Source organism: Corvus cornix, chromosome 1A (assembly GCF_000738735.6).
Source record: "Corvus cornix cornix isolate S_Up_H32 chromosome 1A, ASM73873v5, whole genome shotgun sequence".
In the NCBI taxonomy this organism is placed as follows: Eukaryota; Metazoa; Chordata; class Aves; order Passeriformes; family Corvidae; genus Corvus; species Corvus cornix.
Window position 1 is genome coordinate 15,482,368 of NC_047057.1, and position 72,089 is coordinate 15,554,456.

General features: G+C 37.2%; 1 long non-coding RNA gene across 1 annotated transcript; it reads left to right on the forward strand.

Moving 5' to 3' along the window:
* The first annotated feature begins 40,507 nt into the window (after positions 1 to 40,507).
* LOC109144110 lies at positions 40,508 to 41,933 on the forward strand. The gene is made up of 2 exons (XR_002044625.2): positions 40,508 to 40,550; positions 41,735 to 41,933. It is a non-coding gene; the product is annotated as an uncharacterized LOC109144110 (long non-coding RNA).
* The last annotated feature ends 30,156 nt before the right edge of the window (positions 41,934 to 72,089 follow it).

A 72,089-nucleotide genomic window follows, 5' to 3' on the forward strand; every position in this document is an offset into this window, starting at 1 on the left:
ATTATTTTTGGGGCATTCTGGTTTTGAACCTTTTTGAACAGAAATGGAGGTTGCACTTAAAAGAGCTTTCACAGCAAATCAGAGCTCTAGTTTTCACCTGAGAAGTCTCTAAACCCCTCTTGCATTTTGAGTGATTTAAAGACTTTTGACTGTAAAGATTCAATCAATAGTTCTCTCAAGAGCTTAAGATTCTGACACTTAGATAGGTTCATCCTGAAGCCAGAGATAAGACAATCAGCCAATTTGGAGTTAACAGCTCCTGACTGGCTTAAAAAAGGACAGTGAATTCTTTCCTTTATGCCCAGATGCCTGGCAGGTCTGTTCACAGGCAGAGAAAGAATTGGACCACAGTGCTCCTAAGGCAGAAATGCATAACTGTCACCTTTTCAAAGAGGAAATGAAGGTGATATGTGCAATCCTAAAGGGATGTCAAGTCAGGCTTGGACTGGGGTGCCGGTCCTTTCTCATCTAATATGGGAAAGCATTCACACTTCGTGTGTGTGCTATATGAAGTCAGAGCAGACTCATAGTTTCCAATAGTTTACAAAGCATGCTCATTGCAATTTCAAACACCAACCACAAACACTGCCCTTTACTAAAGCTCCTGCAAACACTTTTTTTACACTATTCCTGTTCACTAGTCACATTTTCTGTAGGACTAATTTATAAATATTTTTTTCTTAATAATTATTTTTGTAGTAAAATTTTCAGCACTGTCCAGTAAATTCTTCTCAATTTGATTTGTGTTATTCTGAGTTTCTTTCTCTTTACAGTTTTCCTTTCCCTTTCTTTTCCCCCACCTCCTTTCCTATATTACTGTTACCCATACGGGTGCTTCTCACTTTCTTCAGTGCTTTATCATAGAATCATTATGGTTGGAAGAACCTCCATGATAATCGAGCCCAACCTTTGAGAGTACCACCACCCTGTTAACTAATCCACAGCACTAAGTGCCACGTCCAGTCTTTTCTTGAATGCTTCCAGGGATGATGACTCCTCCACCTCCCTGGTCAGCCTCTTCCAACGTTTCCATCCTTTCAGTGACGAAATTCTTCCTGATGTCCAATCTGAACCTCTGCTGGCATGACTGGAGGCCATTTCCTCTTGTCCTGTTGCCAGGTACCTGAGAGAAGAGACTGACCCCCACCCCCTTTCAGTTACAAAGAGCAATAAGGCAACCCCTGAGCCTCCTTTTCTCCAGGATGAACAACTCCGGCTCCCTCAGCCACTCCTCATAGGACTTCACACTATATGGAATCTAATCTAATCTAATCTAATCTAATCTAATCTAATCTAATCCTTTTTGCTCCCTAAGTATTTTTTTGCTAGTACTACCTACTGTCACCTCTCTTTCATCTCCTTGGTTGGGATCAGAGAATGAATTCTTTAAATACAGCAGCTGACACTCTCAGATAGTAAAAATATGTGGATGCTGCTCTCCAAAGAGAGTTAGCTGACAGCTTTGTGTATGCAATGCCTAAAATACTTTTTGAAAGTACTTTCTGGATTGTTGCTAAGAAAATAGCTAAAAGGAAGATATATATAAATGTAAATTTCCTGGATATGTTTTTTAAAGTAAAATGTGTCCTTTCTGGGTTAAATATGGTGTAGGAGAACTAGTAAGAAATAAACATACTAAGGCAGTGTATGTCTTGCAGGAACATCTTAAAATCTATTTCATCCTAAAAGAAGTGTGTCTGTATGTTTGTATACATACAAATATAAAAATACTAGAGAAACACCACTGTTTAACAGAAAGCTTCAGGAGATACTTAATGAGACACCATTTAAAGAAAACCTCTCAAATTATGTCCTAAATTCTTTGAGGATAGGCTTGCTAAGAAATTATGTCTGAGACTATAAAATAAAAAATTAATATTTCTATTTCATTTAAAGCAATAACACAATTATTCTTTTCTCAAGATAGAAAATGTGCAGAACCAGCAGTGCTCCAAAGTGTGCCCAAGTAGAAGCACATTAAGAAGACATTAGCAGTATGGAGTCCAGAGCTGCATGCCAAGCATGGCAGGCTCAGGGTTTGTGCTCAGGTGGGCTCAGCTCTGCTCAGACAGCAAAGGGCACATGATGAATTCTGAGAGTTTAAAATGAAACTGTTCTAAGCTTGAAATTAAATCCAAAAAGGGTGACAGAAAATAAGAGATATATCCATAACTCTTCAAAACAGCTTCTCACAGATTCCAACAAACAAGGTTTATTTACATAAACAGGATACATAAACATACTTATTTACCAAATTTCTGTGGGATACAGTTTGGTTCTTCCAGACTGAATAACATTTTTTTCAGTGCAAGAGTCACAGATGTCAGTTTGTGGCCTGAAGATTGGTTGCTGTTTTATCTGTGTTTGTTCTAAAGTTTCATGGAAATTTATGCTGCACAATGCCTTCAGTTAGAAGGCATTCTGTAGCTTCAAAGCTTCAAAGACATTCAAAAACACTTTTACAGAAGAAATAAGTTGATTACTTGCAAACAGTGCAAAATGGACCTGGTGTGAACAAACATGATTCTTAACACATGCAGAGTTTTGTTTCTCTGAAAAGAGTAGAGTTGCTTGAGTATGGAGATGGCAACACAAAGAATAAGCAAGAAAGTTAAAGACCTGCAAACTATGCTATGCTATGCTATGCTGTTGGGGTCCCTCCTGAAATGTTGGGGTCCCTCCCCTGCCGTGTAGCCCTGGGAGAGGGGCCCTGAGGGCACAGACACGGGGTTTCCCTGTCCCTGCTCAGCCTCGTTCCCATGGGTTGGTTTGTGTTCCCTGCGCGGGCAGAAGGACCCTTGGTCCCGTGACTGGAACAGTTCCTCGGCAGAGCCCCGGCCATGCGGCTGGAGAAATAAACATCTCTCTGAAACAGCTATCAGGAATCTGTCTGTCCATATATATTTCCTTTCCACGGGACTCCTGGTTTGATATATGCGTGTTACAGTATCCCCGCTGCAACACTATGCTATGCTATGCTATGCTATGCTATGCTATCCTACCCTATCCTACCCTATCCTATCCTATCCTATCCAATGTAGGTTCATGAACTTATTTCTTACTCTCAGAGTACCTGAACACTGTTCAGGGAAGTATTCAATGCTGTGGCTATGCATCTGCCACATACAGTTATACTGTATTCTCCTCTTCCAGGGGAACAGCATAGTAATAGTAGAAAGTAAGGACTCTTACTTTCCTAGAGTTTTAGCCTTTCTTCCATCATTATTTTTGAAAATTCACATCTTGTGACATATTTGTTAGAGAGGGCAAGGTAAAAGAAACATGGTCTGCACTGGGGGCAGTAGCAGAGGAAATTTGTGATGGCATATTTTTCTGGAGGGTGTGGGTACTGGTAGGAAGAGCAAGGAGGGCATTTTTGCATCAGCCTCAAAGAAATTGGTGTCACCTGCATATCTGAGTTTTACTGCTTCAATAGAGAGCTCTGTTATGATGAAAGACTAGAGCTGTCACTGATGCTTTTCATTTCTGAGCTGTAGATTTTTGTTCTGCTATCTTGGGCATAGGCCATATAAAAAAACCCGTAGGGCCAAGACCTTGAACTTCAGTATGGATTTTATAGAATGAGCACCAAACTTATTCTCATGAGGGACCAGATCTGACAATCTGGCATCTGGTACATACCCCATTTGGCAAAAATTATTAAAGCAAATGCATCTACTGTAAAGGTGTTCGTATTTCTATGTGGACTTCACTTAGACAGTCTGTTGCTTCTTCTGCACAGAAAGCACTAGATCAGTGGGGGAGGCCTGATGTAGAAGGTAAGGCTCTTTCATCTAGATGCTCTTCCACATGAATATGATTGCCCTGCCATGGTTGCAGAACTGGGATGCCTGCAGAGTGATGTGCTCCAACGCATGGATTAATCAGTGTCAGGGTGTGTTTTTCTGCCCATAGGTTCTGCTGCAAAGATTCATAGACAATCTGTGTTCCACAGCCTTCTTCCAAAGGACACCACTGGAAAATGAGCTTGATGTGTTTATGATGACCTTTGTTGCTAGGAGATACATGGCTACATTTGGTGCCACTTGGAAATTTCTTAGGCACTGAAGATATCACATCAAGGTATATCAGTAATCACTGGCCAGCTGGGGATTGCAGGAAGCATGAATAGCTTATGCCAAGATTTTGCCTGCAATATGGGGTGAAGTCTAAGTCTCGGTAGCTGAGGAAAGAAAGTTCATAACTCTTCAGAGACCACTTTCTGAGACCCGTGAGTAGTGCAGGAACACTCTTGGAGTGTGGTCTGAGGTGATGACACCTAGGTGCATCCCTAGTTAAATGACTCTCATTAGAGAGAGTCATTAGGTGGTCTTCAAGCACCAGATCATCTTGCTGTTAGTCCTGTGTTTGCAGTCAAGGACTGATTCAAACTTGGGCTGTTTCCAACCAGTGGCACTTGGTTCTGAGCCATTTATTCAATTCACTTACTTCATGTCTGAGTGTTGGTGATGTAGCCTGATGAAAATACGAGTAATTAAGTGGGAAATCTCAGGGGTAGGGAAGAGAAGGAAAAGTTGGAGTTCTTATCCTGTGCTCTCTAATGGAGGGATTCAAAGCCCTTGGCATTTTCATACTGATGATGAGACACAGTCCCAGTCTGAATGGAGAAGCTGTACAACCATTAGCACCCAATGACTGATAAGTGCCTTCAGATGTCTGTACTCAGAGCTACAGTGGCAATTGTACAGCATGAAGATAATGCCAGGCTGTGAGTCCCAGTTTTGCAGACACTTACTTCTCAGGGTATTTCTTCAGCAGGCATTAAAGTCTGACAGAAAGACTGTATTTTCCTTATACCCTTGTCTTCCCAATGTCTAGTTTGGACAGCCGCTCCATATGCAAGGCATTGTGACTGAGAGACCTCTCTGACTATTAACTGTACAGTGCCACAGTTTACAAAACTTCTAAAAGCATGAAGTACCAAACAAGGGGATATGGGTGCACTGATGGGAATTTGTTTGTAGAAGCAGTCTAGGGAAGTAAAACTGATTTGATTGAGAGGTGGGGATACCCAAAGTGCCAATATTTTAGGTCCTCCAAAAAATCCTGATGTGACTAAACTTGGATAGGTCAAGTCAGAATTCAGTCTAGACATGTATACTGCATGGAAAGATGGGCAACAGAAACAGGCTTCTCTGTTCTTACATCCTGCAAGGACTCTACCAGAGATGCTCTGAGATTTCAGGACTCTGTCTGCTTTAAGCTTTACCTAATAGAGTTGTGACTTTTGCCAGAAGTCTGCTTAGTAAGTACAAGAATTGGGTTCCAGTCCTGTTCCAGGGATGGAATGAATTTCTAGCAGAGTGCCCAGATGACTGTGTTACAGGCTGGCTCTTGGAACAGATAGATTTTCATCATGAAAAGGATCTGCATGAAGCTAGAGCTACAAGATTCATGAGGTCAAAGGTGAAAAAGTAAGTGACTATGCTGGCATCTTAAAATTCAAATGAAGGTGGGAGTTTAGTTGGTTTAAGTAATCCCTAAATTATTTAATTTTTTTTTTTTTTATTCAACAGTTGTGGAATAAAAAACATAGAGAGCCTAGGTAGCTTTTATTGCAACCAGAAGTATGTCTCTATGTGTGCAAATACATATGCACATAGTAGATAAAAAGAGATGGATTTGCATTGTTCAAGTACATTTCTGAATTTTCCCAAACCTGGTAATATAAATAGTCATTACATTTCATTGCTGAAATATTTCAGTTCTCTGGCAGTTAGTTTTTCTGTAATCATGAATTCTCTTTGCACTGTTCCTTATTTCAGACTGATGGACTTGGCACTGCAACACTTGCTGTAACAAATGGAAGGAGATGGGCATCTGTAAAGTGTAGTCTCATTTACTCTTCACTTTACTCAAGATGTGCCTAGAGAAGGTAATACATTTTACAGTCTGTTCTGGCGATGAATGATGATGCTTTGGATACTTTCTGATAAGAATAAAAATAACTCAGAAGTTTTATTTGTGTCTTCTTATAATTTATTCTGACAAAACTCAGCTTTAAAAGGCAAGAAATCCTACTTCTAGCAAAAATTACTGCTTGTTTGATTTTATTTTAAGCACATGGATAGGAGGTTTTGTACTGACATGACAGGAGTGAGATAAGATCATGCTAAGGTCTTTCTGATTTCCTCTTGCAATTATTGATTGCTTTTCATGTTAAAATTAGCACTGGGCAATTTTCTAGGCAAAACCCAACAGTTATTCTTTCCTGAAAACTTGCAGTTGTCTGGTGTTCATTTCAGCCCTAGCAACAGCAGAATATAAATGGCAAAGTACCAAGCTTATTGTCAATAGGCAGCTAATAAGACATCATAATTATTAGTTCAGATGTATACAATGGGACACACATATTTCTGTAAGTTTGCCATACTTCCTTGGCAACTGCTTGTTTTAATTACTTCCTTATAGCCCATATGAAGATAACTGCAATGTTAAAGTGAAATTTTTCCTGTGTATCTCCAGGGAGGCCAAGCAAAATATGTTCCTTGAAATCACACCCTTGAAATAATTGTGTATTGGTTTGCAGCACTGGCTACTGTTAGGTAGCAGTTCCAGTATAAGAAAACTATCAGATAAAAATACCTCAAAGTAATTTACTAGACATCATGGGTTTGATTTTATTGCTTATCATAAAAGTACACTGCAGCTGTTCAAGAGAAGAATGTACTGAGCTTGTCTCTATGAAGGCATCTGCTAAACTCCATCTCTTGCAACTGTTCTGTGTGTGAAGAAACTGATTAGTCCCGGCTTCTTGTATCCAAAATCGGAAGCAAATATTTTTCTACTGTTGAGTTTCTTATTGCTTTGTGGATAAAGGTGCTTATGTCTAGATTGATATCATAAGCATGGAAGAGACTTTTGAGGTGGTTGAGTTCAGTTCCCTGCTCTCACAGCCTCCGTACACCCCAAGGAGTGCCTCTGAGTGCCTGTCTCTCAGTGCATGCGCTGGCTTAGTGCCAGCACCTTGCTGAGACAAGATGAAAAGATACACCTTCTGTCAGCCTCTTGCTTTCTTTGCAAAGGTAAGTTGACTGAAAAGGATTTTTAATGTTCTGTGGCTAACATTCCCAGAATGAAACTCTCATTCACACTTCAAAAAACAAGAAAATGCCTCTGCAGTTTAATCTTATATATCTTAATAGTCTTTAAGAAGGCAGTCAACAAATAAATAGTACTGCTCTCTGAATTTCTCAGTGAGTTGGCCCTGATGCACACAAATTCTGCATTCACAATTACAGGTTTATTTCCGGTTGCTTCTTTGTTGTTCACACCACAGCACCTGGTATTTTTCAAAGCACTAATGAAGAACTTATCTTCATGACCCTAAATAAAAGGGTCAGCATCAGCTCTGCCTCATTTGCAAGGAACTGAGACACAGAGGAATGAAAAACAACATTCACTTAAGAATCTAGACTATTGTAGCTCAGTTGTTCAGATGGTTCCAGCCAATGTTAAGTGTACCCACATGCATGCAACAACTCCATGTGTCCCTGAAGATGTTGAAAAAGAACTCAGAATTAAAATTTGTACATTACAGATTAAGATATGTGTTTAAAGCTTTGTAGCTGTTCCTGGGTAATTCTACCACAGGAAAAAAAGTCACAATCAGCTGGTGAGTGCTGGAAGGATTTGCTTTGTATTAAAAAGGAAATCTGGCAGCAATGGTCTTCTTCAAATAATTTAGCCCTGAAAACAGGCTACTGAAAGCAAGACAATTGTCAGGAATGAGATCTCTGTAATTGGTGAGACTAAGAGAGGGAGAAAAGATGTGTATATCCAACATTTGTGGCCTACTGCAAGATTTTCCACATAACATGAACTCACACCCCACAACTGTCAGCAACTGGAGTATGCTCAATGTAGGCTAAACTTTGCTGTAAAGTTTAAACTGGTTTCTGTGTGGTATAGATAAACTGAGACTTCCTTAAAGGCTCATGACTTGGTTAACCAAGACCTGTTCTTCTTGTGAATGGTGAAAGTCAGATGTTCATCACTTGTTTTATGGCTCCATTAGTTTCTCAAAGACAATAAACAAGCTTAACGACCAGAAAGTTAATGTGGAAAACCCATTTTTCCTCATGTCACTCTCTGAGTAGACTGAACAATTTCTTTTGAAGGTTTCCAGATTCTTTCTTTCTTAGCCAGGTACACATCATGAAAAATGTACTTCTAAAGATTAAGATATATAGAAAATTAAGATAAAATCACTGAAAAACAAACCACAAAATTTAGACAAATTTGTGAAGGGCAACAATATTTTTAATGGCTTTTTCTGTCTGGAGAAGAGTACTTAGGTACATTGTCTCTGATAGAATCTCCTAGGTTTATTGCCTTATTTGTGTCAATATTTTATATGAACAGTGATGCAGAAACACTGACTTCATTAATGATACATGCAGTTAATTTCTTGGCAAAATATTTCTGAAGGAACCCATTGAGGGGAATTAGCTTTATGCAAAGAGAATCTTTTTACCAAGGAGAAAAAATACATCATAGCCAAAACCAATAGCTCTTGTGCTAACCTCTGATTCCTGACTGTGGCTGGCTGGCCCCTCCAGTCTTAAAGAAAACATCTTCTAAATGAGAATTAGTCTGAATACCATCAAGTTTAAAAGCAGGAGCCAAAACCAAGGGAAATATTTATACTGCATGCCAACAAAATAGCAGCACAAAAATTGGCTTAGCTTCAGTTCATGAAGCTTAGATTTGGTTCATAACCTTAACTATATTTATTAGATATTATTAGAGTTGACAATGGTGTGTGAATGTAAGAAAGCATCACAATGAAAGTGCTAAAGGTTCAGGGGTCTGGTGGCCAGATAACTTGAAAACTTACCTGATAAGGAAAGGTCTTCCTCGGTTATATGCATAACCCAAACCAACTGTCTGCTCGTGCTTTCTGGAATAACCGTGACACAATAATTTTTCTGTTTATAGTTTTCCATCTCCAGAATATTTACCACAACTTTATTTTCTGGTTTCACATTAAGTCGGATATTATTGTGCCTATATTTCTTCTTTTGGATGGATTTACATCTGTGAATTCTCAAAATTTCTAGTGAAAAATGACTGTCACATACACATCACTGAAAAGCTGTGCTTAGGTCCTTTTCACATAGGGCTGTGTGAAGGGCCATCCTCAAGCATAAAGGTGTAAGTGGAACCTTGGAATGGTGTTACCACCCAACATGTAAAGGGTCTTGCAGGTATTTTCATACAGTATTTTGTTCATGGATTGTCATACATGAACTCCCTAATTAGCTTGGTCTTTGCATGTTAAGTGTTTTAATTAGTTAATTTTGGGTTACACAACTTTAATTGAGTGTTAATGTTCACCCATCAGTCCAGGTACAAATATCAAGTTCTGCTATTAGTGCTTTCACTTGTTCAAAGCAGTTTATCTGCACCAGTTCCAGTTAAAATCCCCTAGTTAAAAGTGTCCCAGTTAAAATTCCCTTTCCAACCTTAAAAAAGCTGTTTTTCTCATGTTCTCTGTATACTTTTGCAAATGTTTTAAGATGTGTTGGATGTATTTTAATATTTTATTTTAAGGGTTTCTACTTTGCTCAGGGCCAGCTCCAAACCCCAGTTTCTAACAGCCAACAGCCAGCTTTAGACCTTTAGCCGTTGGTCTGTAAGTAAGCTCCTTGGCAACCTGAGTCTTAATAAGGGCATGTTACCACTCTCACTCCAGCTGCTACTACCCCCCCCCCCCCGACAACGACGAGCTATTGGTAGACAGAGATAATCTGTCAAAAGGGAAGCACCAATCACTTAGGACCAAAGGGGTGTGCCATGGGCGGTCTGTGGGCGGACTGGGGTGGAGCAAGGGCACTATAAAATACTGAGTCAGCCTCAGAGCAGGGGCAGACCACTGCAGATTTAGCTGTGGTGGGCGCCAGTGCTGGGCACTTAAGCCTTACTCCTATTTAGGAGCCTTCAATAATTTTTCTCTGACTTTCGGGTTAGCTGAAAGTCAGCCCAGCACTGCAAGTTTTCCACCGGAGGTCCAGTGCTGTAAAAGCCCAAAGATCTCTAATCCCTGCGTTCCCGGGAAATACCTTTTGAGCCACTAGGATCCCAAATTTTGATATTTTCCTGATTTTTATAATTTTTCAATTTTTCTGTTTTAATAAATTATTTTAATTTTTCTAAGAGTTGTCTTGTTCCTCACATGGATGTTGCAACTATTGGGGAATAGAAACCACCAATGTAAAAAGAACTGGCCAAGAATGGATTTTTTTTTTTTTTTTTTAATCTCTTACTGCTGCCTGAAAGGCACTTAAAGCCTTTTCCTAAAACACAATTCTCTATGAAAGTTGTATTTACAACGAGACAAAGAGGATTAAATAATATCTGAATTTCTGTGCTTGTCACCATGGAGTATAAATTTATAGGATTAGTCAAATAAATGAGACATGGTAATAAAGGGGCCCCCCAATCTATATCAGGAACTGCAGCTTATAATGTCTTTAATTACTCATCACGTTCTGATTTCAAGTGCTCTATGCTTTTCTTGAAAAGCTGTTCTTAGCTCAAATTTTTATCTTTATTAACTTTGAGGCTTACATAAGTGTCTTCAGTATTTTCCCAATGATTTGTGCTACAGCTACTCCTCTGCAGATTTGCAGTTTGCGGGAGATTTTGCCTGTTTGATATTCTGATTCTTTTCCCTTTGAAGTTCAGCAAAAGTCTTGCAATTAATGCCAGGGAGAATAGGATCTAAGGATAAATGAGGATGTTGGAGGAGTCACTAAAAAATTACTTCTACAGCACTTTGCCTTTCTCAGAGAAATAGATCTGCCTTGGTTTTTGGCCTCCAGCCTTTTTAAGATCATCACAGAGTCTCACATGCACATCAGGAAAACATTCTCTGCATCATTCCTAAAAGACATGTCCTTGAGCTCTACTCATAAATTATGAATAAAACTGGAGATTATAGGATTACTAAAAAAAATGTGATAGGAGTAAATCAGTACTTAAAGGGGAGATTGTGGTTGACTGTGCTGAAGGAAACTACAAGTCTTCCATTGTGGTGAAATTCCTGAAGTACTTGACCTAGGCCAAATTGTATTTAATGCATTTATTGATGACCATTTAAACCATAAGAATGTACTAATGGTAGTTGCATACATTTAGAAAAATAATTCAATGTACTAGGTGTAAGAATAAAATGAAAGAAATTTATTGTCTTGAGAACTGGAGATGCAGACAGATGGGAAAAAAACCCATTATTCAGTAGAGGCAAAAGCTGTGAAATTTCCTCTGCTTTCAATAGCTGATTAGATAGGAGCAGCAGGGGAAAAGAAAGAACTGGATGTATTAGCTGACTACAAGATGTTTTGGAAAATAAGATTGTGAAAAAGTCCAGTGTTCAATGCTAATATCTCTTGAAATGCTAGATTGTCTCAGCTAGAGGAAAATTGAAGCCAGAACACATGCCTTCTTCCCTCTCCAGCTGTGTTGCTTGCAGAGGTAATGACCCCAATCCTGTTCCCAGCTGCTAATCACTTTCTCTTTCACATTGTGATGTGTCTTTTAACTCATTTTAGCCAAATGAGCCAGGTTGTCTTAAAGAGCTTCAACTGAAGATGGAAATGAGCTCTCCCATCTTATTTTACTAGAAATAAAAGATAATAATCATTTAACTGACTTGCTGGCATAATCTAAGCAAGTGATAATCTATTACGGTATCTCCAACAAAAAGTAGAGCAGAAAATGGAATGGTAGCCTCTGGTTACCAATGGTAACTTTTTATCATTGCCATAAAAATGGTAAACTCTGCACTGGGTGTGATTAGAGGTGGAAGATAAGGTATAACAGCCAACAAATACAATGTGCCAAAACACAACTGCCTTTGCATTTGAGAGTTACTTTCTGTGAAACTGGGAAGCACAGATAAAATGTTGGAAGACCTGAAGAAGAATACATTTTGTGACTACTCATAAGAAACACAGAAGTCACTGAATCATACAACTTCTAGTCTAATATCAAGTCCCGGAAAAAGATTTTACCAAGGAATCAAACCTATCTCTAAGCATGTAGAACATAGTAAGTGGATAAATAACAGCACTGAATTGTCAACAGTAAATCATGTGAAACCTGCCTAATTTCCTTCCATGACAGAACTGCAGGAGCTGTGAAAAGGGGAAAAGCAATAGATGTCGTATAATGACTTTTGTAGGGCATTTGAAATTATCTCTTGTGACAGTCTCATAAGCAAATTTTGGAGTCATAGTCCAGATGAAAACTACCAGGTGGGTGTTAGACAGCTTTGCTAACAGTATCCATGGAGTCCTTGGCAATATTTCACTGTCAAAAAAGAAGGAAGGGTCAGGTGGGAATATACAGGGTTCTGTCAAGGGTCTAGTTCTGTTCAATGTTTTTATTAACAAATTGAACTGAAATTGAATTGAAATGGAAAAGATACTTATTAAATTTTCAGATGTCATGAAACTGAGAGACATCCCAAGGATGGAGGCAGGATTAAAGTTCAAAATTATCTTGTCAAATGGGAGAAATGGCCTAAAAATGGGATGAAATACAAGGTACAGCACTTAGGCAGAAATAATCAGCAAGATGAAACCAGTATGGGAACAGTTGGCTCACAAATAAGTTTCAAAAGAAGCCTGGGAGGTACAGGGCAAAAACAGGGCAAAGATTTTATGCTAATATTTGTATGTTGCATGAGAGTTAAAGTGTGTACCAGTTGGAGAGATTATAGTGGCAAACAAAGAGAATGATGACTACTGAAAAAAATTATTCAAGAGAAAAGATTGAATGAATGGGATTATCTATTTAAACTGCAGCAAAGACATAAAAGGAAAGTCATGACTGTTTTCAGGTATTCTAAGTAACATTGAAAAGAGAAAATATCTGCGCTCCTTGTGAACAGTGTCTTCAGATGAAGCAAGAAAGTCTGTGTTAATGAAACATAGAGGGGAAAAATCTAATGATCAGCAAGATTAAAGCACAGGAATCTTTGTGCAAGGAAGGCTGTGGAGTTCCACTCACATCTTAAACATAGACCATCTGGCAGGACTGGCACATACAAATGACCTTGCTGTGTGTCAGGTCTTGATAGTGCCACTTAATCTAATTTTTATGTGATGCAATGACTATATAGCACAATAAAGAAACATTCCTGGAATTTTTATTTCATAAGAATATTTTTTATGAAAAGTGGGGTCCTTCAGTAAAACTTAATATGCAGTTTGATATATGGAAGCATTTCATTACAGAAATAGGTGTAGGCACAAGTGATGCCATGATGATTTTTTGCCTTTTCTTTTATACCCCTTCTATATACCTTTTTATAGCGTCTTGTATTCTTAGTGTTTTTTAACCTACATTCTTAGACTTATTTTCTTAAGTTAGGAGACTAAACATCTTAGAAGCCCCAGACCCCAAGGTCCTCTCCACAACACATTTTGTAAACTAAGATAGAATCATCCAGGGGAAGATTCCTCAGGGAGGGGGGCTCACGCAAGCCTCTCATGGGGGAATCTTTGATAGATATGCTAATTAGTAAGACCTATAATGATATACCCAATTGATTGTGCGGGAGCATTGCGGTGTGCATTTCAGTGCATTCGACCTGGGCGTGGTGCACCTAAGGATCCTTAAAATAAATACTGAGGTAAAACCCCTTTTTCCCGTCTAACCGTGTTTGATTCTTGATTTTAAGACCAGGATAAGGCATCACAGGGAACTCTTGACATCAATTTATTAATAGTACTATAATCTGAAACAACATAATGTCAATATGGAGGCTTAAGTTAGTGAAATGAAAATGAAGGATCTCATTGCAATCAAATACAGTAGACAAGAATTTCTTCTGCAACCTTAGGAGATTCTCATGGGTCAAACTTAATGCCACTGTCTACACATTTGGAAATGGAAATAAGAGTATTTTCATACACAACAAGCACTACTGGAAATACTGGGGAAAAAAAGCATTCAGCTTTGCTAAAAGTTCGAATATATTCTGAAGGCATTTTTGCTTTATTATCTTTTAAACCTTTATTGATGTCAGACTTGATCTACTATAAAAATCTCTTGATAATCTCAAAGTTTTTTTCCATTTATGATATAAATATAAATTACATTAACTGTCTGAAACTCCATGGACTTATATCAGACTATGATCAAGAGGTACAAGAGGCATGATGTGGTGAAAATGTCATGAGGAGACAGTTTGAAAGGGTGAGAAGGGGTGGTGAAAATTTTACTGTGTGAAAATTTTATTTCTCTCCTTAGTAACTATTGTTAATGTGGATTTGGTTCTAAGGGAGACTAAATGAAAAAGACAATTAATTAACAATTAATCTTCAATAATATTATCAGTAGTTTTGCATTTGTGTATATGTTCATTTTATCATCTTAAATATTAAGAAATCTTAAAAGATGTATCAGTGTGTACCATTTGCTTAAGTATTCCCTGACCTTAGATAGGAGTCCCTGACTCTTCCATCAATGGTAAGCCAGCCACTCCAGACTTTTCCCCTTGGTCTCAGGGATCTAGGATTTGTGGAGGTTGGTCTTGCTAGTTAAAAACTGAGGCAATTTTCTACTGTTCATAATGGTGGTATTATTTAAGTTGTAGTTGAGAGGGTGGGGGGTTTTAGTGCCTTGTAAGAGAAACATATTAATTTTGCTCATTCCGGTGCTGTGAATGTTATCTTTGGATTTTATCTGAGAAGCTGGTAATACCTGTAGCAGACATCTGTCTGCACATAGACTGAATATCCCAAAGGCATTCTGTTGTCTGAAATGTAGCCAGGAAAATGTTAAAATGCATCTTAGTGAACAAAAATTCCCATGTTTCCTTGAGTGTGAAATTACCATGTATTTGCTGTCTCCTTCAGAAAATTTGGGGAGCTTTCCATAATGTTTGTCTCTTTCAGTTCGATGATTTTGATTTTTTCTTTCTTTTAAGCAATCCAATTTTTTAACATACATTGGATAAAAATTGAGATCCCTGTGCGACATATGAGTAAATGTGTTAATAAATCATTAAAAATAAAACAAGCAAATGCAAAAGACAGTCCACGAAACCTTATCTCATCCTCAGACACTTTGCAGGAAACTGAGGTTTATAGAATTTGTGGGAGGTTAATATGAGACTTATTAGATCAAAGTTGAGACAGCTCAGTAAAGAAAGATCCCATCAAACAGATTTCCCCAGCAGCCATGTTGCCTATTCCTACTGCAATTTATCTATAATATAGTATATTCTCCAAATCACTGGACATCTGTTTCAAATGTAGGCTTTGCAAAGAATATATAAGTTGTTGAATTGTCAGGCTGTATGCAGGCAAATGGCACGTGCGAGGTAATAGTTAATACAATAAAATGCTTTAGTTAGAGGAAATTTGACCCAATTTCCTGAAAGGAAAGGGAGCTTCTTCAAGCATGATTTTTATTTCCAATTTTGCATTTATTAGGGATGAAAGCATATTTTAAACACAGGGTAAATTATAGTTACACTTTTCAACAAGGCATAGTAGTTGTTATATTGCAAATGATCTGTCTCATGGCCTAAATGAAACAATTTACAATACATTGGCTGATAAATAATTACCCTTCTTTGACTTGTGCATGCAAAACATTGTTAAGCATATTTTCAATATCAAGAAAAAATGATAATGAATATTGCAAATAGTTCAGGGAGACTGCAAACAGAAGAATCCTGACAAGTTCTTTGAGAATAAAGCCCCCCATTTTAGTGTAAAGTGCAACTATAGCATTTCATAATCAGAGAAATAAAACCCTCCTATTTCTGCAGAAAAACCCCCTCAGTTTCTGAAAACTCTTCTATCATCTAAAATGAGTAGATGTTTCCCCTAGAATTCGCAGAGAATTCAGCTAGCTCAGTATACTGAAAAATCTCAGAATTATTGTCTGACAGCTTAAGAAGACAGACATACACACACTGAGCTGAAAATCTTCATAGTTGCTAGTGAGAAGCCTACTTAACCTTCACTAAAAAAATTACTTTAGTGTTTTTTTCTGTTGAATGCAAGTATTTTTTATTACCTTTACTATATAATGACATTTTTACAGCAACACAAATAACTACAGATTGTTTGAAAAATAGTTTCAATCTTATCAAACAGTCATTGTGGTCTCTGGGGGAAAAAAAGTGGTATGGCCATATGGGCCACATTCTCAGTGCCATTATGCTCAGACAGAAAACCAGGCTATTTATTCAATTACTTTGATTTTTTAAGCTTTTAGAATTTATCCTCTCAAAAGAAGGCAATTGTCATTAGAATCCATCCAAATACTATCTGCGATGAAATAATGTCACTGTGCTCACACCTATGGCCTCACTAGAACTGACAGATTCTCTTGAAGACAATGGAAGGAAGAAGGAATCTGTGAAGACATCTGGAAGCCACCACAGGAGCTCAAGTTGTACCTCACATCTCTGTTGTCTGTACAGGGAATTGAGAGCAGAAACAAAGGACACTTCAGGCAGGACTCAGGCTGCCTAGCCTTCCTTCTGCTGTGCTTACATACCTAACAGAGAAAATAAATCACTTTTCCAGCACACTGTGATGCCAAAAGTATCCCAAAAGCCTTTGTTCAGGGTCCTCCTCGTCTTGAGGAGGCTTGATCCTCCTAAACACACTTAAATCACATAGTGTTTTGAGTGGTGCAGTGAGGACTCTGGGTCAGAGCAAGGAGATCTGGACAAAGACATCTCATTTGGACAGAATGAAAAAGACAGCACGGTGCATATTTATGGAAAAATGTGTCTGGAAAAGAAAGAGATAATCCTAGGGGTGGAAATTGAAATATGAGGTCTCATCCCCTTCCACTAAGCTGCTCTTCTTTCCTTTTTTTCTGAGACATTGACCTAAGTTTCAGTTTTTGTTTTCCTTCTATCATTTGCAGCTCTGAGAAAGTCCCATAAACCAGCATTAGTGCTCTGCTGTGAAGATCAGCTCCAGAATTCATCTGACGACTCTGTCAGTATACATACTATACAAAAATTAATGGGCAAGTTAGAAATTGTGTTAATTAGTTACCTAATTTGTGACTCTGCAAATAAGATGGACATTGTTTTTTGGGTTTTTATCGGCCTAAGGAACATGCAACATTTATTTATATTTGATCATGGAGCACTACTGTGGGAATTGTTTGATGGCCTTTTTTATTGAACTGTGGTTGTTCTTCTGCAGTTTTTAGTGATTTTGGTATATGAATAATTTATTTCCTCTTTGGTTTAAACTTTAATGTCCAGATTTGCTCTGATAGCAATTATACATTTTGAATAATTATGAATTCTCAATGAGATTTCCTTTGTTCAGAAAGTCAATACAAGATCTGTTGCTCATGCCATTCCATTCACCACTTTAAATATCTATCATGCTACATCCAAACACTACATTAACAAATAGCTTCTTACAAATCCATTGATTAAGGAATTCAATTTGCCAAGTCTCAGTTTTGCTTTCAAAAAATAACCTACATTTCAATGCAGCTCAAGAAATGGCATTGAAAATATGCATTATTTTGGCTGATTTGGCAGCATTTCTAGAATCTGTTTGCATTTCTTTGTCATGCTTTTGTGGCCATGGGTCTATACTCAGCACCCTACTGCGCTATTTTCTCAGTGAATCTTAGGCTTAGTGTGTCACAGCAAGGATTTGCCTATTTCACCCTTTCTAAAATAGAAAAGATCTCCAAATTGAGATGAAGTTTATATATATGTAAAAAGGCTTATATTGGTAAACAATATTGTACTGTAGTGCAGATTTTTACAGTAGAGTTTTGATGGAAAAACAAAATTTCCAAACACATCATAGATATTGCAACAAAACTTTCCAAAACAAAACAGCTTTTAGATTGAGGTGTATATGGTGTCATCAACATACTGATCAAATTAGTGTCTTTATCACCTGTTTGTTACATCCTGATTTTGAACAAATTTCTGCATTGGGCTTCCTTCTTTGTTTTGGCATAACAGCAGTAGCGTTATTAATAACATCGTACTGTTTCAAAGGCTAAGACCTCTACAGCTTGCTAATGCCTTTTGTTCTTCCTGTTGTTGTTATTCTAGGGTCACTCATGGCTTCATTTGCTCTGAAAATCTTGGACCAGACTATTTTTTCATTATGTTGATCTAAGTATGAGTAATTTTAAGCATGTGTGTGAAATGTAAGTGCAAAGAATATCAGTAAAATCTAGTATCATCACACAATTTTTTTCATTACTAACATTTTGTTATTACATTAAAGACTTTTTGAGCCTTTTCTGGATGCACTTTGTTAGAGACATGTTAATATTATCCAAGATAATAATAAAAATTTAAAAAACTTGAAATTTTTTCCAAAGGCAAAGAAGAAGCAGTAATGAAGAGAAGAATGAATTGTCATCAAATGATTTCTGTATAAAGAATTCTAGTGGTAAGAAGATTAAAAAGAGACTGGATCCTCATACATGAGTGCCTATGAAAATATTAAAAAGCACCCCAAATATCTCAGCCTTTCCTCAGGGCTCTTAAGTAGATAAAACAACCTTGTACTGTCTCATAATGTAACATAACATAGCAAAATGTAACATTACAGCTGAAAAATAAAAACAAGCTGTCATTAGAAATGATTGGTGATGGGATCTAAAAATGAAGGCATTTTCCTGGGAATAAAGGTAGAATCTTTCACACTTGAAATAACAACTGAATTAATTTCCAGAAGATATTGCCTAGTTCACCCTGAAGTCATGTGCTTCATTTGGAAATTGCTTGGTAAAAGTAATGTCCTGCCTTATGCAGAGAGTCAGACAAAATTATTAATATGGTCCTTTCTCGACTTAAAATCTATGAAACTTCCATTGACAATCTCATTGTGATTTGAAGGCACTCAACACACAGACATATGAAGGCATATTAAATAATGTAAAAGTGTCAATGTGCCTCCCTGGGAGGTAAAGCAGATCAAAATGCTCATCTTTTGGTCTTAAGTGATATGCTGGTGAAATGCAGACCATGGTTAATTCCTAAGACAGCCATGTGTAGGAATAGATCTTGACTTTTCTCAGAGATTGCACAGAATCCTGTTGCTACAGTTAAAAACACTACTATTTGTTGACCTCAAGTGCAGCTGATTATTAAAAATTGCTTGGTTTTCCTTGTCAGGTCTTACTGTCATCATGTAATGACAGGGAAAACTAATGGAAGGCTGGTTGCCTTCAATACTTATTTCTGTGCATTTCTACTCATTTACCTTCTGTAAATGAGAAAAGTTTTGATTTCTTTCAGCTAGATTCTTATCAGTTGATAACTTTGGACATGCTCACTTTAAAGATGGCACAATGATTCTTTAGTATTTTCACTCTGCAATTTCTGCTCTAAACTTTTGATTTTTTTTTCTTCTAGCGGGTTATACAGTTATGAGAATTTTTAAAAATCCAGTTGCTCACTTAACTAATACTTACTGAGCAGGACTTCATCATTAGTTCTGAGACTGGAAGAATGCCTTCTATTGTAATAATTTGTGGAAATAAAAAGTGCTTGGGTAATAAATTTCACCAACAACCCAATTAACAACAACTTCACTTCTAAAACACCTCAGCTGTAAAATTTGACCCTTGGAATGTTCATCAGGTTCTGGATGGAGAAGTGGAAAGTGTGACAGAAGAAAATGCTATTTTCCCACATCTTGAATTGACACTTCACTTGAAAAATTAATTTTAATTTTATAATTTAGTGAAACCTCTATCAGAAAATGGCCTCAGAGTCTCCATTTGCACTGTGCTTTAAACTGTAAGATATTTGAGTCAGTGACTTTTTAAACTGTTTGTATATGGGTAGTGTTAATAAATTATAATTTTAAAGATCTCTTCTAATACCATGCATTTATTTCTGTTTCTGATTAGAAATGAAGGTAGAATTAATAAGAAAGTATTAAAATGCAAAACAAAGCTAGTTTAAATGTGAAGGTAACAAAGCTTAATACTTTTGCATGATGCACATGTACTGTATGTGTTTCCTAAAAATGATTAAATATTCACAGCACACACTTTAAATTTTGCCTAGATTCTGAAAATTTAAGTGCTAAGCCTCACCTCCAGTTCACCTTCTTTTGCTGATTCCTATTACAGTAAATGGCATTTTCACGCATCTCAGTAATTTTCAAAGGTCATTTTATTGGCTCGAAATACATGTATTACAGAAATAGATTATGTAATCCATTTGCATTTCTTCTGTAGGTAATAAGAGTCCCAGTTACTTACACTTCACTTAAAATGCATATGTATGGCATAGCAAATGATTAGGCCAAGATCTTCAATTAGGCATATATGAAATATATCTCATTACCAAAGTCTATTAGGATTTTTTGAGACAGCTTGATGAATGGTGGCAGAGAAAAGAAAAAATGTGGCAGCTACAACAATAAGAGCAAGAAAAAAAATTTGTATTACATTTTCTTTTATCTGCCATAGGTGCAATATTGTGAGATCCTTTGCAATTTCTGGCTACTGCTTCATGGTAGAATTAGTCCTTTTTTTAAAGCATTCCACATTAAGTCTTTTGGCTTAATAACTATTAAAGCAGACATTTGAAATATAGTAATTTTTGAGGAGAAGTATACTTATATCTCATGGGAATCTAAAGATATTTTTTGGAAAGGTAACACATATTTAAATCCCTGATATAATGCCAAGAGCAATGAGAATGAGAAAACAATAGTTAACATTTCTCTTCTTTGTTTTGCAAACTTTTCCCTGCTAGAGGGCTTGACTTTTTATCTTCCAACTGTTTATTATGTTGACTGTTATTATAAAATTTCACTAAAAAACCACTAGGTACTTGTCAGTTGTCATTTATTAATGTAGTAAAATAATGGTGGATAAAATCCCCATTGCTTATAGTAAATTAAGGAAGATCCATAAGGAACATTATTTTCTTCTTTCTGTACAACAGTGAAGATTATATTTTGTAAAAATATTCTTTAGGAGTTGAGTTTTACTTAAACTCTTCATCATTGGATTAATCAAAGCTCTTAGGCAGAGATTTAATTTCAATTTTTCATTAGTCTGTTGTTTAGAAGTAAATATAAGCATATGCTCAAGTGCTGTAATGTGCTGGAATCCTACTTGCTGGGTTTCATGCTGCTAAGTGGAAGCAATCACATGAGATTTGTGGATGTAGTTGACATGTTCAAATTGCAATAGACATTTTTTAATGGGAAGTTGAGCTGGAACATTGTTTCCTTTGCTTCTAGACACTTTTCAAACTCTTGGAGGATTTCTTGTTGCTGGCATTCTTTATTTGTATTGTAGTTCTACTGGCTACAAAAGGCACTTTGACTCCTTTTGTGTCTTTTCCTTGAACAGGATTTTTACACTACTGGAATAGAAAATGCAAAATAAGCCAGAGATTTCAGTAAAGTCTGTCTGGGCTCTGTGCTTTGGGTTTTTTTATTCTATACTAAAAAAAAAAAAAAAAAAAAAAAAGGGGAAAATTAATATAAAAAGAAAGACAGTTCTTAATGCATTATAGTTGAATTTTTTTTTAAGTGCCCACTGGGAAAGTTCACGAACTAGCAACATAACAAGTCCAGCTTGGACTTATTCATATTTAATGGGACTAACTTCAGAAGAGTTGATGAAGCGTTTATGTAAACCCCTCAGGCAGCTCATAATTGGCTATGTTAAATGAATCTGAATATATTTTGAAGAGACAATAAATACTCAATGCCTTGAAAATATCTGGCTGAACTTGTGAAAAATCACAAGGGTATTTTTAGAAGTTTGTGTTGCTGCAGTATGATTACTGTAAAACCTTAGCATAATTATAATGAAAATCACTGCTATGAGCAGGGGAACTCATTTAGCTGAGCTCCAAGCTGTGGGGAAGTGAGCTGAGACCTATACAGGCCTCAACACTTACAGTCATTGGCTATATGTTGCTTCCTGAACTTTTAAAATGTTTTTACTTAGAAAATAGAATTAAAATATCAATAATCAAGGGAGGAGGGACCAGGATCTAAGACTTCTCCCTGATGAGTATCAAATCCGCAGATTTAATTCATATTTCTTGCTCTTGTGCTCTTGTGTTGTCTTATCAGTAGGCTAAATAATGATACTCTTTTCAAACACATTTCTTGCTCTCCTGACTACGTAACTGGAACAGGTTGTCCAGAGAGGTTGTGGATTCCCCATCCCTGGAATTGTTCAAGGCCAGGATGGATGGGTCTTTGAGCTACCTGGTCTAGTAGAAGGTGTTCATTCTCATGGCAGGGACATTAGAACTGGGTGATATTTGAGGTCCCTTCCCACCCAAACCATAATGTGATTCTATGATGTCTTAAAAGGCCTTGTCCATCAGGTCACTGCACAAAATAGGGCTCTCAGCTCAAGGAGAAGAAAACATGCAGTGTGTGTTTCATCTCAAATTCTGCTGAACCTAAATTCAGAGGATTACATCTAAGTGCATTTTCCCAAGCTTCTTCGCAAACAGTGAGGAAAAAAAAAGCACACTTTCAGAGAGCAATTTGTCATGGGTGAGTTACACCCATGTGAAAATTAGTGTAATTTTCACTTCTTTAGTTATAAAAGCAACCCCTGTGACTAATTCAGATATGGATATGCAGATTTGACCAATGTTTGATTATTGTTATGGGGAGCCTTGCATGTCTAAGCTCCAGAGAAGTATAAAAGTGTTAAACAGGTAAACTTTCTGCTGCATTTCCAGAACTCCCTAAATCATTACTGTCAAGATAAATACCTAGATTTTGTTCTGTACAGCACGGCCCTTGAAATTTGAATTAGACAGTACTTTGCAAACTTGTCTATTTATTGTGAGTTTCAGGTATTTGAAAAGTTCCGTTCAGTACTGCAGTTTTTCAATGTGATGGGCATCTAAAGAATAATAATGCTATCATATGAGTGCAACTGAAGGAAAAGTCTTATCAGTAGGCGCTGCTGCTTTAATGAAATAGAATAACACTGAATAACAAGCTGTTTCTGTTTTAAAGAACTGGTAAACCTGTAAATTTTAGAGAATATTTGATGAAAGCTGATCTCCAAATCATGAATAACACCACCTGTTTGTTTTGAGTTCTGCCTTCCCGATTTTGGTCCTTGCTTTTCTACATACCATGAGTGCTCCAGGTGCAATGCAGTGGGGAACCAAAAGTATAACTTTAATATCAAAAAATTTTATTATGTTAGGAGATTTAAACTTCACAATACTATGAAGAACCAGGAACAGAGAAAGTATGATTTGGTAATTTGAGAGCAGGTAATAATCTATTTATTATAATGACCTGATCTAACCTAACGGTTGCAATTGGTCAAGCATCTTGTATTTTCTTTCCTTTTCCATATATTTTAAAATTTGTCCTCTTGATTATGACCATTCCCTCCATTTAAGAGTTAGGTTGTGATTTAGCAAATCCACACAATCATGCTGCAAATATACTAGAGTTTTCCACACAGCAGGCAAAATTAAGGAAAAGCTGATTAGAAGTGTTTATCGAAGTGTTTATCAAAGTGTTTAAGGTTTTGTTACCTGCTGTACAGCCTATAATCACTATCTAGCACTTAGGAGAGAAAAGATGGACTGCTTGTACAATTTACTAAGTCATTTGAGCTGCTGTACAACTGTTATTTTCTGATTAATGTAACTGCTGAAGCAGGGTACATATAGATGATTATGAGCTTCATGCATTAAATAATTATCAGGCTTTTCAGTGTGAATAAAATCTTAACATGATTTATGAATAAAACTATTTCAACAGGAATAGCACAAGCTTAGATCATGATTTGAGCCTGGTATTCCTTAAGGGTTCTGTCATTGATTTTGAGAAGTGTTAATGGAAGGTGCAAACTCACCATCCACTTCTGGAAGACTCCTCTTGATCTCGCTGGACTGCCAAGCCTGAGCTCAGTGACAGGGGTTTCACATGTAATAGCTAACTGCCCTTCCAGTTCAGTTCAGTGGGGGATAGTAATAATTTATATTTTTTGCTTTATTTATTAACCTCCATAACTTCAGGGTGGGCTCAGTAAAGGGATTTAGGTGCTAAAGTAGCTCTTAAACAGAAATAAGAAAAATAAATTACTATATTAAAAATAATTCAATCTCAGATCCTTTCCAAAGGCACCCTTGCCTAAAGCGCAGTGGTGGGTTTTTGAGTTTGGTGGGTTTGGGATTTTTTAGCATTAGTTCCACAGGCTTCTAAAAATCTGCCCTTAGTTTTAATCATGGTGGACAGGTCATTACCTATCACTGCAGCTATTCAGGATTTGTGAGTTCATCTACCTTTATTATCCAAAAGGTTAAATTCAGAGAGATTTCTTGGATCAAATTGCTACCACTGCTTTCCTTATGAAAGTTGACCAAAGAGCTGCCAGCTCAATTTTAAAAGTAACTTAGCAATTAAAGCACAAATCAGTAAACAAAGGCCCTGAATTCAAGTTCTGCCTCAGCCTGGAGTGATCAAAATCCACAGCGTTGACCTCCATGCATAGGTCGTTCTCTCACTACTTCAAGACTAGTTATTACTCAGGTCTTCTGTGAAGTCTGTCCACATTCAAAGTGGAATCAAAGTACTAACAGCTCCAGGAAGAGTCTTCAGGAGTGAGAGTGGGACACAGGCTGGATCACAGAGAATCAAAGATGCCTTGTATGCATTTATTTCAGAGTGCCCTTGAACAGAACTCATACCACGGTATGTTCTGAAATCATCCTGCTTCCTTTTTTCTCCTGCTTCCCTTGGTACCCTAATGAGTCGTGAGGTGCTCTGTGCATCTTGAACAAGTTTCAGAAGAAGGAATGGAGGCTACAGATTAAGAGCACTAGATCAATAATGTGGAGGAGGGGCATCAAATACATTGTCGTCTTAAATTAACTGGCCTGACAGATTGTGATACAATCACTATCACTGATTGTGATACAAACTGACTTTTAGCAAAGTTTGCAACACACCTCCAAGTGACATTTTCATAAACAAAGTGGACAAATATGTTTTGCTTAAAAACATAGCTAGGTGAACACATGTTGTGGTGGTAAACTGCTTCTGGAGGAAGTGTCACATGTTTACTGGTCACCACAAAGAAACTTCAGGAGAAATCTTGCAGAAGTCTGTTCTGGATCTAAATTTGTTTGATGTTTTCATTAACGGATCAGGTGATGGAGTGAGGAATAGGGTGCATTCTGCTGATAAATCAGGCTTAGAATAGCTGCTCTGTGGAGAGAGATGAGAATTCGAAACAGTCTTAATAAACTGAAGGGATGATTTCATTGAAAGAAGATGAGATCCAAGACAAAGAGATGAAATATGAATTAAAAGAAGCTGAATTAGAAAATTGAGACAAACTGACTAAGCAGAAATATTACAGAAAGGGATCTTGATGTTGCATTCTGACACAAAAAAGTGATCTTTTTTCAAAATTGAAAGGGAATATTTTAGTATATCTTAGAAAGGGTGGGGTATTGAAGATATAGATGGTTCTAGATTGACAAAGATTTTTTAAGTCTTTTTTTGGGGGGGCAAAACACATTTGGTGAAAGATATAATTTGGAAAGAACACAGAAGGTAACAAATATAATAGGAAATTTCAAGATGAGTTGAAAGAATTGGTTTGTTTGTCCTTAAAAAAGAAGACTTAAGAGAAATGTTAACCCACCATGTGAAAGAGATACTGGAAGAGAACTACATACCTTTCTGAGAAAATTAGTTAGGCTAAATATTGATAGAAATTTTAAAGCATGGAATTGAACATTAAAAAAATATGGAATGTCATTCACTGGAAGTGAACTTAACCAGAGCAGATAAGAGGTTTACTGTGGCTAGTGGGCATGCACACACCCGCCCCAGAGCAGAGGTCAAGATTGCATCTACATGTACATCATTATACTGTTGGATACTAAATAAATTATTGTTTGTAAGATGACTTGAAATTGCAATTTAAATAGCTTAATGTAGTCCTACATACTAAAAGTCCACAACTTTCTGCAGAAAAAAGATTGCTTTGGTGAAGAGCCAACGATATCCTTATCACTAGAATGCAAGTACAGGGAAAAGGGTGAGTTCTATTAGCTCTGCTGAGTATTTAGCTTTGCAGATATGTAGGCAGAAAAAATTTAGGCCTCAGCAGTTTGTTCAGCATACACACATTACTGATATATAGTTTATGGTGCTGATTTTTAAGCAAAAGACAGTCTGGTTAATTGGGGAATACACATAAAATATGGTAATAGCTTTGGTTGGATCTTTTGGACTGGATATTAGCATTATTTTGGAATCAGCTGTTTTGGTTAATAGCCTGTAACATTAAATTGCAATAAGAATACCACCATGGTGAAGATGCTGTAAAGCTGGTGTATATTTAAGTGAATCTTTTGTTTAGCCAGTAAGGAAAGATATTAATGAAAACATTAACAAATATTATTTGAAAATGAATTCAAAATTGAAGTATAAATTTAAAAAACCCAGAGATTTAACAAGCATATTAGAAGCACAATACTTCAGAGGATGGTATTTGAGGCCAGGATGTCTTCTGAATTGGGCCAAATAGAGATCATTTGAGCATGGAACCAGACAGTAAGCTTCTGACAGATTTTGCTCTGTGAAAGTACTTTATTTCAATACTATCAATAGATGATCATAGTGTATTTGTCAGATTCTGCTAAAATAAACCTCCAGCTTCCTGCAATCATTTCAGAGTGACTGGACAGAGTCAAACTCAGCACATGCCAGGCGTGTTGAACAGACCTCATTTCATCTAACCTAACAAACAACTCAGACATTTCAGAGAATCATCACATGCTTCTGTTTATGGTCCTTGCTGCAGAGAAAGATTACATCCATTTATGTAGTTTAAAACAAATCAACATCAAAGTGCTTTATTGATTTATAAATGACACACAAATAGCTGACAATCAGTGAACTACAGGTTCAGGATCAGTATCAGTAATATGACAGATAGACCCAAATTATGAATCAGAAATGTTAATAAACATGCACAATTACTTGAATGTGCTTTTGTAACTAACACTGAATGGTTCTAGTACATATACATGTCCATCCACACATCCATACACATCACAGGGGTCATCACAGGCACACTGCTCTCCCTATCCTCTCCTGGCATGCCATGTGGGTATCACCTTGCAGTCCCTGGGAAGATGCAGGTGCCATTTTTCACCCAACAGCCCTGCTCTGTGCTCATTGCAGGTAGAAAGCCTCACCAAGAATTGACCTGGTAGCAATATAGTATATGCACTGCCAGGACAAGTTCCTTAGCCAGGCAGTAAGGTTTAAAGAGCAATAAGCCTTTCTGAGTCAGTCCAGCTAGAGCTGGATAAAATCTAATAAATTTTCTAGGCTGTTTCTCTGCTAGCACTGAAACACTCCCCAAGGTACACTGCTGTATTTTCCAGACTTAGTCCAGTAAACTTTTATGTGCATCAGGCAGTGTACCTTCTTGCCATATTTTGTTTATTTTTTTATGTCTGGTTTGTATTCAAGTACCAATATAAAATGAAGATAATATCTCTTTCCTGAAAGCTCCTGGTAAAGCCCTCTATTCTCAGGTGTCCCTTTGAGATGAATATGAAACACAATCCGACGGTGAAACGAATGCCATGAATAGCCTTTACCTAATGTGCAACCTTGGTGTTAGATGAAGGAATTGCCTGCTGGCAACAGGCTGTGGTACAGGGGCAGCATCTGAACAAACCTGGAGAGAACACGTCTAACAGTTACGTATTTCCGACTATGATTCATGCAAAACCAATTCTAGTACCAGCATTAAGAATGATCTACCTAAAAGTACCTGGGGGACAAATGCGGAAATAAAATAGCAGTTGACAAGTAGAAATAAAAACATTGAAGAAATTATGCTTATGATTGCATATGCAGCTCTTCTAACTGGATGTAAAATGCAGATAATTGCCCAGGCAGAACCTTTCTGTGTACTCGGAGCCTCCTCCAGGCACTGCTTTACATGCAGTAAAACACAGACTTTGGCTTTTTGTTCCTCATTGGCAGCTGCTGCATGATGAAATGTTCCAAACTTGCTCTAAGAGAGCTTCAAATCAGAAGAACCTACTCTAACTGAAGTTAACTAGAAAATCAGCTTTGGATTTCAAAGACAGCAGGGTAAGTTTGGAAAATGTTGAGACTTAAGTGAACACAATTTTGGCAAAGTATTTGCTAATCTCTGATGAGACTTGATGCCGTTTGAGCTTTATGATCTATTACAGAAGACCGACCATTACAAATTAAAAGTCCTGCAAACCACTTACTTATTTTCCTTTTTCTATTTTTTTTCTGAAAAGTAAATGCTTATCCTATTATGTTTTTTTAATTCATGAGTAGCGATCTCAGTTTCCTTCTCTATTAAAAAATCAGCAGGGTGTCACTGCAAGTTCTGAGCTGATTCAGATAAAAATGCTGATTTTTTTCTATGAAATGAATATTCTCTGAGTATTTGCCTTGGGATTATATTACTAAACAGTGAAATTAAAGGAAAAGCCAACGTAATTCTTTGTTTCTCCTTTACTTTTTTAAAATTTTTGTCTAAGGAAAAAGGCTTAAAGTAATCAAGCAGTTTGTTTTCAAAATAGACATAATCCATTTCTTTAAAAAAAACAAAACAAAAAAACCAAACCAAAACAAAATCCAAATTAATTTGATTCTCAAATCCTCCCCTCTTCCCCTAGCCCCAAAGTCCCTCATAAAACCCCAGAGGAAGGCACAAAGGGTATAGGCATTACTGCAATACAATTTTTCTTGATCTTTATCAACTGACAAAACCAAAGTCTAATAGAACTGGAAATGGAGCTGTCCCTTTAGACACAGAATCACAGAAATACAGAATGGGTAAGGTTGCAACAATGGGTTGTCATCTGTTCCAGCCTCCCTGCTCAAGCAGGGTCAGCCTATAGCACATATTACAGGATTGCATCCAGATGGTTTGGTTCTTGAATATCTCCAGTGAGGGAGACTCCACACCCTCTCTGGGCAAACTGTTCCTGTAAAGAAGTTCTTCCTCATATTCAGATGCATGCATCCCATGCATCAGTTTCTGCCCATTGTCCTATTTCTGCCTCTTGTCCTATTGCTTAGCATCACTAAAAACCTGGCTCCATCCTTTTGACAGAATCACAGAATCACTGAGGTTGGAAAAAACCTCTGAGATCATTGAGTCACACCTTTAAACCTTCACCACCTTGTCAGTTGGACCATGTCCAGTCATTTCTCGAACACTTACAGGGATGGTGACTCCATCACCACTTGCGCAGCTCATTCCAATGCTTAACCACTCTTTAAGTGAAAAAATTCTTCCTGATGTCCAACGCAAACCTCCCCTGTTGCAGCTTGAGTCAATTTCCTCTTGTCCTGTCACCAGTTGCCTGAGAGTACCCACCTGGGACTCACCCCCATGTGGCTACACCCTCCTTTCAGGGAGTTCTGGAGAGCAGTAAGGTCTCCCCTGAGCTTCCTTTACTCCAGGATAAACAATCCCAGCTCCCTCAGCTGCTCCTCATAGGACTTACCCTCTGGACTTTTCACCAGCCCTGTTGCCCTTCTCCAGACACACTCCAGCACCTCAGTGTCTAGTCATGAGTGGCCCAGAACTGGGCACAGTGCTCCACGTCCAGCCTCACCAATGTCAGCTGCAGGAGGACAATCACTTCAATCGCTCTGCTGGCCGCACTATTTCTGATCGAAGCCAGGATGCCATTGGCCTTGGCCACCTGGGCACTCACTGGCTCAGGTTCACCTGCTGTCAACCAGCACTCCTGGTCCTTTTCCACTGGGCAGCTTTCCAGCTACTCTGTTCCCAGCCGTTAGTGCTGCAGGGGGTTGTTGTGACCCAAGTGCAGGACCTGGCATTTGATCTTCAACCTCATACCGTTGGCCTCACCCCATCTATCCAGCCTGTCCAGATCACTCTGCAGAGCCTTCCTACCCCCAGCAGATCAGCTCTCTCACCCAGCTTGTTGTCATTTGAAAACTCACTGAGAGTGCACTCGAACCCCTCATCCAGATCATCAATAAAGATATTAAACAGGACTGGCCCCTTGGTGAACCCCGCTAGTGATGCTCTCTCTTCAGATACTTAAGATACATTGATAAAGTTCCCTTTCAGTCCTCCCTTCTCAAGGCTGAACAGGCCCATCTCTCTTAGCCTTTCTTTGTAAAAATAGATGCTCCCTTAGTCATCTTTGACACCCTCTTCTGGACCTGCTCCAGGAGCTCCTTGTCCCTATTGTACTGAGGAGCCCAGAACTGGACACAGAACTCCAATACTGGGCCCAGTACTGAACCTTGGGGGACACCACTAGTGTCTCAGACTAAACTCTATGCAACTGATTACAACCCTCTGGGATCTTATTTGTTGAATATTTTATACCTGTTCAGCATGTTTAATTTAAGGCAACATGGGTGGAATGAATCAAATCTCTAAACCAGGGATTCAAAAAAGGGATTGGAAAGAACGATTTTCTGCCTTATGTAAAATCCCCAGCAGCTTAGAAATTCAGAAGTAAGACTCTGCTTTTCAACACCTAACTTTCTACACTGATTTGTATTGTATTTGGAGGAATAAAATGGGAGTAAAGTCAAGTTCCATAAATGGGAACTAAATTTAGCATGAAATGTTCTGCAACAGGAACACTGATACTGTAATTAATTTCAAATATCCAAAGTTGGAAATCAAAATTACTGAATAAATATAAATAATACTGTAGTATGAAAAAAAATCTGTTTACATTAATAAAACAATCCTTACTTATTATTATTTATTATATAAAGATTGTATGATTGATACCAGTAGACTTCTTTCTGTCTTTCTGTGGTTTGAAAACCAGTGCAATTCTGCAGCCTCCCAGGGTCAGATCACAGGTTTTTCTAGTCCAATAGCTAGTCTGTAGCAGTAGCAACCAGAAAAATCTTATAGAAAGATTAAGGGAAAATGGAAAATATTATAAAGCAATTTTCTTTTTATATCCTATCAGTTTCTGACAATCATGAGGATTAAGAACTTCTGAGCTGCAGGTTAGGCACAAGACTCATTTTTAATAGCTGCTGACGGACTTTTCCCCATATACCAAACTAATCCCTTTTTCAATTCAACAAAGCCTTTTGTGACATTCTTTTGTCTGAATTGAGCCTGTTATCAAATAATTTCACTGGTTATGACCAGTTTTCTGTAGCATAGGAAGTAGTGAATAATCATACCCCATTCCTCTCTCTTACCCACACGAGACAGTGATGTCCTGTTTCAATTGTCTCTTATCCAATAAGGACACCTAATCTATTCAGTTTTTCCTATATGGAAATGTTTTGAATTGCTGTTCTTGGTCATTGTCTAGTTTTTCTGTATACCTTCTAAGATGGGAGAGTAGTAGTTTTCAAGGGGTAGAATTGGTATTTCCTAGGGAAGATGGTGTATGTGTTTACAAATTAGGTGTTTAATCACATTTTGTCATCTGAGTGCCTCTTTAATTTGTGGAGACACATTAGCATCTCTAGCATTGTATCACTTGGACATTTTTAAGTGAGGGGACTTACTGCGTTTATTTTGCACTTTTTTTTTCTTAATGTGGCAAAAGTTGAGCAAACTAATTTACATCCCATGTAAAATATATTTATGCAACTGACACGATGAATAAATTCTGGTCTGGTTTCAGTGGTTTTATTAATACTATCTACATTTACCTTGTCTTTTGAAAACTACCAAGTGTTGAGCAATTTCCAGCAGAATGAGTAACAAAGGTCTGCTAATTTCTATAATTCATTCTGTTGAGATTTTGTTTGGTTCACCTGAAAACAAAACAACAAATGAATGCAGTGTCAGATATAATTGTATGTCTGAAACTGGAAACTGAAATCAAGATTTCTTTGTAGTATCCACCAGAAAAACCTTATCAAAATCACTAAATGCATTCTATAATATTTTATGACAACAAATAATCCTGACAATAATTTTGTGTAAATTTTTGTATGTATTCATAAGACTATTTTATTTCTGTACTGAATTTCATATCAGTAATTACTTGGTTTTGTCAAGTATTTAGCAGTTCTAAAAGTATCCAGTTTAGATTTGTGCTTACTGTAATTATATATCTCAAAACAAGAGCAGCAATAAGTAAGGAATTCTAGAAGCACGACAAGCAAGAATACAAGCTCTATTCTCTCTTATATTGTCACAACAATATTCGTATAAAATCCTTATCAGAAAAATGTTATTTCCTTCCTTTTAAAGATAGTTTGAAGGAATTTGCATGGCTTGCTGACAAGCTTGTCTGCAGCCTTATATGATATTTTTTACAGAGCAAGTGAGCAGCATCTAAGGGACAATTTCTGGAAGCATGAGAGGGCTTAGTGATCTATACCTTTCAAACTTAAGACTCTGTGCTTATGTGGACACATTTCTCTTTCCTCTGCATTGATTTAAGGAGTAGCCACTGAAGAGTAAGGCTTTTGAATTATGTTCTGTCTGAGTGGTCTTTGGATACTAAAGGACTCCGTAAAGGATTCCATGATCATCTAATCTAGTCCTCTGAATTGAAGTCAGTGTGAGTTTGCTGCTGGATTTTATGAAGAAGGGATGTTTCAGAGAAAAGAAACATTATTGTATTCACATGTAATTTGGTTTGGGGGAGTAGAATCTTGGACAAAAATAGTACGTGAAATTTCTAAATACTTTTAGATTAATGTGAACTATAATCAAACTTCTAATGCATTACCTTTTTGGTTTTTGGAGAAATAATCTTTACAAGTAAATGTAATTTTGTCAGAAAAAAGGATTAGGGATGAAGGAGGCTAGACCAGGAGTACACAACTAACATAATTTTGTTGTCAGCATTATTTTTTTAAAGGGAAATTATAAGAATGAAATTGAATGTTTTTGAAACAAATGACTGACAAACAAATTAATTATGCTGTATTAATGGAAAGAAAGTTTCTGTGCATATGGACCCTTTAATATGACATTTGAGTTTTAGGGTCAGTCTCACCATGATGGGTTGAAAGGAGGTTTTTATTTCTATAGCATTTTTTATAACAAGGCATTTTCTGATGAGGATTCCATGTTAAAGTAAAATAATCAAGAAAGAAAATTAAAGAAACTCAAAGGGACTATTATATCTTTTATGTAATGAGAAAAGAGTCATTAGTTTGAGAATTTACAATGATTCAGATACAGTTTTCTTTTTCTTTAAGAGACTGGACACGAGCATAGTCATTTCTCAGAGAGCATTGGGAGGTTCCATGGGTGAAGGAATTTAGAGCATGCTATACCTTTAAAGGCAGATGAAAAGCTTTTCTGATCTTTGGGTATGAACTGGAGAAGGACAGCTTATTCATTTCCAATCTGAAAGACATTTTATGAAGTAAAAAATTTGAAATATATCCAAAGAAGACAGTGCAAAGATCAAAAGGGAGGGAGATGTCAAAAAAGAAACTTTCTGAAAGACAAGATCTATTGTCTTTTAATACAAAATTAGAATATGTGTAGTTTTAAAGGACTGTGAAACATTCTGTATAGGTTTAAGCTATACTATTAAATGCTGGTCATTTATAAAAAGAATGCAAAATAACATTTCCCTCTTTCATTTCAGGAATCCTTGATTTTACACTCTGAAGTTTTTCCCATTATCACCCAAATGATCTATCAACCATCCATCTGTAGGCATATATCAGATTCCCATGCCCAATTTGGTCACTCTTTTGGAACTGTTGATGCAGAATGCTCATCTAATTTTGGAATTGAGGTATGATGCCCATTATGGCACCAGTAACAGGACATAATCCTCTGAAACAGCTATCAAGAATCTGTCTGTCCATATATATTTCCTTTCCACGGGACTCCTGGTTTGATATATGCGTGTTGCAGGATCCCCACTGCAACAAAAATCCTCACTCATTTTCAACATGACCTTTTCAATGTTTATGAAGATATTTTCAATGTGTTTTTTTTGTGATTTTGATCATGAACTGAAGTCAATTAGATTTGATTGTCTTGGCAGAACTCCAAACTGCTTGATATATATCACTATCCATGAGCAATTGTTTATGCATTGCAGTGAATACAAATCTCTTTGTCTGTCTTCTATGATTTTCTCACCTATCTGACTGGAGATATGCTTTTACCACTCTTACCTTGTGCTAAATACGGCAGCATTGTTCATCCTAAGCATTTTTAAAGCATTTCTTAATACCAAGTTTCTATCACATAAAGCTTCAGTTATTGAGCAATGGTGTCTTTGCATTGCTGAACTGGCAAAATGCAAATTAAAGTGTTGTTGTTTGTGTTGTTGTAGATATTAAGAATAAAGATAGCTGCCTTTAGAAAACGAATACAGCAGAAACCAGGAGAGAGATCATTTATATAGATATGAAATGGTCTACGGGAAAAAACCTGCTACATAGTGACTACAAAATTTCCAGATGAGTATTGAGTCTTATTGGTGGTAAAGGTCTGGAGAACAGAAAATTCTAAGTATGAAATCCATCATTTGATTTTTCTCTTGTTTGTTTTTTGGTGCATTTTCTTTTTTTTTTTTTCCCTTTGGTTTGGTGTTGGCTTCGTTTTTCTGTTTCATATAACACTATTAAATGGGTTGATATGAAATACCTCAGCTAGGCATTGGCCACCTCTGAGACTCTTTCACAGTACGTAGTCAGGCATTATAAAAATGGCTTTAGTATTGGACTCATAAAGCTTCTGACACAAATGTACACTTGCTTCTTTTGAAGGCTATGTATATTGGTATGCATATATGTCCTAGCTTTGTGCTATTACATGGAATATGGTACCTCATATCTGGATAACAGAGAAAATAGATACATATCATATTTGAGGTCTGGAAAAAAGAAAAAAGAATCGTACCTTACAAGACTCAAGACAGTACTATTAAATGGAGAATAAATAAATCAACAGATATATTAGATATATTAATAGAATTCCAAAACATGTCAGACATCCTTGCATCTTGTATAATTATTGTGAGAAACTGGAATTTCTGTAGCAGTCTACTGGGACAAGAGAAAACAAAAAAATCAGCACTGTAGCAAACGTGACACCATTGCAATGTATTATGCTTCTCACTACCTAACATACTCAAAGAAGACTTATTCAACAAAGACAGTAATTTAAGATGTTCTGAAATACACCATATAAAAAAAAAGGAAAACATTGAACAGTACTGAACTGCTTTCATGTGTTTAAAATATGCAAAGTGATGCCAAAGAGATCTTCTGCGCAGGTGTCTAGATCAGTCAGATATCTAGAGCTCTTTTATCATCAACACAAAGGAAGAAACACTGTAAGAATCCAGCCTATCACACCTAATTTAGAAATTTATTTTAAGAAGGATGAAGTTAATTGTGTACAAGTCTACTTGATTTCACTGACCACAAGGAAATTCGCTCAGCTGCAAGCATCTGCATGGCAGATATCCAGGTTTAGTTACCCAAATGCCATTGGAATTTTTGCATTTTGTTTTTTTTTTTTCTGCAAAATTAATATGTTATAAAATAAAATATTTTATTTGTTCAGATTCTTTTTCATAATTTCTCAATCTTCCAATCAGTTGAAAACATTTGTATTATAATCAAATTTCTAGCTGACAGTTTAATATATTTCAAGCCTATGGGAGATTTTGTATTGAGAGAAATTCTAGCCAGATTTTTGAGCAGTTTAAATTCATGCTTTTCATTAATTCCAGCAAATTGGGGATGTGGAGGGAGTGCACCCAGGGGAAGAGGTAGAAAGAATGCAGCCCATACTTTCTAGATCCGTCATAAATTGTTCAGATGATTAACTGTCAGCGCTGTTACATACATTTCACCTAATTTCAGGTCTTAATTTACCTAGATTCAGGTTTTTTTCCTTTGGAGAATTTTCTTTTCCTGTCTCACAGTACAATCCTACTGCAAAACACTTGATATGCAGTACTTGTAGTAATTATATATTATTTCTGAAGATTTCATTGAAACTTTGTCTTGAAGCGGTATGATCTATCTACAGTCCTAGTCAAAATTACTTTTACACAATTTAAAATTCTCACATTGAACAGAGTTGGGTTTTCTTATTATTCTGCTAGTAATTGAAATCATATTACTATTGCATTCTATCATCATAAAATATTGCTCATTATAATAAAAGTTGGAGATTATAGAGGATAAGTAAAACACAGGTGATATTTATATTTTTGATCTGTCAGAAATGTTAATGATAAAATTTTAATGCTTTGGGATTCAGAAACTGAATTCCTGTCTGGATAACTAAGCATTTTAATAAAGCTGCAAGAAACATGAAAGAAGTAAAATTATTTTCTTAGCTTTTCCTTTTTTAATTCCTGTATATTTAATAGAACCTTAATTCTGTCTCTCATACCATTTATTGAAGCAATATGGGGAAGGCAAGTTGGATATAACTAGAAATTGATAAAATACTAGCTTGGTTAGTTAAGAACACAATAAACAATGGAAATATTACAAAGTGAATTCTGTGTCAAATATGAGCGCAGAGGTATCCAACTTTCATTGCTTTCTTGGAAAAAAAGCCAACCCTTATGAACATTGCTCATTTAAAAAGGAAACAAATTCACATACTTATATATGTGCACACATAGACACACAGACACTTCTCATCTGGGGATTTGGATTTCACCTGTGGTGGCCTGATCACATCCTTCTGCTTCTCCTGATCATTAGAGCTCACTCGAAGCAGGGACTTGGACTTTGTCTCCTTAATGACAGTAGACTTCCTTTGGATTAGGTGTAAAGAAGTTTTGTTGTAAGCCTGTTTAATTGAACTCTTCTTTGGAAAAATTATTACACTGATATAAGAGTGTATCTGTTTGTGAGAGAGAAAGATGAAAAAAGAAACATGTAACTCTATTTACTAATATGCTTTGCCTAAACATTTACCTGGTTAGCTTCAGGATGTAGTTGAATGCTTTATCTTTTTTTTTCTTTTCAAATCTTGGATCTAAGAAATTCCTCCTAATGATAGCTACATCTTTGAATAAAAGATTTTATTTCCAGAAGCCTATCTTTTCTGTTTAAACAACTAATTGAAGCTGTTTTGTCCAGCAGTAAAATAGTAAATATAGTAAAATATATTTGCCCATACAGAATTTATTGAATTACATTGAATTTACTGTGCATTTTCAACTTGAGTTTATCTGTCTACTTCAGTCACACCTAATCAAGAGAATATTGAATTATCACCAGACTGTCTCATTTTGTTGGCTGCTGAAGTGCACCAAACATTAATCATTTAGGAACTAGGACTAATGTTTATTTCCTACTTTTTAGTATTGAAGCAAATGAATAATCTGGATTTACAGATTGAAATAGCAAGGTCAGCAAAGACTAAGATGATTTCAGTGTCTACAGAATTATTAAAATATAATGTGTTAATATGGGATGCAACAGAAGGAATGGCAAAATAGAAAATTTGAAAGAAAGGAGGTGATATTAACATAAAACATATCCAAAGCAACTGACCAAATGTTGTAAGACTCCCCTGTATACAGAAATGTCATTTAGTTTGCATAGACTAAACACCTAAAGTGTTTAAATAGAACATAAATCAGCCACGGGGAGAAGGAGGGCAACTGTTGATCATCATAGAGAAAACTCATTAATTTTCACATCACAGATTTGCCAACCTGTGTCACTTCGTTTTCTTGCAGAGATTTAATGGCAGATCAAGGCAGTAGGGAGCTTTATATTACTAATACTTCATTGTTTAAATCACATTTGTGGACGTAATGAAAACTATTATCTTAAACACTTAAAAGTAGACTACAGATGTAGGACTAAAACCAGTGCATTTTTCTTGTGCCATTTCCATGATTTGTTCTTTCCTCATGTCTGTATCTGGTTTCAAACTGCTTCTACCTATTTATTACATTCAAGCTTAAAGTTTTTCTCTTTAAATTAGCTCCATCCTTTCACTTATAGTTGCTCTCCTTCTCTTCTATCCCATAATGCCCATATGGAATTACATCAGTGTGAAATTTGAGCTAAACAGTAGCCATAGAGATGCTATACCTCCTTTAGAAGAATGCTATGGAAAATTCATACTGGAATTTTGCAGATATGGTAATCTGTAGGAAAACTATATATCACCAGAAGAAATCCAAACTCTTCATAGTGCATTGTACACCACAGCTAAATAGGTCTTTCATCCCTAACCCTCCTGCTTTCACTGCAGTGTTTTATCATCCTTTCTGTTTAAAACTTTCCTGTGATTTAAGCCTGTTTTCATGTACTTCACTTAGATAAATCAAATATTAGTTCTTACTGGCTATTAGTTAAAATACTCAGGGAAAGATCCATGGTTTCAGTATTTCTTTTCTTGAATTTTAAACCTGTTAGTGCTAATTTTGATTATATTCATGGGGAGTTGTTTCATTTTTTTTTTTTTGCTGACAGAGACAATTTATAATGGGAAATTTACATAATTACAGGATAAATCAGATCAGGGTATGCTTTTATTGTGTTAAGCAAAACTATATCAGATACATTATAAGGGAAGAAGAGTGGTGGTGTTACCTAGCTAGATTCAATTTCATATGCATTTTAATAGATGTAAGTTGTGTTTATTCTTTTTGTGTGGAAGTCACATTAACTCTAAAGAGAAAGCACTGATAGTAAATTGCTGCCAGGAAATCTTAGTATCAATTCAGCAATTCAGACCACTAAGTCTGCCAGGTGATAGGTGATAACAAACCTGTTTTCTATGTCATCTTGTACAATCCAAAGTGATACTAACACTGTAAAGTAAAAGTACCCCAATTTTATACCCAACATACAAAGTAAAAAAAAAAAAAAGTAAACCCCATTCAAATAGAATGAAAATTCAGAGGAATTTTATATATGGCTTCACGGAAAAAGGGTTTTGACCTTTTCTGGCTGGTAACAATCCTAATCTAAGAGAGGGAAATCTTCCTTGAAGATGGAGAGAAAAGGAAGAAACTGACAAATTCACTGGGCATATTGTTGCAAAGGTCCCACAGTTTTGTTTTGCGGAAATATATACAATATATTTTAACATTTTAAAATATAGATGGATTTAAGAAGTCTACACAGGACCTGAAGGCAAGGATGCATCACTGAGTTTGTTTATTTATAGAATGAAACATGAAGCCTTAGAGAACCTGATGCTGAAACTGTCAGTGTACCATGAATCACTGGTGCATAGGATAATGCATTATTTTTATATGCTTCTCCCCGAATAAAAATAACAACAAATAAAGGAGAACAACTTAGCAAAATATGGAGGACAAAAGCCAAAGCTGAAACATTTTTCTACAGTTCCTGAGGTCCGCTACTTTCCAATATATTCAGATTTGAAAGACACTAACTCACAAAAGCACAGTCTTACTTTCATGGTAAGGTATGGTAGTCTTGTAATTATGTGTTCAATTATTCCATCATAATGTATGAAGAATGCAATTTCTCAATCACAAATCAGCTCAGTGATTTTTAGTCCATATAAACCAGGCTGCTGAAGAGGAGCAATGAGCTAGACTGCTAGCATGCACAAGTGGGTAACGTATCTTCCACTGGAGGATTCTTCTATGAAATAGTAATAATAAAGCTATTGCAGAAAGTAGAAGCATCACATTGCATTTTTCTGTCTCCTGTGAGGTTTAGACCATTGCTGTTGCTGTGATGTTCTCTATTTTAACTGTATAAGTGATCGTCTTGTGATATTTATACTTCTCCTCTTGTACCTTTGGTATAATCTTGCAAGTGAGTAATTCAGTATATCAAGCCCATTTGAGGTAATCTCTGAGCTGTCTAATTGTACTGTGTTTCATTGTTGGTACTCAGTGCCTCATTTGGTAGTTTTTCTCTGTGGATTTGAAATACACAATACAGAAATTACATACATTATTTCTAAATATATCTTCTGTTTAGCTATAATCTTCTGAGTTAATATGATATTATTCTCGTGAGTGAAAACAAAATGCTCCCCTAATCCTCATAAATTAAGAAACAGTATTTGTTTCACCATTTATTACAGTGTGTTTTTAGGCTAATAGCAATGTACTGTAGGTGGTACTTACAACTTTTAGAGCAGTTTGAGTAATTGTCCTGGGTTGCAGTGTATTCTATTACCATCCCCATCAGCTGTTGAAATCAGGTGGGGCAGTGTTTCCTTGCCTCCTCCCCCCAGACTATCTTTCTGTTAATGGCCCATCATTGTCCTGCCGCCTGACTCAGAGATAACTCCCTCTGGACTATCTTCTGTTAATGAGCCTCATCAACACTTGGCCTCATGACTCATTACCCCATTGTGAGATGCTCCACCCAGAGGGAGGAACCAAGCATCCCATCGTGGATATAATCTGGGACTCTGACCACCAGAGACAACCCTTCCCACTGGATTTCCAGAGGACAGGAGCTACATAGCCACCACTGGACTTTCTGAGGAAGAGCAGACTGTTTTACTACAGGATCACTGCTTCAGAGGACTGCAGCCACCATTCTACCAGACTGCTACCACCACCCTGCCTAACAGGGTGTCAGGTTGTACCTTGACTCTGTCAGTTTGACAGTGTTTTCTTTTACTTTTTTTCCCTTTTCTTTAATTTCCATTAAATTGTTATTCTGACTTGGTGCCTCCCACTGGTTTGTTTTCAAACTAGTACAGTAATTCAAGTAGTGCCCCTGTGACCTGGTGAGTGGTAGTCTCACTGAAGGAGATGCCTTTAGCTCTTTCTGATTTGCTTTTAAGAACAGCTCCCTTTTACAATATTAATGTGTTTTCAAGGCCACAGATCTTTAATTTGTGGTAAATTGACATACTCACAGATGAACATAAGGGAAATATAAATAAATGACAAAATTAGGTGTGAGAAACTCCTGCCTCCCAGATTTCTGTCTGATCCATGACAGCAGGTGTCCTTTTGGAGCACCACAATGCTAAAAAGGATTCAGTAACAGATGTCAGGAGTTTGATGTTTGTCAGGAGAGCATTACCAAACAAGTGTGAGAGACTGAAATGTTATGCTTAATGGCTTAAACATAGTTATGACGGACTTTTTGCCCATTATGGCAAAACTGTATAAAGAAGCTGTGACCACTTAAGCCCACCCTTTCCTGAATATGCCTCCTGACTGGAACTTTGGACTGTGAGTTAATCCACCTAAAGGATCTTGAGATAAGATTAAGCTGACACTAGAGGCCAATTATCTCAGGTCTAGGGAGAAGTAAACAGGGCTGAGGGAGAGGAATATATCCACAAGGAAAGCCAAACCCAGCAGCTCTGGCTGGGTTCAGGGTGGGGAAGGCCACAGCCCACAGGCTCATCTGCTGAGGCCAGGTTTCCACAGACTGTCCCCCAACCAAGGGGAGGAGGAGAGTTTTGGATGTGTGGCATAACCTCTGGTCAGAGGCAGTGAACACCCATCCTCCCTTACACAAACTGGCTCAGGTGTAAACCCCCCCAACCCAGGAAGGCCACATCCATGGGACATTCACGTGGGAGGCAGCTGAGGAGGCATCACAAACCATCAAAGACCCCCCAAACCACCCTGAGACTGATTCCTCACGCCTTCCACCAGATGACTGCACGTGATGCAAAGTGATGCAACAGATCCAGAGTCTGTTGCAAGAGAGTGTGTCAAACTTGCCCTTCTGCAAGGGGAGGTACCTGGGCACTCCCACCTGGCCTGAACATATATTAATCCATTGGACTCTGTGTTTTGCAGGACTCTCACCGCCAAGAAGACCAGAAGAACAGGATCAACAGGACGCCATGGGGATCCACGGAGTGGGGATATTTTCTTTTCTTCTGTTTCTCTGTCACTCTCTTTCTCTCCCCCACTCCCCTTTTTCTTTTTTTCTTTCTCTCTCTCTCTCTCCTTGCATTTACTGTTAAATAAAAGCCATACTATTGCCATTTGCAAATGGTCTCATTTGCATATTAATTTGGGCTGAAGCATTTCTCTAATAATTTTAATAATCAGATTGTAAGTCCCTTTTTTTTAAAGGAGTCTATGCAGCAGTGGGGGAAGATGTTGGAAAATTCTTTTAACTTTAGTGCTATAGTGTTTGATCCCTATATCTGTGATGAATATTCTTGAGCCAGGAATTGCTTCCTTATTTACCTACATCAGTGATAAACATGTACTAGCAAATGTCTTAGTTTTGAGAACAAGGATTGTGTGTCAGGGCAAAGAATGATAAAGGAAGTCCATTATGACCTGACCACATATTTGAGACACTCTCAAGGAGAAGAGATTCATTAGAAGATCCAGAACCATATCCAAATAAGTCCATAAATAATTAGCATAAATGCATGTATTCAGCCTATGTAATGAATATGTAATACAAATGTGATAAATATGTATTAGTTTCAAGAATATAACCTGTTCTGTGAGGTTGCTGAGTATGCATTGCTTTATGAGCAATCCCCATGCTTCCAGCACTGTTAATAAAGTAATGCTGGCTTTCTAACATAGCAAACTGGTTGGAGATTTATTTTTCAGGGACAAGAGGAGGAAGGAGGCATTGAAATGTGTGAGATATTTGAGAACTGAATATTAGGCTGGCAAATGTGTTACAGGGCAGTGAAGCAGTGCTCTTGCTAGTGGCTGTGTGGACTGTCTTCATGATCACTGCTTTACTAGCAGTTGCTGTCAATGGACATCAAAGCGTTTGGGACAACTGGCATTTTCAGAAAAGATAGGTAATTGAATAGACTGAGCAGTGTGATAGGAAAACAATTGGAGAGCTCCTAAAAATAAATGTCCTATTACATTCACATTGTACAGTTAAATAAGATCTCTCCTTGCAGCTATGAACAGGAGTAAGATTGAAACAAAGATTTTTCTCAGGTAGTCTCTATGCATTAAATATTTATTTCATGCTCACTTGATTTAACTGAACATTAAAAAAGAAGCATTTGATAATGAGAGGAAGATATTGCTACTCACAGTGAGTAGACAGAAAGAATCTGCAAACATTGTGCTGTTTATTCATCTGTTATGTAACTAAGAATATTTCTGAAACTTTGAAAAGGAAATGGCCTACAAGGCTTCAAAAATAATGCATGCAGGAATTGAAAATCTACATTAACACAATGGTGAGAATTTGGATCATCATAACAACCACTGTGACTATAGCAATGAAGTTGGTTATTACAACACAATTTTAGTTTCAAGGCTTTGTACTTTTACAATTATGTTGAAAGCTTAAGACAACCTTATGCAACATGAGAAAGATTTCAAAGCTGTGTTTAGCCTTTCAAGACTGTTTGAGCGATTTACTAGAATGTTTAACTTCCAAAGAGAGTGCCCATTAAAAGCATTAGTGGGGGAGTGCACGCTAGCATTGATTTATCAGCTCAAATCCTAGGCTTAAGTGAACTCAGGGAAAAAAGAGATGAAATAATTCAAACAGCAATCAAAATGTGAATAAGCTACATTTTTATACTTTAAAGTGTAAAATCACCACTTTTTCATATCTGATCACATTTGTCAGTTTAAGAGAACTTAAATATAACTCACTTTGGAGTTGATATCTACAAGCTCAATTCATCAGCAGATAAAGAACAGCAGACAGGAGCATGCTTTGGTGATAGCTTTCAAACTAAATTATTTCTCAAATAGACATGGAAAGCAAAAGAAGACCTCTCAAAGTCAGAAGATGAATAGGCAAGTTTACAATTATTAAGTAGATTAATCAACTTTCTTAGCAAAACTGTAGTTTATAAAAGTTAAGTTCTGACTGAAGATAATTTAAAAGGAAAATCAATTTATTTTAGAATTACTTGTAAAGTGATAGGGCAGACTTTTGCTTTTTTCAGCATTAAAAGTTTGAGCTAAATATTATCCAAAGTAAGCCTGCAGTCTTAATTACTGACTGACATAATTTTTTCCCCTTTATTCCATATCACAGTTTGGGATTTGTGTTGTTTACATTCCCCTATTTATTATAAAATTTATTCCATCACACCTTAACATCTATTATTTAATTTTTGCCCATACATATTTCAATCTCTTCCTTAGCCTAAATCTCATTATATTTTATCTTTCACCTTGTCCGTTTACCACCCGTGAAAGACTTTACATTGAAAGGCACCTTAGCCTGTCCTTGTGACCACATCCCTCCTTCTCCACATTCCTGCAGGGGCTCACCATCTGTGGCTCCACCAAACTCAGTGCTGCTGCACTCTGCTATTCTGTTTCAATGACATTACCTGCCTTTACTCCAACACATGTATTTCCCCCTAAATGTTTTTTTTTTTGTATTCTCAAAATTCCTATGGTATACTTCCTTCTTCTCCCCCTTTTCTGTAATTAGACTAAAGATTTATTAGACAGGCACTGTTTATAATAACATGCATGCACAGTGCCCAGTTCAATAAGGTTCTTATTGCTGTGAGAACCTCTTTATGCATACGAGCCTGAATAAGCCATTCTGTAAAGGCACACCAGACTACAGAGCAAAGCTACATAAAAATATGGAGTGGTCAGCACCTGTGCTACTGCCTCTGATCCTCCAGTGTGAATAACCAGGTAAGCTATCATGGCTGAGCTGCCTGCTGCTGGTACTTGGCACGTCACCAGAGCAAGGCTTGAACTCACCACTGGATCTACTATAAAGTTTCTTACCAGCTCAGCTGACACCCCTATCCATAAAGATGCTGTAAAACAAGTAAAAAATAACATATCCAAAATGAGTTTTTCCTGGACTGGAAGTGTATTGTCTGGATAAGGATAACTCCTGGAATGATATTGTTCCGTAAGTAGAACTTCATTCCACTTGCTGGCTGATGCAGAAAGAAGGCATCTACAGACAAGGTCTTTCTATAGGTTTTGGATTTCTGTCACTGTAAAGACATCCCTTGTCCTTAAGTCTAGTGAGGGGAAGGAAAGAGATCTGAATGTTCCTGCTGCTTTAGGAATGAAAGAAAACACAAAAAGGAGAACTTTTTGATGATTTTTGGCCCTACTTTGCAGCTGAGATTATATGCATTTGAGTTTAATATTTTGCTTTTCCCTACTGGGTGGGGCAGCATCTCTTCCACAGATATCCTAGAAGAGAAAGACATAAAAATTTCCTTATATCTGAATATCTGAGGGAAAAATTCTCAAGGTGTTGCTAAGGAAATGAATATGAAGATAGGTATCTCAGGCTATTTCTGCTCAGAGCTGGTATTCACATGTCCTTGCAACCACTTCCTTTCCACCCACTTGTGTTTAAGAGATCTCCTTAAGTCTCTTGAGTTTAATGCATTATAAAAGCTCCTTGGTAAAACAAAGCTAAAAATGGAATTCGTTATCTTATAAAAGTACCTTAACTATTATTAGTATCTTGGCACTCTTTCTAGGTTGTGAATCCATTGGGACTAACTTACTGAAGCCCTATTATTGAGGTATTAATCATATCAGGCTTCCAGCCATGTCTGTCAACTGCTCAAAATAAGTGTAACATTATTCTTTTTCACATGCAATGTCTCCAACTTTCCAACTGCCAGATAAGAAAGAAACAAATGATGCAGCACTCATTTGGAATTCAAATATAATACCACATTCATTCCCAATCCAGAACATTTAACACATTGTGGGCCTAATTCTCTGTGGGAGTATATTAGTGCAGCATCACTTATACTCAATGGCAGGCTCTGCTGATTGACATCAGCTGTGAAACTCTGCAAGGTACACACAAGTAACAAGCACAAATCTCGACAAAAGTAGGACCTTTTCACCTCCTTGCCTTAATTTGTGAGCTGCAGGTTAGTGGTCCTTGCTACTCCAACACTGACTCTTTTTTCAATGAGATTGTAATACATTTCCTAGCCTAGGAGATTCTCTCTTTTCCTTCAAGGTGGAGGATAATTGTTCAGAAAACACTTCAGAATGGGAAAATTTCAGCTCTCAAGTATGCAGATGGTAAGGATACATTCAAATTATAACACTCAGAATTCAGTTATGAGTGGTCCTCAAAGTTAGGAATATGCTAATTGACAAACAGTAATATTGTTTTAACTGCCAAAAGATTTTCCTCTTTGACTCTTTCATTACTGGTATTATCAATCCCACAAAATTTCTTTTGCTGTCTATCATTTACACAAATTCTCTGACAAAGGACCACAACCCTTTCAACAAATAAGTAAATTACTTCACCTCCTACCTGCTGGCTTTATTTCCCCATAGATCACACTCATCTCTAATTCCCACAGTTTCTTTTTCAACTTTAGTCCACCCACATTCAACATAGCACTGGGCAACACACTGTCCTTATGATATCTAATCCCTTCAGCTGATCTGTCTGCTCATTTTGTTTATGAGGCTGCAAAAGCCTGGAGTAGAAGCTCCAGGTTTGCATCCTGTTGGTGCTGTCTGTGCAAGCTTGCTATTATGTGGTACTTTCCTGGACCCACACATTAAATACTCAGGTACCAGCATGGAGCAATGTCTTAGAACTTTTTCTCCTCATTGAACTGAGACCAAAACCCCTTTTTGTCCTCCAGGGAAAACTTGTCTCTTCCTCTACTACCTTTTTTTTCACCACGAGACAGAAGATAGGTTTGTACATTTTAGTTGTTCAGATTTTACCTCAAATCAGATTATTACATGCCAAGATTGTTTTACAACATGAGGCAGTTCTACTCCATTAAAACTCATTTTTCTCACTAGTTATACAAAAGATAACATTTTTGTTTAAAGGTTGCTGCTAGGAGAAGCAGCCATTTTTTTTCCTCATGCCTTAAGGTTGTATTGTCAATGTCTGAGCTGACCCCAGCTTTCTAAGCCAAATACAACCTCATCAGACAGCTACCTAGCTGGGATTCACACTTTGATAGGTCTTTCTAGCAGGCAGACAGGTCCTATCTGGGTCATCAGTACCCATCATCACATGTTGCCACTATCCATGATTATAAGGCAAAAGAAAATTCCTTTGTTATGCTTTCCCAGGCTATTCAGGGCCACAAATCGCATTTGTGAAGTGATGCTCACCAGAAAGGTTCTATGTCTTTGAAGATACATGCAGCTGTGCCTACACACTACATGCTGGTGAGGAAGTCTCCACGACTCTGTAGGTGCAAATATAGATTAAACAGTGCATTAATGTAGACCCACCTGGCTTGTCCTTTCTGCGGACAGGTAGAGGAAAGAGAGTTTATATTAATACACATAAGTCCCAACTGTATAGGCTGGACTTCCACAGCTACAAACACCATTACCCACTGCAATTTCCTCATCCATATCCTCCTATTCCTTCTCCAATAGTCAACCCCTCCTTTCTTTCCTCTGCCTCTTTTCATTCAACCGATGGTTTCTCCACTTTTTTTTCAGCCTTCTGGCTCCCCTCCATGTTATGCTAAGTAAGTCCTGTGGTACAGGTACTCTCATTTTCTGCGGTCAGGTTTATCCCAGAGAATTCCTTTTTTTTTCATCCTAAAAATAGTGTTCATCTTTTGCGTTAAAGCTTTCTCCCTTTTTATTCCTCCCCCTTCCCGACTCTTTAAGAACCAATTGCCATCTCCTTCTGGGAAGTATTTTGTGTTGCCAATACAGTCTTCCTTGTCTGACTACAGCATCCTGCTCTTCTTCCTCCTTAGGGAACTAACCATGCTGCCATCCCAAAAGCTTCAACAAGGTGAAGATGCTAATTTTTTTTGCAGAAACAATGCAAAAAAACATGAATTAAGAAAATCCAGATGCTGCTGGCACATCACACACCACTTGGAAAAGCCACAGCAACAAGATCTCGCCAATACAGGTTGGTCAAGTCTGTAGTGCATGAGCAGGTCCTGCTGTGCCAGTCAACTGCTTGTTGCTTTCAGTCTGCAGAACTGGGACTTAAACACAAGACAGTCTGTGCTGCTGGCCCCTGACCTCATACCTGTCTGAGGATATAGATGCTGCATTCTGCAGCTGAACAGAAGTGTCAGCCAATACACATTCATTCCGGACAACTGGGAGATTTGGGCTTGAGCAAGAACTTGAAAGCAAGGTAACATGACAGCAGAAGACACCTGAGGAGGCAAATGTCTTACATGACAGATGTGTTGCCATTCTCTTCAGTAAATCTTGATGGGAGTGATAGTGTAACTAATCCAACTGTGAAAATGGTAAGACTTTACAATTCTTGTATTTCTTCCCCACTAATGGAAAATATATCAAATGTATCAAAACATATCAAAAATACCAATACAAATGAATTATAGGATAGGTGAGCTTGATATCACTTTTCAATCAGAAAAGTTTTCACCTGTCAAATGTTGTGATGTGACAACCTTCATTTGTATATAAAATCAAAATAATCTCTTAATCTATGAATGCCTGAAATTCATGAAGCCACTGGAAATGAAAAATATTGAGCATATAAACGAAGGATGTAAAAAGAATCACCTTTCAATATTTTGATTGCCCATCCTCATGTTTCTTACATTTCTATTGAACGTAGAATTTTGTCTTAGAACACTTCCTGTATTAAAATTCTGTTATTGAGAAACTACACAGTAGCCTTAGGCATCAATGAGTAAAAATTCATGTATGTTATAAGAAAAGGGCAGCTTGATTGATAAGAAGGAAAAAAATTATTTATTTGATTTTGAGATTTATATAGTGTTCTTTATTTACTTTTTTGTCTTTCACTTCTACAACTTAACTTAGTGTATGTAATATACAACTGTATAATGTCTACAAATGGATTGGTGGTTTGTTAGGGATCCTCAATGAATACAATATGCATGCAGTGCTTCTAAAAGACCTCCACTGAAACCACCTCATTAAAATTTCTCTCTTACATTTGCCTAATTTTTATTAAACACAACAAAAGACCTCTGTCATTCTCAAAGCTCCCAGCTTTTATCTAAATGGCTGAGTACATTGTTCATGTTTTCTGTTTCCTTTATACCAGGTAATCTGATTTTTAAAAATACAGCATGTTTTAATTAAAGAAATATGTGCATATATGCAAGGGAAGATAATAATAACTGCATTACAGTAGAAACTTGTTAATTTGCATTAAAGATAGGGAGAGCTATGGTGAATTACAGAATTTTTCAAATTAGCATCAGAGTGAATAAGTAATGAAAACCAGAGGGTAGTTAATCCACAAAAGTTTAATTAATTCCTTTTACGAGTTGTAATTTAGCTACAATTATCTGCAATTTTGTTATTCTTTTATTAAGAACTAGAGGAATATCTGATGTATGTTATGATACTAAAAATGATTTCTGCTCCAAAAAGTTTATGGTCAAGAGGGCACCTGCAGAAAAATGAGTGACCATTCTAGAAAACATTCTAGAAAACTGTCATTCTTCCTCATCATCTGTATCCATTGCTGAGGTGTTCCAGCAGTGAGCATGTGTTCATATGCATACTGCAACACAGCCCATAAAAATAAAGCCTTTAATGTACACATTGGAAGAAACTGAAGGGTGTATTGGGCTGCTCATACATAAGTGGAATGCAGATTACTGAGGTTTTATTGTTTGATGCAATGAAAGTGAAACATATCCAAGAACAATTTCCTTTAAATTTAAATTAATTCAAAGGTGAATATGAACATACTTATAAGACTTCGGCAAATAGGTCCTGAGCTCTTAAAAAACTGTAGCAGATTGTGTTTTGACTACCAAAGGAGGTATTTCTTGCTTTTCTTTTACAGAATCATAGAATATGTAAGGCCACGTAGCCCAACCTCCCTGCTCAAGCAGGGTCATCCTAGAGCACGCTGCTCAGGATTGTATCCATCTAGCATGTAATAACTTAAGCAATACTGGGCTCAATACTGAACCTTGGGGAACACCACTAGTGACAGGTCTTCAACCTGTGCCACTGATAACAACCCTCTGAACTCTGCCAGTTCTCAATCCACCTCACTATCCACTCATCCAGCCCACCCTCCCTGAGCTCACCTATGAGGTGTCATGTCGAAAGCCTCGCTGAAGTCCAGGTAGACAACACCCACTGCTCTCCCCTCATCTCTCCAGCCAGTTGTCCCATCATAGAAAGTAATCAGTCTGGTTAAGCATGACTTCCTTTTGGTGAATCCATGCTGACTACTCCCGATCACGTTCTTGTCTTCTACATGATTAAAATGATCTCTAGAACGTGCTGTTCCAGGAGGGGTTGACTGGCCTGTTCCTCCCTCTCTCTCTTTTTTGAAGATTGGGGGGACATTTGCTTTCTTCCAGTCCCCAGGCTCCCTCCTGACTGCCATGACCTTTCAAAGATGAGAGTGCCATAACAATGAGGTGTGCCAGTTCCCTTAGCACCCATGGGCGAATCCCGTCAGGGCCCATGAACCTGTGGATGTCAAATTCGACTAAATTATCTCTAGCCTGAACCTCCTCAAACAATGGAAAGTCACCCTTCCTCCCGACCTTCTCCCTGATCTTCTGGGTCAGGGATTCCTGAGGGCTGGCCTTGTCAGTGAAGACTGAAAGCAAGAAGATGTTCAGTATTTCAGCTTTCTCTGAAACCTCTGCTGCAAAGTTCCCTGTTCCATTCAGTGGTGGGTCCACATTTTCCTTAGTATTCCCTTTGTTATTATTTAAATTATATTAAAATTGAATTATATTCAAATTAATTGAAAAAGTCCGTCTTGTTGTCCTCAACATCCTTAGCCATATTTAATTCCAAAGGGGCCTTGGCCTTTCTCATTTCATTTCTGTATACTCCGATAACATCCCTATATTCATCCCAGGCATCCTGTCCCCTACAGCTCATGCACCTCTTGCTTATGTATGAGTTTTCATAGGAGTTTCTTGTTCATCCATGCAGGTGTCCTGCCTCTTTTGTTAAATCTTTCATCCATGGGGATGCTCTCTAGGGTACATTCACATATGATTACTCCAAGAAGATCCCTGAAGAGGGCAAAGTTAGCTGTCCTGAAGCTCAGGTGTATAACATTTTCATTGACCTGCTCCTTGATCTCATGGTTGCGGTAGTTAAGGCTTCCCCCACCCTCACATCTCCAGACTTTCCTTGTTTGCCACCATAAGCTCCAGCAGCACACCTTTCTGTGTTGTGTCCTCCATTACCTGTTACTGTCTTTTAAAGCACAAGAATTGCAGAGAGAGGAAAGTGACAGGATTTATTTTCTTACCAGAATGTAAAAATTAGGGCAGTAAAACTATATCAAATTCCATTTTATACTGCTTCAGTTACACTGGCAGCGGGCATTCAGTCCACTTAGTTGTGTCTGCCCCAGAAATGGTTGATGCACAGTCGTCTGTGTGATATGTCTAAACTAGAAGTGATTGTAGATTTTTTCACTTTTGGTGTAAATTTTGACCCAGATACTGTGCTGGGGCACAGCAGGTCACAGTAGTACAGATGGTGTTGGCCATACTGGCAGACAAATGGCTTTGTAAGTCGCCCTACCTTGCTTTCAGCTTGCCAAGTGCTCAGGCTACCTCCAGCCTGCAACTGCCAACTATTTCATCAAACCTTCTTCTGCCCGATTGTGGATTGTCAGGACAGAACTTAATTGAAAAAGCATGGAGCATGTGAGGAAGGCACAGACATCTCTGTAGGTGAACCCCTGTTCTGCTACATAATCTAGTTCTGGATTTATTCCCAGGCAATCCCAGGTCGTCTACTTTGCATATGTGTTAGATGAGACCCAGGCTCTCCTGAACAAGCTATGTCCTTCTGAGAAAAAAGTCATGAAATACTTCAAGGGATAGTTCACTTGGGATTTCTGTTCCCCTATGTAGGATGGGCAAGAGCATTGGTAGGACTGTTTCTGTGGAAACATCTTACCTAATTACTGCGCAGCTACGAAGTATTAGTAACCTCTGTAATTGATGAGGGGCTTTTTTTTGTGTGCTGTTCCACAAAAACATGGGCACATGTTCATGATAAAAGTTCTCAAAGTGTTCACATCTGCATTATCTAAATGCTAGCTGCTATTTCAGCCAACTTGGTCACATTTGAATAAACTGCAGTGGTCACTGAAGTACAAACTTTTACTACAGTGCTATTGGATACTTCACTGGTTGGCATGACACTGGTTTCTTCATGCAGCCATGAAAGTCCACTCTGATAACTTTTTAGTGATGATTAAAACACATTTCTTTTGGATTTGGATTTGTCTGTCCTAATCTGGGAGGCAGATGAATTTTTCCAGCAATTCTGTGACCACGTACTCCCACAGGTACAGGTTCTCTTGATACAATTGGCCTTTGTTTGTTTGTATGGCAGTGTGTTTCTTCTTAATTGCTGTAAGTAGTGTGCACCAGAACTGCCAGCTGATGAATGAGGAATCCGTGAGACTGTGTGTGCTTCTGCAGCTTCTGCTCTGCCATCCGCTACACAGAACAGTTCCATCCTGATGCATGGATTCATACAAGCAAAGCTACACTGTGGGGCTTGAAAAGAGACTATTAAAAACCCCCAGTTTCACATTTAAGTAACTGCGATATTAATTCATTTTAGATAGTATGGGCAGATAGTATATCTGACTTTGCAGTGTGCTGGAACATTCTGGATTATTTGTCCAAGTCTGCAGCAGCTGTGGATAAAAAGCACCTGTGAAGGAACAGTACCTGCACTAATATTTGATTTATCTGAAAATGGATCACTTGAACAGCCCAGATCATGGAAATGAGATAGCGCAAAACTAAGTGCTTGGGAAGATGGGAATTAGGTGCAGGGCAGGAAGAGATGTTAGATATACAAAGGGCTATTCAGGGTCCAGGTGTAGAGGAACAAAGCATGATGGGACTTATTATAGCTGGATTCAGTTAGAGGAGAACTCTCTCCAGTAAGATATTAATTTCACAAAAGATTTCAAGAATCTCAGTCTCCCATTAAACAAAATAGCAGTCAGAAAATAGAGCAGATGCAGTAAACCATTAAAAATGGAGGCTCATTTGATATGGATTTTTCTTGCTACTTTAGTGTGCCACTTAATAAAAACCCTAATATGGGAAACACTATAAATATGTCACTTATCATAAAGCTTCTTTAAACAATGACAATGTAGTGACATAGCAGGATGATTGTAGGCACTAAAATAACATACACAGTAATTCTGCTCTCTCACCCAAGAGCTGAAGAAAATGAAGTGGTAGTGAGACTACAATGGCTGCAATCACTTTTCTTTAATTCATGCTCCACTAAAGTTTGATGCCCATGCTCCTGCCTGTACTACACATTTGTGTTATGTTACTGGCAGTATTTTAGTAATGGGGGTAGATATGTATGAATGCAGGATTAAAACTTCCTCTTCTCTCAATGCTATTTATATTTCAAACCTTCTAGTGTCTGCTCATGCCATAGCAAAATGTAGCTCTCATTTTAGTAATTGGGTTTTTCATTGTCAGCCTACTTGTTTTCTCAGTGTAGTTCCGTAAGATTTTGTCTTTGATATTTTATTTCAATGTGTTTATCACAACACTTCATCTTAGTTCTTTTCAGTTGAATATCTGACATGGAGCTGTTATCTTTCTTCACATCTTTTAACTTAATTCTTCCCTTTCTATTATTTCTTTATTCTTTATCTTATTCTTCTTTTCAATTATTTTTCAGTCCCCTTTTCCTTTCTTCTTTCCACTCAGCTCTGTATACTTCTCCTTTTTCTTAGTGAACCCTCTTTTTCTCTCTTGACTCCTCTCCTTTTTTTTCCCCATTAGCTGCTAAGCCTGACATTTCTCATTTGTGTTTTCTTCCCACACCATCATTTGTTTGATTTTATACCTGTAGAAATATCCTCAAATGTACCAAAATGGAGAAGAGCTCATTAGGAAATGGTGGGGAACTGGATAACTGAGAAAGGGAAAAAGAGCAAACCATGAAATAGGAAAGTATGGTGATTTACAGGCAAAGATATTTGCCACCATTTGGTGGCTAAATGGCATTGTCTACCACATATTATTGAAATCACTGTAGCTTCCTTTGTGAGAATGAGGTCTGTGTCTAACGTTACCTCAGTTGGTTGGAGCATGGAGCTAATGACACCCAGGTTGTGGTTTTGATACCCATATGGGCCATTCACTTTAGAGATGGACTTGATGATCCTTGTGGAGCTCTTCCAACTCAGAACATACTGTGAAATCTGTGTGGGTGAGGTGGATGGCTTTATCTGAGAAGAGGGGCACAGGGTTGCTGTTTCTGTAAGCCCCATGACAATGTGGAGACATCTGACTTTTTCTTCCTTAAGCTGCCCACAATAACTCTGAATTTTCTCCTTAAATGCTTTCCTTCCTACAGCTCAGTGTTGTGAACAAATGCAATATCTGTTGGTGTTCTGTCAAAATGTCATTCTGGAAATTATCTTGGTGGATAGTAAGGTTCTGTTAAACCTGGTATGTGGTATCATCCACGTTGTCTTATTAATAAACTTTTTTGCAAGATTTTCATAGAGTTGGCATGTAATACCTACCATATAATAATGATGTCATATAGCATGGCATTTCAGGAGCTGGTACAACAGCTAAGTATGGCCCAATTAGTGCAGTAACTGTGTAGCAGTAGAATCAATGTAGAAATCTCTGACGGAATTCCTGTGAGGGTAAGATAGGGCAAGTAAGCAGGCATAATGTATTACTATTAATCAGTAAACATTATGATGCTAATGTAACATCTCCTTAAGTAGCCCTAGTACAACATATGCTGCATTAGTAGCAGATGTCACAAATTCTGAGGCCTAACATAACATGTGCTATCTCTATAAAAAAATAAGAAAATCGCTTCCATGTGAAAAATATATCCATAGCTTAGCTTTTTCTCTGCTCTTGTTAGGAAATTTTGAATACTAGTATTGTATTTTATTGGGGAGACAGTCAGCAGTTCTGGCCAAGAATACAGTGTAAGTTTAGGGTTGAAAACAGATACAATATGTCACATTGTGGAGGAAATAGTTTTCTTGCATGCATTAGTTTTACATTGTAGAGCAATGTATTTGGTTGGGACCAAGAGACCACAGACAGGGAGTAGATGGAGGCTGCGATGATGGTGAGAATATATAACAGTCTCTTCACACTAGATGCTTAAATTGTACTTCCCTGGAAAAATCCTGTTATTAACATTGTGTCTGAAAAGAATGTGTTTAGCACATATAAATGAAATCTGGATAATGTCATTAAAATCAGGTTTCCTTTACTGTACAACTTATTCAGTGCCTAAGAAAAAAATGAATGAGAAGGTGTCAATATTTATATTGTGACTCTTCCGTTGTTTGAAGTTATAAGCTTAATTTGCTTTTTGTTTTGGGTTGATTTTCATATTAAGATCCTGATGATGTAATTAGCTGTAGTCACTTAAGATGTTCCTATTCTTTGTGACTATTTTTTTTTTTTTTAATTATGGTCTAAATAAAAGACTGATAGGAGGGTAGCATATGAGAACTGTATCTCAGAGAAGTAAAAATCCACTGGACCATATTTGATAAAACTGGTATAGGGACATTACTTCTCTATATACTTCATTGCTGATATATGTACCGGAATGTATGTGTTCAAGGTAAATATTTAGATTTTTCAAATATATTTGGAAAAAAATAGAAGAATTAAAAGCATGAAATGACCTAGGAAACCTCCCACCCCTTCCATTCTGTACTGAGTATTAGAGAGTTTAGAAGCTTAATGTATTTAGTAAAATTAAGGTGATAAGCACATGAACTTGCTTTTTAATTTCTCCCCTGGAAGACAATAAATTTTACTTTGTATGACTGTAGGATAAAACTGTCAAGATGAATAGTTGCCATGCAAAAGTGTCTGTTCATAGCCTCAGGAAAACATAAAAAAGAGTGTAATTTATAAATATGCTCATGGCCAGTAAATTACTAACACGAGAGAAGTTTTGAGTCTAATTTAGGAATGCAAAATGTAGGCTTTCTCCAGGTGAAAGAAATCCAGACAAAAAATTAGTTTTAAAAATTAAAAAAATTGAATCCTGTTCTTTTGCTAGGGCACAATGATCACTTCTAGCTGACTTTACTTCCATACATTGCAGTTATGCTTACCAGTAGTTCTGTCTACTGAGATTTATTCATTCACCTGGAAGTAGGTTTGAATAAGTAAGTGGTGGATATCACTATGCTTACAGTAAAGCCATGGGTACTGTGAAGAATATAATGTTTTATGAGAGAGCCCCTTAAACTCAGTAGTAGAATCATGTGAACTGGGAATGAAAGCAGAGGCTCAGTTGTACCAGACAGAAGAGTTCAGCCAGGGATGCCTGGACCTGCCCAAGGGCTCCATTTTCCTTTGGGATCTCCAATGGAGAACTGAACACTGTATGGTGGGCATCAGACCAGCAACAAAAAACTGCTTCTGACTATCTGGGATGCTCACTGGATGAGCATCAGAGCAGTGGATGTTATACTGAACTGAAGTGAGATTTGGAGCCATTATCTGACCAGACAGCTCTTGTCTGGAATTTCTATTTCTTTAGAAAATTGTTATTCATATCAAGAGAGGTTTTTTTATTTTCCTTTTATTTAGGAAAAATATACTTGGTGTTTACAGGACAGTGAATGATTTGTCAAAGGCTTCCTGAACGTTGCTGGAGAAGAAAGTATTCTTAGGAAGTATGATAATGTGTTAATGGTCTAAGCCACAATTATATTTATTTGCAAAAATTGGACTATTTAACTAAAGAATTGCATATAAATAATTATCCCAATTATTCCTGCTTCCAATATTAAGCACGTACTACTGCAAAGTTAAAATATGTTTCCATTCAGAAATAACTCTGGAGAAAATTATACATATATCCAAAATTGAAATATGTCTAAATGGAGGGGGAAAAAGTACGTCAGAAGTTTTTAACAAGTTTTTTAAGGATCCCCCTGAGTAGTGTTTTCTACCTTTTAACCAGTTTTAGGATGAAAGAACATGTTGAGAAGATTAAAAAAAAAATTGTGTCAATATTGATAGAGGAAAAAATGTAAAATGGAAATATCAACAGATTCATGTCTCTGACATCACACCTGGATAGAGTGTCCTGTTGGGTTGTGCAGAATTCCATTACCTAAATACAAAAGAGTGCTACAATGACGACAATATCAATTAACTCTGTTCAAGTCTAGTTTATTTAATTATTGAAATTAAAACCTAAACTGCCAAAAAAAAAAAATGTATTAGTAAAATATTTTCCTGACAAATATGTGGCTTTGGATCAATGTGATTCATGTTTAAAAATAGGGCTATAAAATATCAGTGTGGTATGTACTAAATGAACTAAAGATAGGCTAGGTTACATGTGTCAAAGACTATGGTTAATGGAAAACCTTCTGAATCAAATGAAAATTTTCTTCCTCATGGAAGAAATGTAGGTTATTTGTCCTGGCCCACTGCCACACATTCTCTTCATCAATATCCTAGATAAAAAGTGAAATATTTAAAACTGCCCAATCTTCCAACTCTGGGTTTTGAACTCAAAAGTGGTAAAGGGCAGTTGTTGTAGCAAGACTTGTACATTCAAGCAATGCATATTTTAACACACTCAAGTTCAAAGTTTTTGATCTAAGTCCAAAGAAATCTCCCTGATGTAAAGCATACTTCTTTCCTTGCATGATTTTATAAATATTCTGGAAAATTTGAGAATTTTTAAACACTTTAGAAAAGATAAAATTAGTGCATTCTTGCTCTGCACCCGTCTCCTCTACCTTATTAAGTCATGAAAAGCATGCAGATTTCAAGTAATATCTTTTGATGACTGGTGAGGACAAGAAGAGTCCTTCTTAGAGAAAGCTAGTAGGAAGCAAACACAAGCCTTATGGATCAGGAGGGATTTTGTCATACTCGTTAATCTTGATTTTCCCATCTAATTACGTGTGTCCTCTTTGCCCTTTTCTCCTGAAATGCAAGAATTCTTTGTGTCTGAAGGGGACCATTTTCTGTCTAAACAAGTGTTTAAAAATCAACTTCCACAACTCCATCACCTTCAAAGGAAGTGTTACAATTAAATGATAAAGTGCTGAAATCCTGTTCTTCCCTATGGTAGAGACAGAAGAGAACAAGGTCCTGCCACCTGCATCTTACAGTCAAGAAACTGAATCCAACAAATCATTCGGCACCTTCTGTGAGGTTTTGAACTTCCAGCTTTCGAAGACTTCCATGAGTTATTTCACAGCATTATGAAGTGAAGGGAACTTTAGGGGGCAAAACATTGTTTGTGATGTACTTAGCTAAAGAACTTAGGCTGAATTTTATTAGGTAGTTTCTTTCTTCTTAAGGAATCAGTCAGTGTCTTCCCATATGATTTTGTAGAATTGAGATCCAATGAATAAAATATTCCACTTCATCATAAAATACGATGTTTATTAAATGCACATTAAAAAGAAAATTACTGGATACATGCAGAGCTTGCAGTGATGTTAGGGAGGACTGGATTAATCAGCCTGATTTTAGTGGAGTTTATTTGTAAAACATAACTTATTACACTGTCATAGGATATGCTATACTGGCGCCTCATCCCAGAATTTTATTGTAACTATTACAGCTTTCAGTAGTCAAGCAAGGAACTCCATAAAAGCACCCTGAAATTGCTTTTTTGAAATTCCATCCCTGCTTACAACTATAAACTCTGGAGAACTGAAATTTTAATAAAATAACTCAGGAGTATTTAATTTTCCTCTACTCTGGATCTGCTCCCTTACTTATTCTGTAAGCTATTAAATGTTCAGTCCTGTAAAGCCTGCACTTGATCTTCAGAATGTGCAGAGATGCCAAGGCATGACTGAAGAAAGCACGGAAAAGAAGAGCTGCAAAATGCTACTGACTTTGTTGTGTTAGTTACTACTTCAAATGAGAATGCACAATCCCTACTCTCTCTCTGTATCCACAGTAACAGGAGGGAGAGATGAAGGAATAGAGTTGATTTAATTGTGCAGACATAAATAAAATTTTCAGGCCAGGGAAAAAAAAGCCATTGCATAAACACTAGACCATTTTCTGGTACATCCAGCCACCTAGAGAAGGAGCTCATCATCGCATCATGACATAAAATCAATATCTTGCAAAAGTCAGAAATAAGATCATGAAAGAGCAAGGTGTTGTAACTACAAAGGTTGCATATATCCAGTTTGGTATTTAGGATATCAGACTTAGCGAAGGGAAAAAAAGGCAAGAATCTTTCTCATTCAGAAGTGTGCAACAATGTGAGACAAAATAGGCATTTAACAAGCTTCTGTTTATGTTTTTATCAAGATGAATTTGGATGGGTTTGAAGAGCTGTACTTTCTGCAATAATCACTCCAATGAAGTACTTAGAAAATCATGTTTTAGCAATATTTCTGTTATGACAGTAATTGGTAAAAAGAAGCAAAACTGAAGAATGTTTGTGGATATTTATGGAGCAATATTTATTACATTTCAGTAATATTTTCTAGGGTACCTCGTGCACAACCCTGATGCTGTAAAAGGAGAGAGGATGATGAACTCACTTATACTGGGGAAAATAAATCCTAGTGATTTTTTATTTGTAGGAACTTTTGGAAGATTTATATCATTATAAATTAAACTGGTAAAGAAATATTGATGCAACAGAGAAATTACTGCATTTTTCCATGGGATTGACATAATAAAAACCTCATTAAATCAAGTAATTGTACAGTGTAGTGGATCTTTTTTCATACAGATTTTTATTGCCTATATCAGGCCTTTACTTAATGATATTATTGTAACCTATCTGCATTCATGTCATCTGTACGGGAGTATCTCAAGGCAAAATTTGGCCATGCAGGACAGGTTGACATGGGAATTAGTTCATTTTTTAGCACGGGGTTTTGAAAACAGACTCAATCCCATTATGTTTTTCCAAATGAAACCTACTTCAGTGGTCATTCTACCCATGAGGCACTCTCACGGAATCACAGAATCTTCTGAGTCGGAAGGGACCCACAAGGATAATTGAATCCAACTCTTAAGTGACCTCTACAGGGATTGAACCCATGGTGTTGGCATTATTAGCACCATGTTTGACCAACTTAGTTAATCATCCCCTCTTCTGCATTTCTAGCTAACCACTTCACATGACAGTGCAAAAAAATTTGCTCTTCCTTCCTTTTTTTCCCCTCTCAAAACCTTCATTTTCAGAGTTAGAGTGAAATCAGAACTTTTAAAAGCAGAGAATTATACCTAAGTAACAGTTTCAAGGAGGCTCATTTGGATCCTACTCTGAGCTGCTGGACCAAAGATCTGAACATGTTCCAAATGAACATCATAATCACTGAAATATTGGTTATTCAGAAAGCAAGTGCAGAGGTCTGGTTCTCACTCTGGTTTGATCAATTCCTTCCTGAGCTTGAGAAACCTCCAGTGTCAAAATTCCTTCTGTACAGGAGTTAGCATTTTGTATGAAAATTTCCTGATAAGTGCAAGGTATGGGGAATGGTCTCAGTTCCAAATCTAGGAGCTATTGTATTATTTTCGTACTGCTGTATTATTATTATGTCTACTTAACTCTTACTTTAATCACTCTGTGTTGATTGGGACCATTAACTCTGAATTTAGCTTTACAATGAAAATGGGAGAAAATATAATGCTGCTAGCAAATATGTGATCTAAGATCTAAAATAAAAGGAAACAGAAAAACAGAAGACAAAAAAAAAAAGCATATTACAGGGACAAATTTGGAGGTATCCACTTTGTATCACAATCTGTTGTTGATGTTTGAAGTGTTGTAATTCAGCTGCAAGTCATTGACTGAGAATTCCCCTGGAAGAGAATGTCTCCTGTTGCTCCACTCAGTCTCAGCAGAAAGCAGGTGTGTGTGTACTGAAAACAATATACATATTTCTGCTACAATATACATATTTCCATCCAGTCTGGGATCTATTCAGAGATATGGCTGAACCAAATCTAAAATAAATACCTACACAAGTGAGATTAAAGTTGCAGTGTGAATTTGTGCATGTCATATGATCTTGAAGACTTATGTATAAGCAAAACTGTTGGAGGGGACAAAGAGTAGTTAAAATTCATAAATCTCCATGGGGTATACAGACATCTACATAAAACATTCCAAAACATTTTTATTAAAGTAATTTAAATATATGCTGATGCCTATCCTCCCAGCAACAAATATTTTATTAAATGTTTTTGTCCAACTGCATTCTTTCTACTAACTTCCTTTTGACTACTGATATCACTAAGAATTTGAAAATCAATGCCTGAAAATTGGGATCCAACTCATAAGACGAGTCATCCAAAAAAAGTGATAATTGAGATAGGAAGCTATAAAGTCAGAAAGAATTTCTAAGAAGAAGGTAAACCCCACTGTTAACAGATTTACTGTAACAGTTAACACTGTTAACATCTGGTAGTGATGGACAATACACTGATTTCATAACAGCACTGCAACTGAAGCTGGATGCAGCACCATTAGGGTTAGGCCCTGCTGTACTACACTGCACCCACACACGCCTCTGCTCTGCTTACCACTCCACTGTGCCCCTGCCTGCCTTACACTATTACTCATCACAGTGTCAAAGAAAAGCTGTCCTGGGACAGCTTTGGATTTGTATCAGAGGTGATGTGGCTTTGACAGAAGCTATAAATAATTTATTCTTATTTTGTTCTTGGTCTTGGGGTTTAAGAGTTTTTTCATTCAAATCTTGACTAGTAGATTTTATAATTCTCTCTGAATTACTATATTATAATGAAGGGCTTGCAGAAAGATCTTCTAATATCAGTAATGAGAGACCTACAAAATGTTCACCCAAGCCGAAACTGTCCTTTGCTAAAAAGGCTGGTAAAACTCACCTCCTTCAAGCTTCCTGCATTTGGATGACGTCAGTGAAAGATGAGTGCTTCCACTGAAAGATGCTATTCCCAGGTGCATGACGCAGAGTTCTCTTTATCTCAAAACTCTTAAGTATAAGGTAGGGGAGAAGGGGAAAATACAATCAGCACAGTTTTCCTGAAACAGGATCTACAAAATCTACAAATGTATGGCTTCCAATGTCTGCCAAAAGGGAGGTAACACATTAATATTTTTCCTCTTGCATGATAGCTTTAAAATCTGTACATACAATATGCGTTGCCTTTCCTTTAACATTTGTGCTTATTTATAGATGTGGCCACTGAATGTGAATTACAGCTTGAAAGTCATTAGTCTTTTAATTTTTAAAAAAAATATCAAAAGGAAACTAAAGCGTCACATTGAAGAGCAGAAGACATTCACAAGACATCCACAATTTTGTGAGAATGGCATGCTGATAGTAAGAGCATATCATTTTATGTCTACCTCATGTGGAGTCTTACCTCATACCAGTAACAGTATCATATTGGATTAGACAGACATCATCTTTGATACTGAGTAGTAGTACCTTTTTCCCTCCTTACTTTATTAGTGATATATTCCTGAAGAGTTCATTATTAATGTTTGCCAATGACAACTTTGATTTCAAGATGTCCCCTTGCACTGTGACAACAGGTAAGGATTAAGGATGTCAGACTGCTGGATGAAAGAAATCTCTCCAGACGTTCCAAGTTAACTGATTCTCACATCCCTCAGGCTCTCAAATATATGTACAAAATAAAATGTGCACAGCTCTAAACAAAGTGCTTGTAGTGAGGAGTGTTTGACCTTTATGAAAAAACCAAAATGTCTAGGCCTATACACAATACTGCAGCAGTCTTCAAACATCTCATCACTAGGAAATACCTTTTATCAATTATCCATCAGGAGATTAGCTTGCATTACTGACACTGTGAAAGTGAAATGTTCAGCTAAAATAAGCAGTACCTTGTTTTTTTAGTGATTACATGTTATTTAAAAAAAAAAAAAGTCAAGAGACATGAGGAGAAGCTTTGATGAAATTCATGTCTATGTATGCATGAATGTCATGTATGTATGTATATATAAATAAATAAACAAACACAGACACACACAGAGTATTTGTGAACCCTTAAATAAATGTTTTGAAATCAGGTAGACAGCTCCAGTGTATCCAACAAGTGTTTGAAGGAACCACAGTCAAACTGTAAGGCACCCGGCTACTGATAATTACAAACAAAATGAATTCAACTGTTGTAATTTTGCACAAGTTCCATGGGGGTTTGGGAGGCTGCTTTTTCTTGTTAGTGTGTTTTAATTAATGCAACTGTTCTAAGTAGATTATTTGAATGCAGATACTTCTACAAGTAGCACATAAGAAAATAAGATACAACCTAAATAAGTGGAAATCCACCTTCATAAAACTAATACAATTTTCTGTCATTCTCGCTATAAAAAACAGTGTGGTTAATCATGTGAAAATATTGGTGCTTTCTCCTAGGAAATGTGACAAGAACCTTGATTGCACAGAAATTGGATGGGGAAAAATGCCATTTCTTCAGTGTCAGACTAACTGCTTCTGCAAGAAATATTGGACGCAAAATCTGTTTTTTTGTTTGCTGTAAGGATGCTTTTCCCATAGTTCACTTCATATTTTTTTTTTTTTTTCAACTAAGGAAGATATTTAGCTATCTAAACATTAAACCTATTTTTCGGTCTGTCTTTATCTCTTTGATTCCTCTGTGTTGCCTTCCATCCTAATAACTGCGCACTAATACACAGGACAGATTTTTGGAAAATACAACTGACAGTAAATTTAAGACAGACTATGGTTTCAAGCTGTATTTATCACAACTCTATGTAGCCCTGTTTTGAAGGCTTCCTTGAGATCTACAGTAGAGGCCAAGCTTAGTTCAAAACACTATAGTTTTGTGGGTTTTTTTAGCAGAAAACTTACTGTAGTCTGCACAATCTAAGACCTCCAGGCCTGCAAATGATTCGTCTGATACTGAGCAAATACTTGCATTTGGTGTCAGGAACTGGTAGTGGAACACAACACATTGGGGCTTTAAGGGCTACTTCTTGAGCCAGAAGACCAGAGGAATATGGGGAATGACCGGTTAGACAGAGGCAGGTGTAGGATTTTTTATCCCTTGTCTATCTGAAGGACTGGAAGCCAAAAAAGGCAAAATGAATAGTGGGAGAATCTGGGTTGGAATCAGATACCCAGAGACAGACAGTAGATGACTAATGAGGTTAGTGCTGGACCCTAGGAATACCAGGACTGGCTAGAATATAAGAGAAAGGACTAATGAAAAGGGATAGGAAAATAAAGATGCATGGCATATAAAATTGGTGACAAGCTAAAGCATGTGGAAAAGCAAAATAGCCAGAGATATGGACTGAGCCAAGGAATTGGGAAAGAAAGATGAGAAAAACTATGTATGGACTGGGGAGTGAGGCTACTTTCAAAGTGAGACTAATTTGATCAGAAGGCAGGTAAAAGAATGTAGAATGTAAGATTGGCTATAGAGACAAACTTGAAATGATTGACAAAAGATTGAATAAAAGGTTGATTGCAAGTGGGATGGTTGGAGGGACTGTAAGAGAGGAGGGAAAGGCAGGCTGGGACTGGAATTGGAGCCTAAACCAGCAAAAATAGAATTTTCTGGGAAAATGTGCCTGATTTGTCATGAGAAGCCTGTGAGAGCACACTCATGGAACAGTGAAACGAGTTGGCAGGCCTTGGGGGGAAATAAAAGAGAACCAGAACTGACAAATGTGTCAGGAGAATCAAACATGGCATTAACCCAAAGTGGAGTCCAGGGCTTGGAGTGGTTCAGTTCTCTATCAGCTACTCTTTGTGAAATCTGCCAGTCAGGTGTCCCATGGCTGATCAATATAGGACCTTACGGAGGTTAATAGTCCACTCCTTTACTTATTCTGTTAGAACAGGTGTCAAAAATGTGCATGGGTGAGCTATATGGCAATTCAAAATTGCAAATAAAATATACAGGTGAGAAGGAAATTAATTTTAATTTTGCAAATAATATATTGCAAAGTTTTTTTGTCTTGTTAGATGTAAGTTAATTTAAATTTAGTTTTAAAAAAATTGTGAGCAGTGTAAACTTCAGCATGTATAATTAAAAGAATGTCATAATGCATCACATTGCTGTGCAAGCTCAACTAAATTCCTTCCTAGCAAGTTTTTCTTTCCATGAGTGTATGCATCAGATTCTTTCTCTTTTATTAGGTCTGTGGATGACCTGAGTATAAATGCAATGTTACCAGGCTGGTAAACACAGTATCAATCTCATCAGAAAATTCATATATACAAAGCCAAATGTAATAGTGGGAAAGGAATGAAATCCATGGAAAATATTTTCATGGCCCTTGCCTTCCTCTTTCATGGGGCAGTCACCTGTCTCTGTATTAGCTGGGTCCACCAACTAAATTATTATCCTGCTTCTTGTAGTACCTTTCAATTTTTAGTTTGGCTTGTGAGAAGGACAGCTGAAATGCTGGGTATCCAAAAAGGTTGTCTCTGTGGAAGCTCAGTAGCCCAGAAAGGTAAGTGTCCAGGAAGTCAAGGAAGCTGGAATATCCAAAGATAACCAGCCTGAGAAAATGGGCAATATGGGCATTTACCAGCTGGGCAGCCTGTGGAGGAAAGCAGAGAGGTACCAGAAAACTATCCAAGTAGGAAACACAGGTGTTCTGCCAACCTAGAGGCCTGTGAATGAGAGAGCTCTGAGGAGTCAAATGGCATGGAACGTGGTACCACGGCAGAAAGTGGTGATTTGGCTGCTACTCTTGGATTAGTCATTGCTACTGAAAACTGTGACCAGCCTTTGGGATTTGTTTCATAATTGTATCACTGGGGGCCTCACAGACAGTCCTATCAGCCAAAAGTGTTACAAGATCAGAGAGCTTAAGACAATGTAGTTCTTGATAATGTTACAACAAGGGCAACAAGTTTCCTTGGCACACAAAACCAGAATTTTGTTAGCCAGAAGATACGATTAGTTTGATAGAAAAATGGAGAAATAATGTGACGAAAGAAAACAAATCATGAAGGAAGGCTAATAATGGGAACCCAGTTCCAACAGGTGGCATTATGTAAAAATCAGCTAAATCGTGTCAAATACTTTATTTTTCATATCAGGATGCCTGATATGATATGGTGAGGGAAGTTCAAATACAGACCTGCCCAACCCTAAAATCATAGGAAATGGTGGTCTGGAAAAAGTAGAAATGAAATTGAGACATCAGCACCCCTTTGGTCACTGTCCAATTAAGACTGCCTAAAAGTGACATTCTGCTCTCATAAAAATGAATAAATATAACACTTTTTGGAAATATTACAGTAAGTGTACCTTCCAGAGGTATCTCAGTTTATTCCAGTACTACGTGGTGTTCTGACAAGAAGACTGCAAGTCTGTTTATTGCAAGTCTTTCAATTTCAGCAATCTATTTTACATGTTTGGGGTTTTTTTATCTGCCTTTTGCCTATCTGAAACAAAATTTTATGTAACAGGCTGAACCATCCCTGAGATTTTTGAGCTGGCATTTATTACTTTGGACTACTTATCACACAGCTTTTTCCACATTCTATCTCTAGAAGGAGAGTGAACTTTTTAAGTGCATCAGCTATAACAATTGATATGTGGGCAAGTGATGAAGGGCTGTTACACTTCACTGAGTATCTTTCATTCCTTCTGCACACTCATCTAAGTCATCTCCTTTCCTAGCACTCCTCCATGATGTCCCAGTCCCACAGATAATTTTATAGACAGGCTGCCCTTCTGAGCACTTGAGAAAAACAAAACATGGCAAAACAAAAAACCAAATCCCTATTGGAATTATCGGGGAAAAGAAATAGCTCACCTGAGATGGTTATTTATCATATGTTGATATCCTTACTATGGGACATCCAGTTTGGAAGTTCAAAATGAAAGACATACTGTTTTGAGTATTCTGACCAAATATGACAGAACAATTAACCCTGAAAAAACACTACTTAGCATGAAAAACAATAATATGTTTTCTTTCTCCATCTAACCTTTCTAGCTGTGATTTCTGTCTCTTAGCTAAGCTGGTGTGTTTGTGAGGCTTGTAGCAGCCTCATCCTGCTCTGTCCATAGCTGCTTCAAAATAATGTTTTCCGCTTTAATGATTAGATTTTCCATTTCAGTGCTATGTGTCTGCTTGTGTACTTGTCCTTTCTGTGCATGCCTTGTCAATGTAATCAAACATTACAAATGTCCATTACAATATACTCCGGAGGAGAATACTCCCAGCAACACTGCCAGATGCGATCCTCCAGCTCATATCACTGTAGTTAATGCACAGACCTTTCAGCAGCTGGCACAAGTGAATGTATCACTCCTCTCATCCACTATGCTGTATCCAAATGTTTTGTTTCCTTTGGCCAGCTTAAATGCTCTTCTCACATGGATCTTGTTTTTCAATAGCAAGTTTTCAATAGCCTTTCTGTCTGACAGCAGATCAGATGTCTAGAAACAGTCCTCAATAAAAGGCAGTTAGCAGCTCCTGGAAGTGAATGAGGTGGCACCCAGACAGTAGGGAGACTGAGATGACAAGAAGGTGGGAAAAAGAAACGGTTACTTGTGTTCGATTAGACAGTAATTTCTCTTTGCTGATTTAAAACTTTGCTTGGATGATGATTAGATTTTCATAGTGTGGTGTAATTTCATGTTTTCCTTTTGGAAGACTGAAATAGCTTCAGTAGCTTTTAAGGAGCTCCTATGTATGCCCTAGGCTGTCCATGAACATTACAGATTTCTCCCCCACCCACCTCCACCCCATGATAGAATAGCTGGCCTGAGCTCTTCACACACAGAGAGAGGAGACAAAAATACTCCTCCTCACCTACTGCTGGTTGTGATACTTTTGGATGTTGAAATAAGGCTGTAATCTGTGTATCTCAGACATGAGCTTACATCTAAACTCGGTGAACAATTTTAATTCTCTTGCCTTAAATGCTGCTTATCTGAAATAATCATGTCTAAGTGATGAGACAGAAAAGAATCGATCAAGTACACCACTCAGTAGAGACATATGGTATTCTGGACTTCAGCTGCAAAGAGAAAGCAGTGCTTGTAACTAATGCTTTTGTGTAGTTGAAAAAATAATATTGCTGGCATAGAGAATAGAGAGAAGCAGAAAATACATATGTTCTCCTGTTACAGTTCTTGGGTCTAATCTTGAGCAAAGATAGGACTGGGTATTTTAATCTTCCTAATTTATTATCTATCTGTTCATTTTACTACATTCAGTTGTCAGAGAGAGTGTGTTGTTCTGCTACAGAAGGCTGCAAAGTGTTACTCTCTGGAATTGCCCTTGGTAAGAGGGTTTTTCCTGTGAGAAGACTGTATGGCAGATTCTGACCAGCACGTATGGATTAGTGGTTCTCTTCTGATATGAGTAACTCTTTTTCTGAGGTAATTATTTTGAGAAGAAGGGGTAGTTATTTTTGTAAAAACAGATAAAAATTTTATTACGGGTGTCAGTTGCTTGTGAAAGATAACTTTACATCTGCGAACACTTAGAAAAGGATTTGCCTAAATTCAACCCAAAGAAGAGAAATAATATTTCTTTTGAGTTCAAAAGCTTTACCATTAAAACAACACAGGGTGAGTAAGGAGAGAAGTAAGGGATATTCTGAATAAGTAAGGGGTCTCTTCATGATAAGGCCATCTCTGTCCTTTCAGAGTATGCGCCTCAGTTAGTCAGTCAGTCACTAACAGGAATACTTTGCAAGTGAGACCTGTAGATAAAAAAGCTTTCCCCTCCACCCTTCTACACTCTCATGTCATACCTTCACCAGGTTTCGCCAGATAGCTTCTTCTACCATTACAGACATGTATCTTAAGAGGTAATTCACACTTTTAAGCCAATGTTTCTTTGCTTGGGGTTTAAGAGTTCATGTGGGCTTCCCACTCAGGCCTATCTGGTCACGGATTCTCCTTTCCACTTTTCTTACAAGCTGAGACTCTAAAAAATAAATTCAGACTTGGGATAGACAGTGTCAGGTTAGGGGTAGTCCATAGTTCAGGATGGCTCCATGTTTCTGTGAGGAGACCTGAGTTTGCTTCGGCTCTATTTACACCAGCTTGAAAGCTACAGCATCTGTGAGGAGCTGAGAGTGAAAGCCCATGCTTTTGGCATAATATGCTTACCCCTAGGTGGTGGACTAGGTGAGAAGTGGATATACCACGGCTGTGAGTGCCCTCTGCATTGAACAGTGTTTATGGAGAAGGTAGGGCTACATGCTGGCCCATCTGTGGACCTGAAGCATCCTGAAGGCAAAGCATGTATGAGTGAAACTGCCCCAGAAAGTGCAATTTTCCCATCCAACTAAGCCTCAGTTTGATTTCTAACATTTCAGTTTACTTATAAATTAGTGAGTTCCAAGAAGCTATTTCTAAACATGATACTTTCCTTGCACTGTTGCATGAAAACTTCCTTCATCCTATGCAGGAGAGTTGCAAAGATCACCAAGTAATGAAATAGCAGTAATTAATTTAATCAATTAAAGAATCTATTTTCCTTTTGTTTCTAGAAAGGTCTTGCAAGGATAACTCCAGGGAAAGAGGGCAGGGAAAAGAGAGATTTCCTGATGAGATTTGTATTTACCTCCTGGGGCAAATGTCCTTTGAAATAATTTAAAGTAGCAAACTAAGCCAGTACATTTAAGCAAACTATGAAGCCATTTTCATCAGCAACATTTGCATCATGAATCACAGTCTGTGTCACAAGACAGGAGAGAGCAAGATCCTGCTGTACATTGTTTGCTGTCTCTCTCTTACCCAGTATTCATTCTACAATGCTTTGTGCCTGTGTTTTATTAAAATAAAATGCTGGGCACAATAAAATATGTCTAATTAAAATAATTTTGGTAAAAATATGTGAATAGCAAATTTTTATTTCTAGTAAAAAAATTGTGTTACTGAATAGAAAGAAAGCAAAGCATATCTTGACATAGTTTGGAGGATTTAGCAAACCAATTTCCAATAACATTTAGAAGTGCCTCTCCATTTTAACAAAATCTGTCAATATCTAGGACATTGAAAGAGTGAACGCTTCTGGTAAAGATATAATTTAATTTAATGTGATTTAAATAGTTGTGGTGCAATTTTCAACTATCTCTGCAGATACCATGAGAGGTTTATGCTACCCCTTTCTGTTTCTGTCATTTTTAGGTAATTTCTTTCCTGTTTTCTGTAATTTGATTTTCCTCCACTTCTGTTTTCCTCTACCCATCCATCTTTTCCTCCAAGCTTATCTTTAACGTCAGCTGAAGACCATCATGAAAAGATATGATTATATTAGAATAAATTTGTCTGATTTTTATTATGATGACAGATGTGAAGCTTATTCGTCCCATGGAGATAATGATTAAATGTCTCCTTGCTTTTGCATTGAAGAAACAGAATCTGAAGTTGAACAGAAATGTTGAATTTTTGCCCATGAGTCTATTTATCTTGGCAATTTAAACTCACAACTGCACAAATTATCAGTATATAATATAAATATTTTCTATGAATCTTTTTTATTTACATTTGACTTTACGAACATATGAAATTTAAGACAAAATTGAAGCAATTGTCCTTGTTTAATTATAAAATTGCTTTTTGATCTTTCTCTCTTAAGAGATAATTTTTCACAAAACTAACTGTTACTATGGCGTATGACAGATTGCCTTTTGATATTTTGTAACAGCAAATGCATAAAGACAAAACAAGTACATTTTTGCAGGTTTTCTAGCCACAAATAGCACCTACCTCATGATATCTGAACAGACAAAGTATTGCCCGTCAACAGCTAACATGCTGGGGTAAATCTAGGAGCAGGGAGTACTAGATAGGCACTCTTATGCTGTGCTGGTTTAACCTAGAATCCAGGTCTTTTTTCTTTTCCCAACAGCTCATGGTAGGGAGTTCAGTGCTGACAAGGTGATACAGGGTGTTGGTAGGTGCTGTGGATAAACATAGTTAAAGGGATTTTATAATGAAAGCTTCTCATGGCTCCTCAGGCATGCCACATGGCCTGAGGGTGCACTTGCTCCTGCAGCAGTTCCTGAGCTGATAGCAGAGAAATTTTCTGTGCATTGCAGTCTTGAGAGAAAGTAAAAGAGGCAAATAGTTGTTTTTCAATGTTGTTAAAAATTAAATCATGTTTCTAAATTTTTCTCCTGTAGCTTAAACAACATTTAAGTTACTTCAACAGAATGTGACTAACACCAGATACACCTCACATCCTTTTCAGAGAGTAGCTATATGGGAAATTTTACGAAAATATTGCTTTTCTAACTGATTAACATGCTATCTCATAGCTTACAGAAAGTGACAATCATGATTGCAATAAAACAGAAAGGAAATATAGTTTTTCATCACCGATAAAAGATACAGTCCTAGCAATGACTTAAATGTTTTATGTTTGTAATATTGAGATCACTAATAGTTCTTGGAATTTAGAGGCCATTTATTTTATTGGATTAAATTATTTTTCATCATAGACTTCCTGAATTTTACAGGAGGCAGGATACTGTGAGTAATTTCAGCCTTCTGTCTGTATTAGGAAGATACTCAGTTCTATCAATATAAACATTGATATTTTATTCAACACAAAAAGTAAGTTCAATAATATGCAACCTGAGACACAATACAAATCTTGATGTTTTTTGGAACATGAAAGTAGTGTATGTTGAATACTTCCATAGGAAATATTTTAATCTATCTATGATTCATAAATATTTTGAGAGGAAAACAACAAAGTTGTAATTCTGTCAGACTGTCTTCTAGACTTGATGTGCCTCAGAACAGGGCAGCCTTGGGTGTGTTAGTGAGAGGGGATAACCAGCCTTTGGCAGTTCAGGTCTCTGTCTGTGTGACACCAACATGGTCATTGCCGTGATATCTGTTCCAGCAGGAAGAAGCAATTGGTTAATCAGAAAACTTGACTGATGCAAAGTTACCTGAAAATCTTGAAGATCCAAAAGTAGAAAGGCTGAAATGTAGCAAGTGCAAGTGAAAGCCATGTTAGGTGTGTGACAGGTAATAGACCAAAACAGTAGAGCTGGTACTGTTCAGGTTTTTCTGCTTTCCTTTATATTATGTTGAGCGTGTATATCTACACTTAAAACTAATTGTGGTATGAAATTATCTCTTTATTATTTTTAGTTTACTATTAGTATAACTACTACATTAAAATTCTTTCCAAGGTATGCTGACAGCAAGCGCTGTGGTGTGGCGAGGTGTTGACTCTGTATGTTTGCATTGGCACCACAGAGGAGTCTTCTCATGCAGCTCTTACACCTGGCTTAATTTCTTGCAACCTACCATTT